The 56,853-nt window shown below is 41.8% G+C and overlaps 1 protein-coding gene across 1 annotated transcript; it reads left to right on the forward strand.

The window, feature by feature from the left end:
- The first annotated feature begins 3,424 nt into the window (after nt 1-3,424).
- Nucleotides 3,425-50,819, forward strand: LOC101526666 (flavin-containing monooxygenase 5-like). Its single transcript, XM_058660576.1, has 8 exons — nt 3,425-3,559; nt 19,352-19,540; nt 20,669-20,831; nt 23,550-23,692; nt 36,699-36,898; nt 47,054-47,406; nt 47,519-47,591; nt 50,007-50,819. The coding sequence occupies exons 1-8, from the start codon at nt 3,425-3,427 to the stop codon at nt 50,380-50,382; spliced, it is 1,632 nt and encodes a 543-aa protein (XP_058516559.1). The 3' UTR covers nt 50,383-50,819.
- The last annotated feature ends 6,034 nt before the right edge of the window (nt 50,820-56,853 follow it).

Raw genomic sequence — 56,853 nt, forward strand, 5'->3', positions numbered from 1 at the left:
GGTGGATAAATTATTCTGGGTTGTCAGTTTTTCTGTGCTAAGATCTGGATAAAGTCATTCCATTCTCTTCTTGCTTGGAGGGTTTCGTCTGAGAAGTTGGCAGTGAGTCTGAATGATGTTCCCCTATATGGTATCTGAGTCTTTTAATGTGCTTGTTTCAGTATTCTTTCTTTATGTTCAGCTGAAGGAAGCTTGACAACAATGTGTCTGGGTGATAACTTTTTTGGAACAAATCTGTTTGGGGTTCTCTGTCCTTCCTGTATTTCGCTTTCCCTTATGATCCAAATGTTTAGGAAGTTCTTTTTTTATAATTTTATTGAATACTTCCTGCAGTCCTGCCTCTGTTTCCTTGCCTGCAGGAATTCTTATAATTCTAATATTCTATTTTTTAATGGTGTCATTCAGTTCTTGAATAGTTCTCTTGGCTTTGTTCAGATTCTCTTCCATATGTCTGATTAATTGCATATCCTCAAACAGGTTATTTTCTAATTCTGATATTCTTTCTTCTACCTCATTCATTGTATTGGTGAGCTTTTCTGTCACCTTTCTATTTTGTGTTATTGTATTCTTTAGTTCAAATATTTAAGTTTGGTTCTGTTTTTCACTTTGTATCTCTGTTGTAATATATTCCTTAAATTTGGTGAATTCTTGCCTCTGTTCTGTCTGAAGAGTTTCACTGTCTGAAGAGTTTTGTAAGTGTTGTTTTTGTACTCTTTGTCTGGGGGGATCCTCAATATCTTCATCCTGTAGCTCTAAGATTGAGATGGTCTTCTACTCATTTTTGAGGGAAACATTGGTTTATTATTTATGTTGCTTGAAGTTTTTCTGTTCCCCTTCCCATGGTCTTTCAGATCTGTGGGTTTTCTCTTCAAACCAGTTTATCTTTATGCTGTGTTTATTGCTTCCAAATTTGGGGGGTAGGCAGGCTTTGTCCTCAGTCTCTGCAGACAGTGCCAACTTAGCTCTTTCCCATAGCCACCTTGAAGGTGCTCTTTTCTGTTTTGCTCCTCCCACAGTCCATGGAGCTGTGAAGTGGAGTAGGTACTCACAGTTTCGCTATTACCAAGACTGCTCAAGTGGATCACCAGGTGGTTCCTGCTGCAGATGTGTGTGCCCCTGAGGGTCTTCATACCCCTGTCTGCTTTTGCTCTAGTTGCTCCCAGTGTTGGCGACCAAGCTTCTGGGTCTTAGTGCTAGCCAATGTGAATTTGTCTGGGCTTTTGCTGTGATTTTTTCTGAGTTTTATGCAGCTGATCCTGATCCAATTTCTGCCCCCCAACTCTCCCCAGGGATCCAGCATTTCCCTCTCAATTGGTTCTGGCATCTCTCAAAGGGGCTTCAGGTACAAATCCCCTGGGTGTGGGGTAGACTCTGTGTTTGTTCCATGAGTCCCTCCCTGGGTGGACTCATTCCTGGGAGGTTCGATCCCCACTGGCTGGCTTCCCAGATGCATGGATTCCCTGATCTTGTGGAGGATGGTGGTGTTGATCAATCAGGAGCCTGTGGACTTCCACTCAGCTTTGCCTCCACTCACCAGTGTTTTGTCCTATAGCTTTCTGCGGAATATCCACTCAGATGTCTATCTACTCTTATTCCCTTTGTGCTGGCTTCAAATTCACTAGGCTTTTGTCTGCGGGTTGGGATGCATTCCTGTAGCTCACCTGCACTCACCTTCCTCATGGGCTGCTGACTGCAACCTCAGACATTTTCAGCAGATGTTCTTTGTGCAGCTCCTGCTTTTCTCTGGTTGCCTCCAGGGAGCTCCACTCACCACATCCAGCGATTTTCCTTCTCCAGCTCTGTGCTCTACTTGATTTTATCTTGCAGCTCTCTCTGCACTCTTGGCTACACTTTCCTGTCCTGGTCAGCTATTTTCTATATTGCCAATAGGGCAGTTTAAAAACTACTTTCTTCACTCAAATCTCAGCCCATGAACAATTACTAGCTATTAGCTATGAATCTGAAATCTTTCTATGATCTTATAATTCTTCAGAATAACACATAATTAAAACATGAAATTAAGTGCTGAATGAAATGATAGAGACATATATAAGGCACTATGTGGTCACCAGCAGGGATGGAATTAGCTAGGCCTGAGAAGTTCAGAGAAGCTTCTATACAGAAAGTACCTCATTAGAAAATGGAGTTACAATTGCTGCAATACAGTGGAAACAGCATGTGTAACTAATGTCCCTTTCATCAAGAAAGGAGATAGGTCAGCATAGTCACTGCAATTGGTTAGGCAAGATGAAAGCACAATTTGCATGCATTTTAACTCTAGTAGTTACAATGTGTTGTCCTTACGACACTATTTCCCCTTGAGACCAAGGTGTGTGTTCATCTTTGTGATCTTAGCAACAAGCATAGTACCTGGTCCACAACTGGGGAGCAAGAAGTGGTGGTTAGAGTCACAAAAGTGTAAATGAGTGATTAGATGCCCATCCCAAAGCTCAAAATTACATGTTGAAAATTTCACAGTGACTCTCAAAATGTGATTTTTTCAAAATAATGTTTATTTCATCAAACATGTATTAGGCTATTAAACAAGATTAGCATGTGAGATAATGTGTTATGTTGTAGTGAATAAAACTTGCACCTATTATACTACTATGGCTTGTGTCCTGGCTTTTCCAGCTCAAATTTAGCAGATGGAAGATCTCTGTATCTGCCTTTCCACCACCCCCATCCCCACTCTCTGTAACTCCACTTTTCAAAATAAACAAGTATTTCTTAAAATATGTTAGACTCGCTTTACATTTATAGATTCTGAAGTGTCATCAACGCTGCTGTGTCCATTTTATCTGATTTTATTATTGTCTCAAGCCTCTGTAAGATGGCTTCCACTGCATCACTCCATGAAGCAAGATCCCAGATGGCCAAAGTCGTATATTTTTAACAGATTCATTTTCCAGTCTTTATCTTACCGTACTGTGGTTCTCCAAAGTCACTCTACCTTCCCTCACTTCTGGCTTCACTCACATTTGTCTCCATTGTCCAAAATGTCACTCTCTCTGACATACACGCATCTACCCTCCCAGGTCTCTTAACTACTAATGTCTATTCAGGCATTTTTAAGTTGTTTTCAGGTGAGGTACTTCTTCCAACAGGCCAAAGAATTCCTCTCTGTGCTGCCAGTTCCTGCTCACATAGCATGGTCATGTTGCTGCTCTTTTCACATAGCACAAAAGTTCACTATTTGCATTGTTTCCCTAACAACACAAAGAACATTAGTGAGAAGAAATCAATGCAATGCATTTTTTTTCCTCTTTCACATATCACAGTCCCTGCTCAGTATACTGACTGCTCATGAGAATAACAAAAATTTCAGACACCAAACCATAGGTGCTTGCGGATATGGGATTTAAGTTTAAATAAACTAGATGTCTGTGATAGAATTCTCAATGTCCTAAGCAGCAGAAGCATGATGGCCAAGAAGCGGATTGCAATCATTGGAGCTGGAATCAGTGGGCTGGGTGCCATTAAGTGCTGCTTGGAAGAAGATTTAGAGCCCACCTGTTTTGAAAGAAATGATGACATTGGAGGTCTCTGGAAATTTCAAGTAAGTATGGATTTTGTTTGTTTTTCATTGTGTGACTTTTAATCACTGTAGAATTTGGATGACAGTTTACTTTAATGAAATATAACCATACTATATTTTTAAAACTTGGAGTAATCTCAATCTTCTTGCTTGTGTTTCTGGTGAGAAAGTATTGAAATATTTGCTCCTTTTAGTTTCATGCATGAAATTTATGGGATTTTATTCAAGGTAACTAAAATTCTATGCAACTATAAGAAATATTAGCCTGGCCAGGTTTGGTTGCGATAAAAAACAGTACAAAACACAAAATGCCAAGGCGAAATGGCCTGTGCCAGTAGGGAATGCAGCACCCAACCAGCACACCTCCCACTGGTTTAGGTGAGGGACGAGTGTGTGATGGGCAGAGCCGGGGAGAGCTGCGATACTCATTGGTTCCAATGGAAGTTGGGGCTCAGAATAGATCCAACCCAGGGGTTACAACCACCAGCTGATCGGAGTGATGAATGGTGGCGGGCACTGTGCTTACTAGTAGTACATGTAGGAGCCTGGACTGGGAACACCTCAAAGTTTCTTTGGGGATTCCCCTGAACAAAATGGAGGAATCAAAACATTAACCAAGAAAAGATGGAAGATGGAGTAGATCAATCAACCACCTCAGCTATATGCTTGCTGCGGAAAACTGGACAAGGGGAAACTCTAAGATAAACTATGTCAATCAGTGGACTCTGCACCAGCCTCATCGTACCTGGACTGTTGCTGATGATATGTTGGAGCTTCTAATTGATAGAGGTGACGCTCTGCTGACTCTGCCTTCAAACCTGAGAGGGCCTCCCTAAGAGGCTGTTGAACTTGACTGGACAGTGGGATGCTGGACTCTGTATGGTGTGAGCTTGTAATTAGGGAATCCCAACGGAACCTGAGCTGTGGTTATGCATCATGGTGAAGGAATTCACCATGGGGGATGGGTTTGGGGTGAAGGGGGGAGAATCCCAGTACCTATGAAATTGTGTCATGTAATACAATGTAATTAATGAATAATAAAAAAAAAAGGAGCTGGATGGGAAGTGGGGCTGCCAGGATTAGAATTGGTTACCATCTGGGATCCCAGAACATGCAAGGCTAGGACTTTAGCTACTAGGCTACCACGCTTGACCCAGGAAAAATACTCAAATTTTATTTAAGTACTTGAGAGTGATTCAGTGAAAAAAAAATGTTTATTTATTTCAGAGACAGAACAAGCTCTTGTTTTATGGTTCACTCCCCCCAAAAGCACACAGTGACTTAGGCTGGGCCGAGATTAAAGCTGGGAGCCAGGAACTCAGCCTGGTCTCCTGTGTGGGTCACATACATGATCTACCACTGCTGCCTCCTCAGAGCTGCACTGGTGGGAAATTGGAATCAGAAGCTAGAGATGGGAATCCAACCCAGGAGCCTTGATGTGAGGTGTGAGCATCTTAACTACTAGGCTGAAAGCCCATTCCTAAACTGGAATTCTTCAAAAAGTACTTCTGTTATCAAACTGTGCTTTTCTTATTGTGAATAAGTTGAAGAGATTTCAGTGTAAAATACAGTTGTGATGCTGAATTATAATGGATTATTAGTTTTGTGCTGTGATACTACTGTTTAATATCTTATGATTGTAAAATATTTGACTTTGTTGCATTGTTGACTGTTTACACTTAATAGACTTTTGCTTTTAAAAATAATGTCTTGAGGCTAGAGTGGCAGTGTAAATATCTAATCCTTTGCCTGTGGCTTTGGCATCCCATATGGGCACCAGTTCATGTCCCAGCTGCTCTGCCTGATCCAGTTCCCTGGTTTGGGCCTTGTGAGGATGGCCTAACTCCCTGTGGCCCTTCACCCATGGGGGAAGTCCCGAGAGATGCCCTAGTCTCCTAGTTTCAGACTGATTCAGCTCCAGCCATTGTAGCCATTTTGGGAGCATATCCGCAGATGGAAGATCTCTTTCTCCATCTCTCCTTCTATTTGCAAATCTACCTTTCCAATAAAAATAAATAAATCTTAAAAAAAAAAGAAATATTAGAAAGGGGGTCCATGGCACGGTAGCCTAGTGGTTAAAGTCCTTGCCTTGTACGTGTCGGGATCCCATATGGGTGCCAGTTCTAATCCTGGCAGCCCTGCTTCTTATCTCACTGCTCACTGCTTGTGGCCCATGAAAGCAGTCGAGGACAGTCCAAAGCCTTGAGAGCCTGCACCCATGTGGGAGGCCTGGAAGTGGCTCTGGGCCCCTGGTTTCAGATCAGCACAGTTTGGCCATTGCAGTAGCTTTTAGAGTGAATCATCAGATGTAAGATCTTTCCCTCTGTCTCTTTTCCTCTCTGTATATCTGACTTTCCAATAAAAATAAAATAAATATTAAAAAGAGAGAGATCCCAGAACAACAGCCTAGTGGCTAAATCCTTGCCTTCCACATACCAGGATCCCATAGAGGCTCCAGTTCATGTATCAGCTGCTCCACTTCCCATCCAGCTCCCTGCTTGTGGCCTGGAAAAACAGTGGAAGATGGTTCAAAGCTTTGGGATCTTGCACCCACATGGGAGACTCAGAAAAAGCTCCTGGATCATGGCTCCTGGCTTCTGACTTTGAATCAGTTCAGCTCTGGCCATTGCAGTAACGTGGTGGGGGTGAACCAGTGAACAGAAGATCTTTTTGTCTTTCCTTCTCTTTACAGATCTTCCTTTCCAGTAAAAACAGATAAATCTTTAAAAAAAGGAAGACATAATAGAAAGACATGGTAGTTGAGGGCTCCTTCAACTGACCAAATGATGTTGTGCCCCAAGTTATTAGTGTCACAGATTTTGATAATATGGGAGGATGATTAATTGTTAGTCTTCTACCACACAAATTCATACTTTCTTCTGCAGTCACCCATGCTCACTGGTTGCCTCTGGCCCCGGCTCACTGGTTGCCTCTGCATTGGATTCTCATTTTTCTACCAGAGAGTAATGGCATTTCCTCCTCAACTCTTGCTAGCATGGAATGCATCACCCTAGGGTTAAATCTTGATACCAATGGTAAATAGGCTTGAAACCCATGTGGCTCCTTCATCAGTATTTTCCAAAGAGTCATCCTGTTCACTTTCAGAATGGACATACTATGCTGTGTGTTGATGACTTGATTTTTTTTCCTTATTCTTGACCCTCTTCTACACTCAGGACATGTATTAAAAAATACAGAACTTCTTGATTACCAAGGAGAGCGATGTTGCTGTCAGAGTAATCGAAATCACTGTCTGAATGGCATCTTTCCTTGTATCTATTTAGCAAATCAGTGAACAAGAAACATTCCTAGTTGCCATTGCTCCAATATGGTGTTGGGGCAATTCTAATACCTCTTCAAAACCTACTAGTTTCCGTACACTTGATTTCAATTATATTTAATACTAAATATTCCTTAATATTCACTTTGCTTCTTTAATTCAGTTTTTACTCAACAATGGTTTTGCAGCACCTATTGTGTGTCAGGTAATTTTACAGGCCTTTAGAAATTTATCAGTAAATATGAATAGGAAAATTCTAGCCCTTTGCAGAGCTTATATGCTAATAAGGGATGGAGATAAAATAAAAAATACGAATGATAAGAATGATAATGGTAAGTAGAGAAAAATAAAGGAAAGTAGAAGAGTTTAGAGAACACAATCTTTTATGAAGTAAATTATTTAATTTTTTGCCTTTAGTACTTTGTTTTTCATGATATTGTTCCATAGACAAGCCAGTGATTCTCTTTTTCACCCCTGTAATAATCCCAGCTTCCCTCCCCCATAATCAATTCAATATTATAATTCTTCAATAATTGTCACAAGTCCAACATTCTGCAATTTAAGTATATCATAGGTTTGTAGGTATAGAAAATGATAGAAAGTTTAGAACTCTATTGTTAAGATATATTTAATATCACTGAGATTCAGGAGATTACTCCTTTTATTCAGGAGTAAAACGCATACTGCAACGTCTTCACTTCAAGGTGTGCTAGTCTCTATTATACAGTTCATCTGCTGGGGTCCGTGCAGTGGGTGTGGATGACACGAAGGTGTGAAGAGAACAGCTCCCCTGCTTGACAGGGCCCCGGGGAGCTTCCAGCTCTTTGGCAGGGCCCGGCGGATTTCTCTCTGACCACCTTGATGCAGTCTCACCACCTTTTTGCATAGACACTCAAGCACCCCACTAAGAATTCTGTAATCTATTGAGGCATTGTTTGCCCCTGTAAAATAGCTTTGGCAAGTAATATGAACTTCATAGTTAATGTTATTGATAATATATTGGTGAGTGGGCCTTTAACTGCGCACAGGAGTACAATTAAACCCATGCCATTTGTGGACATCTTATTGTGTGCCTTCCCATTGCCCTGAAATCTGGCCCAGACATATAGCATGCCTTCTGGGAAATGGCTTAATAAGGATTTTACAAACTAACGGAATTGATGGGAGCATGAGTGGAAACTGCTATGGCAAAAAATAGTTACTGTGACCTTAAAGGTTAGCCTGTCCTTGCAACTTTTTAGAACATAGAAAATGTAGCTGTTTTAGCCGCTTTCATAACTTTTTAACTAGAGGAAATATAGGGCGATTCTACTAACATCACAGAGATATACTTTTGATTATTGTTTGATTGTTTATGGGGTTTAGGGTCTGCAGTTGTAGGGGGATTTAACATTTGAAACTTTTTGCCTTAGATCCTTATGTTCTTTCTCTTTTGATGTATTTTTTTCCATTAAGTGATAGATAAGTTGTGAAAATAAAATGTAGTAGGAATGTTTTACTGATTAGTAGGTAACCATCTGTGCCTAGGCTTTGGAGTTCTGGCTGTCACCTAATGGCTACTTTTGAAGAATGAATAATGGCTTGCTTTAAAAAGACTGGTTACAGTAACTTACAGAGTTATCTTTAAGAACACCTGGTTGACCATGAAGTAAAAATTAATTGAACATCTGTGTATGCTTAGTTCTAAAATTAAAGATAAAAAATCAAACGTTTGTGCAGAGGCTAGTGATGTGTCTAAGTAAATAAAAAGGACAGCTTCTTTTGGAGAATAAAGCATATAGCAAGAAGGCACCAAGTAGGAGTGTCTGTGTCTTTCTTTATCGCTGACTCCACGCACCCTTCCCGAGCTCCGAACTCTCGGCTGGAGCTGGACTCCGGCATTCATTTATGAAAAATGTATATTCATGTTTCTCTACGTATCTATTTTTTGTATTTTGCATGAAGGCTGCCTAATGTCAATAAAGCATATAATATTTATCCTTTTGGGATTCACTTATGTCACTGAGCATAATGGTCTCTAGTCTGGACCATTTTGTTGCAAATGGTAGAGTTTCATTCTTTCTAATGGCTGAGTAGCATTCCATAAAGTAGATGTGCCACAATTTCTTCTTTTTTTTCCCCATGGGAAGAATGGATGCAAAAAAGCCTGGTGTCTGCATGGATGAAATACTATTCAGCCTTTTTTATTATTTTTCATGATATACTTCCTTAGGCTCAGAGATTTCCCCTTCCACTCCTCACTCCCCCTTCATACTGGCTTCTATAGCAGCTGTACTAGCCTATCTCACACCAGCAGTGAATTAGGGCACCTTTCTCCCCTATCCATGCCAGAAGGTATGGTTAGTAGATTTCCAAATATAGGCCAATCTCACTGAAGTTATATGGAATCACAATGTAATTTTTATTTGCATTTCCTTAATGGCTAGGGAACCTGAACATTCTTTATGTGTCTTTGGCCATTTGAATTTGTTCTGTTAAAAAAACACCTGCTCATTTCCATGACCCATTTCTTCATGGAGTTGTTTGTTTTGCTGTTATTAAATTTCTGAAGCTCTTCTTAAATCCTGGATATGAGCTATCTTTTGCATGGTGTGCAAGGATTGTATCCCATACTGTTTGTTGCTTTTTCACTTTACTGATCTTTCCTTGGTTGCTCATGAATGTCTTAGTTTGATGTAGTCCCATTTGTTTATTTTGACTTTGATTGCCTGTACTTTTGGTGACTTCCTAAAAAGTTTTTACTAATACCTCTATTTATAGAGTGCTTCCTATGTTTTTTCAATAATTTGATGGTTTCTGAGTGCAGATGTAAATCCGTGATGCATTTTGAGCTTATTTTAATATAAAGTGGGAAGTGAAAGTCTTGCTTCTTACTTTGTAGTCAGTTGTTCCAACAGCATCTGTTGCAGAATCCAAGATTTTTCCCTGGTTTATTTTCAGTTCTCTTGCCCATGATTACTGGCTGTACATGTTTGGCTTCTATTCTAGAGTTTCTTACTCTGCTCCTTTATCCATGTTTCTGTATCAGTACCATACTGTTTTGATGACCATTACCCTGTAGTATGTCTTTAGGTCTTGAATTATGATTCCTCTAGCTTTATTTTTATTCTTTGCAATAGTCTGGCTATTTGTGATCTCTCGCATTTCTAGATGACTTTTACCATCATCTTTTCTATTTCTGCGAAGAGTGTTGATGGCATGGTATCACATTGAATCAGTATATTACTTCCAGTAATACTGCCATTTTGATGATGTTGATTCATTAACCATCTTTTAATGTCTACTTTTTAAAAGATTTATTTTATTACAAAGTCAGATATACAGAGAGGAGGAGAGACAGAGAGGAAGATCTTCCATCTGATGTTTCACTCCCCAAATGAGTGCAACGGCCGGTGCAGTGCCGATCCGATGCCAGGAGCCATGAACCTCTTCCAGGTCTCCCACGTGGGAGCAGGGTCCCAAAGCTTTGGGCCGTCCTCGACTGCTTTCCCAGGCCACAAGCAGGGAGCTGGATGGGAAGTGGAGCTGCCGGGATTAGAACCGGAGCCCATATGGGATCCCGGCGTGTTCAAGGCAAGGACTTTAGTTGCTAGGCCACGCTGCCGGGCCCTTAGGTCTACTTTTTAATGTCTTCTTCAACTCCTTTTTTTATGTTTTGCAAATTCCATCATAGGGGTCTTCCACATCTTTGGTTAGTTTTATATGAAGATATTTCAAATTCTTTTCTGCTATTGTAAAGGAGAATGTACTTATGACTTCCTTTTCAGCCATTCAATTATTTGTGTATACCACAACCACTGATTTATGCTCACTAATTTTGTACCCTCTCACTCTGCCAAACTCTCTTATCATTTTATGTCATATGGAGACACATTTATTGAAAACACAATTATTTCCCCTGTTTATTGTTATGTATTTGTGTGTTCCTTAACAATGTGTGTTACTGTCATAATGACTGTATCTATGTAGCAAAATCTTGACATTCGTGTTATTTTTCTTAAAAATTGGCTCAATGTTTCAAGAATATTTACATTTTCATGTAAGTGTCAGAAATTGTTTATCAATTTCCACATAAAAGTATCTACTAAATGTTTATCTTGGATTACTTTAGATCAACAGATACATTTAGGAAAGTTTGAAGTATGAATACTGATTCATCTTATTTATGAATTTAGATATCCATTTGCTTATGACTTTTATTTCAATAATCACTAGTTGAAGATTTTAATTTATAGGCCAGCATATCTTCTATTGGCTTATTTTAGTTATATGATTTCTATTCTATTGTAAATGGTAGCTTCCACAAAAGTTCCACTTTCCAATTCATTGCTAGTGCATAAAGCAGACAATGTTGTACATTAGCCTTATACTGAGAAATCTGGCTAACCATAATGATACTTAGATATAGCTTCTTTGGGCTTTTTAAGTTTTATTTTTGATGATGCTTACATAGTTGATCAGGGTAGAAAGAATTAGGGGAAAGTGAGCAAGACCATTGCTCCCAAATTTTCTTTTTCTTCTTTTCTTGTATCTGGGGAAAGAGGGGATAAGAGGGGAGAAATCTCACCCAGCCTCCCAACTACCTCTGTACACAGAGATAGGGAATGGCCACCTGATGTCATCACAAAGTTCCCAATGTGGGGCGTGCTGTGAGGGTTCTGTTCCAGTGGTTTTGGTAGCTTTTAATTTGTTGTTCCAAGGATGAGGAAATCTTTCCAAGGTCCATAGTCCACCTTAGAGTTTCTATGCACCCAGATATTTGGTGTCAACTCTTGACTGGGAGAGCTGACCAATTTGTTCTGCCCTCCTTCCTTTGTTATGTGCTAGATGTCCTCTGCAGGGTCCAATGGACTGCCCTATCTTCTACTTGCATCTGTATATGCCATCCAATGCTTGGTCTAAGCAACTGAGGGGACCCAGTTCTGACACAAGCACTCCATGATCAGTCCACTGATCCTACAATTCTGCCTGTGGAGAGTAGGGGATCCTCAAAGAAACCTTGTCTGAAATGATTCCAAACCTGAATCCCTTTTTTTCTTGGAAAGTCAGATTTACAGAAAGAAGGAAGGAAAGAAAGATTTTCTATCTGCTGGCTCACTCCCCAAGTGGCCTCAATGGCTACAGCTGAGCTGATCTGAAATGAGGAGCCATGAGCTTCTTCTAGATCTCCCACATGGGTTCAGGGTCCCAAGGCATGGGGCATCCTCAACTGCTTTCTTATGCCACAAACAGGGAGCTTGACCTGGAGGGGAGAAGCTGGGACAATGAACTTGTGCCCTTATGGGCTCCCGATGCATGGAAGATGAGGACTTTAGCCATTAGGCTACCACGCTGGGCCCCAGACCTGATTCTTGTGTGTGCTTACCAGTACAGGGTCCGGCTCTGTCCATCACCCATATCAGTCTGCACACATACTGGTAGTGACAATTGCTGGTCAGTTCTGTCTCCAGCCCCATCCATAAACCAACCCTGCCTATACACACTCGGCCTTCATGTACACCAGTGAAAACTGCAGACCAGTTGAAATGACCCCCAATAGCCTCTACCAGGCCTGCTCCTCGTCCTGGTTCCTGTACATTCAGGTATGTGAGCAACCTGGTCAAGTCTGCCCCACATCCCATTCAGCTCTTATGCACATCTGTGGGCATTGACGCCTAGCTCAATGCAACTGACCTCACTATCCAGCCTATACTCATGCCAGTGTGTGTTACCACCTATTTAACGAGGCTCACTCCCTCTCTGGTTCTCAAGCTCACCAGTGGGAGTTGCAGCCCATTAGAAAGATGTCCACAATTTTCCTACTAGACACACTCCCAGCCCCAGTTCTTGTACTCTTCAGGTGGTTCTGCAGTCTGGTCTGACAGGACTTGGCCCCAGTCCCAGCACTTGACAGTTGGTGCTGCAGCAAAGTCCAATTAGCCTACACTTATTCTGGTTCATGATGTACCGGTGGATACAGTTGGTTAGCCCAGTCTGGCTAATCCCTAATCCAGCTCACATGCAGGCCAACAGGTGTTATAACCCATCACGGCCTGGTCTGCCCCTGATCCCAGTTTTCTCATTCACCAGTGGAGGCAGTGTCCCAGAAGGGGAGCCCTTGCAATCCCCTTACTGGGCTAACCCCCACTATCCCAGGTCTCATACATGCCAGTGGGTGCCACACCCCACTTTGGCATGTATTGCTTCACCTCAGCATTTGCCAGCAGGTGCTGTAGCCTGGTCCAGCCTAGTCTGCCCCAGCTCCAGCTCATGTTGGGTTCTACAGCCTGGCCCAACCCATCTAGCCCCAAGTCCTGGCCTTATTGTGAACTGGCTGGTGTTGTAGCCTGACCTGGCCTGTCCTGCACCCTGTCCTGGTTCTCACATCTGCCAGTGGGTGTTGTGAACTGGCCCAGCCTGGTCCACACCAAGACCTGATCCCCATGCGTACAAGTTGGCACTGTTACCTGGCCTGGTCTTGGCTGCTGCTCACCTGCAAGAACTGCATTCTGACAAAGACATTTCTTTGGGGGTTTTTAAAGAATGTAATAATAATTTTGATACATAGTAGCAGACCTATTTTTCCTTTCCAACATTTATGAATTCTGTATCTCTTTGTAAATTATCACATTAGCTAGTGTATCAAAAACGATGTTATATAAAATTGCTGACAGAGGCACTGAACTTCTCGGTGTGTAGGGGCTGAGGATGCCAGGCCAGAACACACGCCTCCAGCTCCTTAGGATACCAGGCAGGCATCACATGGCAAAAGGAATGCAGAATGCCCAGGAGAGACGGTCTAAGGACATACTGGAATAGGGACACAGAAAGCATGTGTCCCTAGGTGTGGTATAACTTCTGGGGACTTCCACAGACCAGGCTACTACCCTGGCAGTGATTTAGAAAGGGGAAACTGGGGCGAATGATGGGGTCAGGCCAAGGCAAATGCCTACTTGGAAACTGGGACTTGCTTAGGTGTCATTTGTCACCAGTATATGTGAAAGCTGGGACTAGGGCACATGACAGTAGAAGTAGGCCACAGTACCCACCAATGAGTGTTAGGGCACAGGATGGACCATGTCAGGCTAGGCCACAGCATCTACCAGAATGCAAGAGAACCAGAGCTTGGGGTATATTCTGCAGAGTATTTGTTGGCTTGCCCCTGTCAGAATTCAGTATCCACTAGTTTGTGCAAGAGCTGGCATTGGTGTTGGGGTGGCCCAGGCTGGACTACAAAATTCACTCACACAGGAGCCAGGGCTGGGAGCAGGCCAGGTTAGGCCAGGCTGGCACATGTGGGTGTACTGGCACATGTGAGAACTGGGTCCAGAGGCAGGCTGAGCTGGGCTAGCCCACAGCACCTGCTGGCACATGCAAAGGCCAGGACTGGGAGCAGACCATGCCACAGGTGGCATGCCAGGTGCCGAGCTACAGCACCTGCCATCATGAATGAGATCCAGGGTTGGAAGTGAATACTGTGGCAGAACTTGGGGAACTCTTACCTGCTAGGCTGCAGCACATGCCAATTCACAAAAGAGTTGGGGCTGGGGTTGGGGATAGGCCAGGCTGCAGCATCCACTGACAAGCAAGATACTGGGGGGTGCACCATTTTAGAGTGGATCAAACCACAGCCAGCATGCACATCTGAGGCTGGGAAAAGGTCTGGAAGGAGAGTTTTAAAGACTCTCCTACAAGGCCTTGAGTCCCGCTGGTAGCACAAGAGCCAGGGCTGGAGGTAGGCCAGACTAAGCGAGGCAAGCAAGTGTGAGATGGGTCTGGGGGCGGGGGGGCGGGCAAACAACCTGAACTAGTACTCACTGGCACTAGTAGGAGCCAGAAAGTCTATGGAACAGGCTGGGTTGTGTTGTGATATCCACTAGTTCACATGAGCCAGATCTGGAGGAAGGCCAGGTTGGGCTAAGCTGTAACACTTGCCAGTGAGAGCCAGAATGGGTATGAGACAATTGACCTAGGCCTCAGTACCTACCACTAAGTCATGGAACTGAGCATGGGCCATGTCAGTCTGGGCCAAAACACTCACCAGCACACATGCAATCTGGGGCTAAAAGCAAGCCTATTAGGGAAACTTTGAGAACTTCCTGCTAGGCCATAGCTACAGCTGATGAGTGTGATAACCAGGGGAGGGTGACAGGTCAGGCCAGACTGCAGCACCCACGGGCACATGTGTGGGCCAGGTCTGAGGGTCACCTGGGCTGAGCCAATCCACAGCACACACTGGACATGGTGCAGGCCAGGCCAGGCTGGAATGAGGCAGCACTGACCAGGCAGCTGTCTATACCAGTGGATGCATTGAGTGATGAAGATGACAGACGGCACCTGACCTGCACTATCTGGCACATGCAAAAGTCAAATCTGAAGGGGCCCAGCAGCATGGCCTAGCGGCTAAAGTCCTCACCTTGAACGCACCGGAATTCCATATGGGCGCCGGTTCTAATCCCAGCAGCTCCACTTCCCATCCAGCTCCCTGCTTGTGGCCTGGGAAAGCAGTCGAGGACGGCCCAAAGCTTTGGGACCCTGCTCCCATGTGGGAGACCTGGAAGAGGTTCATGGCTCCTGGCTTCGGATTGGCGCTGCACCATCTGTTGCGGCTCACTTGGGGAGTGAATCATCGGACGGAAGATCTTCCTCTCTGTCTCTCCTCCTCTCTGTATATCCGACTTTGTAATAAAAATAAATAAATCTTTTTTAAAAAGTCAAATCTGAGGTCACTCAAGGCAAGGTTTCTTGGGAATCCCCCCAATTAGACTGCTAAAAGCAAACCTAGGTGTCAGGAAAAAAAATCACAGGATATGTAGTCCAACCTTGGAGTTCTTGTATTGGGACTGGGATTCCTCAGTTGCTGAGGCCTGTGCAGTGGACAGCACACTCAAATGCACACCAAAGACATGACAGTCAGCTCATCCAGGCTATCAGAGGACATTAGTACCTCATCAAAAAGTGGAAAGCAGAACAGGTTAAACAACTCTGCTGGCCAGACTTGGCAGCAACTGCCAGGGTCCGTGGATGTGCTAAGGTGGACTTGGCAAGCCAACAGATCTTGGAAAGAGGTTCCCAACCCCAGGGCAATGAAGCAAACAACATCTTAAAGCTATCAAAACCATTCAAGAAGCACCGTTGGAACATTCTTCCCCACATCATGGTCTCTAAGGTGATACTCATTTTTATTTCTGATATTGGTAACTTATATCCTTTTTCTCTCTCAGTCAGGCTCGGAAGGGGCTTATCAAATTGCCTAGTCTTCTAAATAGGGTAGGGAATATCTGCTCTATGGACCATACATGATCCATGAAATTATTTGCTCTGGTATTGCCATTTCTGCTGCAGAAAAAAATCAAAATTCAAAAGGTCTATAGCACCATGACTGTTAAGTGGATAAAATTGTGTGGCTCACAAACGATGTTATAAATATCCAAATGGCACAAAAAATGTGTCCACCTCAATAAAAGCAAATGTGTCTGTTTTTTTTTTAATACAGTACCACTAATTTCTATGTCATTGATTTCTGCTCATTTTTTAATTTTCTTTTTTATGTTTTTGTGTTTATTTCTCTGGTTATGGAGCTTCTTCAGATAAATTATTGATTTCCACTTTATTATTAGCATATAAGACTACTTTAAAATTTGTGGATAATGAGATTGAAAGCTAAATTCACTGATTTGAGTCAAAATAGTGTTGAAATGCATAGCTATTTTCTTGTGGTACATAGAGAAATTTATTTTAGTTGGACAGTTTGTATTTCGGGGAATTATATTAAAGAGAAAATATAACTAAAATGAGCTTTATCTTCAGATTGCAATTTTTATTTTTGAAGTTACACTTGCAGAACTGTTCTTTATAATTTGTTTTGAATAATCTGACTTCTATTGACAATTTAAATAATGAAAGTTAAAGGCAAATATTCCATTAGAAGCATGAACATTGTCAAACACAAAATTGTGTGCTGTAGAGATTTTTTCTAACAAATACGTAGGAATCTACTACTTTTTTATTTTTCATGTTACAGTTCCTCAGGCTCAGGGATTTCCACCCTTCACTTCTCCCTCCGCCTCCTCATATTATTACAATGGTTTAGTCCTTCAAAAACAGTCACATGCCTATCATTCTGCTATTTACATGCATCATGACATTGTAGGTATGGACAATGGTAGAAAGTCCAGCTTCCTATCGTCAAGACACATTTAAGTTTCATTGGGAGTCCATCTTTTATTTGGGAGTAGAGATGCATACTGCCACATACCTTCACTTCTCAGTATGCTAATCTCTACTGTACTGTTCATCTGAGAGAATATGTGTTTACCCATTTATCTATTGATCTTGTATTTTGTGTGAAGGTTGCCTTATTTCAGAGAACATATATTTGTCCTCATAGGATTGGCTTAATTCACTAAACATAATGGTCCCTGGTTGGGAGTATTGTGTCACAAGTGGTAGAATTTTTTTTTTTAATCTATTTTATTGTGTTGTTGTTGACAATCTTTACATAGTTAATTACAGTTAAAGAAAGAAAAAGAAAAAAAAAGGTTCAGGGGGATAGGGAAGTGGGTAATACTATTATGTCCATATTGTTTCCATCTTGTATCTGAGGTAAAGGAGGATATTGAGGGAGAAGCCCCACCTGGTTTCCCGCCCACCCCGAGTCCCGGATGTGGGGCATGCTCTGAGATATGTGCTCAAGTGGTGTTAATAGTTCTCCAGTTATGAATCGCTGCCAGTTTCGCTCGATGAGGTCGTCCACTGATTGATATGGTCTATCATAAAGTCTCCGTTTGCCCCATATTTCGCTGCCAACATATAGCTGAGATGAATGATTGATCTGCTCTGTCTTCTGTCTTTTCTTGATTAGAGTTCTGAGTCCAGCAGTTCGATTACAAGTGGTAGAATTTTTGTTCTGTTTAAATTGCTAAATAGAATTCCATGGAGTAGATTTGCCACAGTTTCTTTGTCCATTCCTCTTCTGATGGGCATCTGCGTTATTTCCATGGATTCACTATTGCAGACTGTGTTGCTGTGGGATTACAAGTCACTTTCTCTTACACAAATTCCATTTCCTTTGGATATATTCCCAGAAGTGGGATAGCTGGGTCAAATGGCAGATCAGTTTTCAGCTGTCATAGCTCTTCCATGCTGACTTCCATAATGACTGTACTACTCTGCATTCCCACTAACAGTGAAGTAGGGTACCTTTCTCCCCCACATTCCTTTTTTGAATTCTGTGTTTTAGGTACCACAGATCAGAGAAAACATACTTTTTGTTTCATTTGCACTGGTTTATTTCCCTAAGCAAAATGTTTCCAGATGCACCCATTTTTGTTACAAATAACAGGATTTCATTCATTTTTATGGCTGATACACTTTTTGTATATATGACATTTTCTATATCTAGTCAACAGCTGTGAACATCTGGGTTGACTCCATACCTTAGCTATTGCAAATGGAGCTGCTTCATGGAATTACAGATACCTTTGTCATATACTGATTTCATTTCATTTGAATTAATTCCCAGGAATGGGTGGATGGGTCATATGTGGTAGATCTATTTTCAGATGGCTGAGAAATCTCCATACTGTCTTCCAAAACAATAGTACCAGTTTGCATCACCACCAGCAATAGGTTAGAACACCGTATCCCTGACCCCACATCCTCACAGCGTTTATTATTTTCACATTTCTGTATGATAGTTATTCAAACTGGGTTAGGTAAGATGTAATTGTAATTTTAATTTGATAACTTGCATCTTTTTAAAGTTTGAAATTTTTATTTTTTTTGGTTTTACTTCAATATTTTTATTTTAATCCTCATATGCATTTGTTGTTTTGATATTTATTCTTGCGTTAACAAGGTAAAAGTTTCAACACACATGCTCCCCTACGGGGGCAAGGATCTTGCTATAATTTGATTCCATTTTCCTCTTCCCACCCTTGTAGTATGTGTTTTAATTCTTCAGCATTTCATAAACCTCACAAGGTATTAGCACTGCGTTTTTAACAAGTCTTCATATTTGATTTTTACCCACATAATTACAATTTCTTATATTTTCAGTCCACCCTGAATTTGCATGTTTCCATTTTTATTATTTACTTGTTCCCAATCATTTTGAAAAAGAAACAAATGTTTTAAGGTCCTCATAGCATCACATTGCTGGAAATGAGTACTTGCTGCTTTTGTTTGTTCTAATGTCTTTTCATTTCATTTCCATTTTTTAAGGATCCTTTTCCTGAGTATTAAATTCTAATAGACTTTTGAATGATACTTTTTCTGGGTATAGAATTCTAATTCTAGTAACCTATTTTCAACACATTAAAGATATGATTCCATTGCTTCTGAATTTCATCTCTTTTAATAAGTCAGATAGAAGTCTTACTGTCCATTCAATGTCATTGCTTCACTAGCATATAGAGGCGAGGAGAAAATATTCATAAAGAAAATAAAAGGAAACAGAGTAGTGTATGAAACCTGAGATTATTTTTGTTCTTTACAGCATTTGTATTTTGATTTGCTTATTATAGTTTATTAATAGAGACTTTCTCTCCTAGAAATACACTTCAGAGAAAATGCCTAGTATCTACAAATCTGTGACCATCAATACTTCCAAGGAGATGATGTGTTTCAGTGACTTCCCTATACCTGACCATTTTCCCAACTACATGCACAACTCCAAGATCATGGACTACTTTCAGATGTATGCCAAACACTTTGGCCTTTTGAGCTACATTTGTTTTAAGGTAAAAATCTAAATCAATTGTTGTATAGGAGGGATGTGTTTGAGAACATGTAGCAGCACATTCACTTGTGCATCCGTGAATGTTACATTTGGCATCCTTCCTATTATTAAAAACAAAAGCTCATTAGGACATATCTATCCTGGAAAATTATCGTTTATAGAAAAAGTAGGGTTTACAAGTTTTCACTTAAATGTGAGGTTGTAGCATTTTGCTCAGCAGAATCTGTTCTGATACTTCGGTGTGATATTAGAAGTGTTCTTTTTCTTAGCCTTAAATTAAAAATATTTAAGGATCTTCAAATTAGAAATACTAATCGAACCAAAATATCTTTTTAAAGATTTATTTATTTTTATTGGAAAATCAGATAGAGAGAAGAGACAGAGAGGAAGATCTTTCGTCCAATGGTTCATTCCTAAGGGGCCGCAACAGCTGGAGCTGAGCCAATCTGAAGCCAGGAGCCAGGAGCTTCTTCTGGGTCTCTGACATGGGTGCAGGGTCCCAAAGCTTTGGGTCATCCTTGACTGTTTTCCCAGGCCAAAGACAGGGAACTGGATGGGAAGTGGAGCTGTCTGTATTAGAATAGGCAACCATATGGGATCCCGGGCGTTCAAGGTGAGGACTTTAACCACTATACTATCGTGCCAGGCCTGAGCCAAAATATCTAGGCTGTAAACAAAAAGTCATATGAGCAATCCAAGAGAGTTTCCAAATCCATGGTGTTTTCACACTCTACCACCCTCACTTCAAACTGAAACATATAGAATCATTTCTGCAATATGGATAATTAATTCTCTGAAATTAAAGTTGAAAACAAATCCAGGAAAAATCCAGGAAGGCTATTTCATTCAAAGGTCTTTCTGGAAAGAAATATTTTGATCACTCTCTCTTATTTCAAAGTTAAATTTAAACTTCCCTATTTATATGGGAAATTGTACTGTAATGAATATACATAGCATTCTGAAATTTTACCTACAGTACAGTTGCTCTGGAGGTAGGCAGGAATGGGAAGTGAATGAGTGTGACTACCTCCAGTGAATGAGATTATGCATTTTTATCGGATAGGGAGTGGGGATGTGATTAATCCTGATTATGATAGAATGCCATCTATATGTGTGTCCCTGGTTTCAGACCAGAGTGCGGAGTGTGAAGAAGCATGCGGATTTTTCTTTCAATGGAAAATGGGATATTGTTGTGGAAAGGGATGGGAAGCACGAGACTCTGGTCTTTGATGGGATTTTGGTCTGCAGTGGACATCACACAGACCCCTACTTACCGCTTCAGTCCTTCCCAGGTATGTCACTGGCCTCTATTGGTGGAAAAGTACTTTACAAACAATTTATACAGAAAAATGATTAAGTATTATGACTTTTCATTTGAGGGGATGTACAGTAGCTGTGAAATGGAGACTAACATATCCAGATGTGAGGATACAATGTAGTATACATTTCTACTTCCAGACAAGATGGACTTACCATAAAACTGTTTACTATATCTTGACAATAGGATGCCGAACTCTTTGCCATTGTCCATGCCTGCAATGATGGACATATGACTGTGTATGAAGAACTATACTTTAGTAATGGTATAGGGGAACTAGGTGGAGTGGGGAATTGGGGCCGGGATAAGGGAAATGCCAGGAGTCTATGGAACTGTATCATAAAATGATAATAAACAATAATAATAATAATACTTTCAAAACTATGAATGGGTAAAAAAAAGAAAAATGATTAAGTATTAATTATATGACTGGCATTGATGAAATTTCTCTGATAACTTAAAGTAGTAAAAATCTAGCTTCTTGATGTTTTTTGTTAACAGGAAAACAGTCCATTGAAATAAAAATGGCAAAGATAAAAGTGTCTAATTTTACTTACAATGGTCTTGTCAAACTTTTATGGTTTAACAATTATCCCTAATGCACATTGTTTTAGATTTGTGCTCATTCATTTGATTTTACTTTCTTCCACAGAACATGAATTATTATAATAAAGACTAAATGATAACAAAAAAAGCAAAATGCTTATTGTTCCCTTTTAATCCAGTGTTGTAAAATGGTCTCCATCTCAGAAAAGACTATTGTTAACCCACCTACTGCTAACTAAACCTTCTGCTCTCACTCGCTGCGCTTGCCATCCCTTCCCCTCAGTTGTTATCAGCAGTCAATCAGAAATGTTTCCATGATGCCCAACAAGGCTTCGTAAGAAACTTATTTGAGGTAAATTGAAAATTTAGATGGAAATCGAAAGATGTAAACTTGAATTGTGGTTATTCAGCTAAGTAGCTGTGTTATGTTTAAACATTAGCAAAATCATCTATAAAACAAATGTTTCTGAATGTTAGCATGCAAGGTATATTAAAATCCTTATATTAGTTATCACTTGGCTTATGGATCCCATTAATAACCATTGCTTACTTATGTACTTACCATTTTCTTTTTATTTGCTTCTTGGCTGAGATACTCCCTATAAAAAGACCCATATATGTTTGGACAGGATTAGGGGGAGAGATGGAACCATAAACATGCAGAGTGTGACAAACATGGAGGGTGCCAGGCCCAAATTGGGGTCTCTTACTCAGTCTTTAACAGGGCCAGGGACATAATGGGGAAATCAGGCGTTTGAAAGGCAGAGAGATATCAGCCTGAACAATAAAGTTCCTATAATCTCCTTAGAGAATAGTGAGACAGAGCAAAACAACAATGTGTGTTCTTCTGCATCATTTTGCTTTAAATTATATGGGACACCATAATCATGAATAAAACTAGATTTATTTATTTTTATTGCAAAGTCAGATATACAGAGAGGAGGAGAGACAGAGAGGAAGATCTTCCGTCCAATGATTCACTCCCCAAGTGAGCCGCAACTGCCGGTGCGCGCCAATCCGATGCCGGGACCAGGAACCTCTTCCAGGTCTCCCACGCGGGTGCAGGGTCCCAAAGCTTTGGGCTGTCCTCAACTGCTTTCCCAGGCCACAAGCAGGGAGCTGGATGGGAAGTAGAGCTTCCGGGATTAGAACCGGCGCCCATGTGGGATCCTGGTGCGTTCAAGGCGAGGACTTTAGCCACTAGGCCATGCCGTCGGGCCCGAATAAAACTAAATTATTGTGACATTGTTGTGAAACTTTGATTAAAGCAGACAGATATATATCATTTACTAAATGCCTTTTGAGGTTACTATTAAAATCCTAGGATAATTCTAAATTTATGTTCTCTTTCCTTGATCTTTGGTGGTAGTTTTAGAAAAGAGGTGATATTCAATTCACCAAACTAGACTCAAAGTTTTGAGGTTAGTCTAGATGTGTGATTAGTATGATGAAAAATAGTTGTTTAAGATTTATTTGAAGGTCAGAGTTTTAGCTACAGATAGAGCAAGAGACAAAGAGAGATGTATCTTTCATCCACTCCTTCACTTCCCAAATACTGGCAATGGCTGAGGCCAGGCCAAGCCGACGCCAGGGGCCTGGAACCCTAGCTAGACCTCATATTCAGTGTTCCAGACACTTCTGATGTTTTCTCGGGTACGTTAGCCAACAGCTGGATCAAGAGTGGATGTGCTGAGACTCGAATTGGTGCCCTTGTGGGATGTTAGCACTACAATCAGAAGCTTAACTCATGCTGCACAACACCAGAGTTCAAAATCACTTATTGATTGATTGATTGATTTTTATTGCAAAGTCAGATATACAGAGAGGAGAGACAAAGAGAAAGATCTTTCATCCGATGATCCACTTCCCAAGCGGCCACTATGGCCGGAGTTAAGCTGAGCCAAAGCCAGGAGCCAGGAGCCTCTTCTGGGTCTCCCACATGGGTGCAGGGTCCCAAGGCTTTGGGCTGTCCTACACTGCTTTCCCAAGTCACAGACAGGGAGCTGAATGAGAAGCAGGGCTGCTGGGATTAGAATCAGCACCCTTATGGGATCCTAGCATGTGCAAGGCAAGGACTGTAGCTTCTAGGCTATCATGCTGGGCCCTCAAAAGCACTTCTAGTAAATAATTATCTTCTTCCACACAGGCATTGAAAAATTTAAAGGCTGTTATTTTCACAGTCGGGAATACAAAACTCCTGAAGAATTTTCAGAAAAGAGAATCATTGTGGTTGGCATTGGGAATTCTGGAGTAGACATCGCAGTGGAACTCAGTCGTGTAGCCAAACAGGTTTGTTTTATTTCAACAACTTCACTAATGGGATTTCAAACTTCACTAATAGAAACCTATGCACCTATGAGCACCATCCAGAATGCGCATTTGGCTTTCCAGAAAAGAAATGGAAATCTATAGGTTCTGACCAAAGATGCTTTAATTTGCAGAGAGCGAAGGATGAAGGTAAAATTATCTTTCATGCCCACTGTAACAAAAATTAATATTAGTATTAATATCCCCTACAAAAATTAACATTGACATAAGTAATTGAGTGACACATTAGAATAGATAAAATAAGATGTTAGATAATGGATTTGACATTCTCCTACTACAATAACACCTGGATCCTGAAATAGATTTGAAAAAACAGAATAGGCAAGAAATGCCTATTAGCATATTATTATAAAGTGAGAAAATTTCACATATTTCACAGCACAGATGTGAAAGCATAGTGATATTTCCCATCACCCTTCCTCCTGCTCATGTTCTCCACCCAATGTCCTCCTTCCCTATGTCTTTTTAAATTTTTGCAAGGCCATATATTCATTTAACTGTGTAATCACAGACTTAACATTTTGACAAATAATTAGCAAGGAAAAAAATACTATTATTTAGAGTGTAGACAAAGGTTGAAAACAATAATCAAATTGTTGCACTGGTGCCTAGGCAACATCACGAGGCCTGGGAACTCACACATGCTTGGGTCCCAGATAGGCAGGAAAGGTGGTATTGGGGCCCCAAGCTGGCATGCTGGTATGGTGTGGTAGCAAATCTGCTCAGGGACTCATGAACATGCTTGAGTCCTGGGTGGGCAGAGGGGTAAGGCCTCAGGCTGGCATGCATACTAGAAGTCTCATTTTGGGGACCTGTGTATGCACTTGGATACCAGAGCTTCAGACCTGGGGTGGCCCAGCCCATTCCATATCCAATTTTTGGGTGCACCAGGCTGGGAAACCTATGCACTTGTGAGTGCTAGAGCTGTGGGTTGCTCAGGGAAGGAAATATGGGATGTGAGGGACAGGGAACCACTGAAGGAGTATGTTGCTGGTGAGGAATGACTTCTAGGAGACTTCCATCGACAAAGCCATTGTTCTTGCAGGTAAACAAGAGAACTAAGGCTGAGAGGTTTCAAGGAGGAAACTAGAGGATCTTTCTCAGTTGGACCAATGTATCCATCCACATAGGAGACCAGAACTGGGCAAGTTAGCATTGACCACTGCCCCTCCACTGGTGCACATAAAAGCTAGGACTTAGAGGCCTACCCAAAAGGAATAGACCACAGTACCACCAATTAGTGTCAGAGCAACTGTTGGGTCATAATAGGATGGGCCATGACACTAAACAGCATGTGAGAGTACCAGGCTTGGGAGCAGATTCTACGGAGTAGATGTGGCCTTACTCGTGTAGGACTTAACACCCACTGGTTTGCTCAAGAGCTGAGGGTTGGTAACAGGCCAGTGGAATTCACCGACACTCATGGGTGCTGGGGTTGGGAACAAGCTGGGCTGGTCCAGGTTGCAGCACCCATAGGCACATCCAAGAATTGGGCATGGGGTGGGCTAGGTTGCAATATCCATGAGCACATACAAAGGCCAAGACTGAGAGGTGGGTTACACCAAGTAGGGAGAGGCTAGCACCCACTGGAATGCATGAGATCTGGGTCTGGGAATGGACCTAGTGGGGGAACTTGGAAAACTCCCCTGGTGTGTTGTAACTTCTGATGGTAAGCACATGAATCAGGGCTTGGTACTTGTCAGACTGGGCAAGGCTGCTGCATTTGTTGGCAAGTGTTTGGGTTGTTTCTGGGGTAGAAGAGAGGTGGAGCAGTTCGGGATCAGACCAAGCCATAGCTCGTTGGCACACATAGGAGCTAGGGAGGTGTGGCAGGTTATACCAGGCTAGACTACCACACCTACTGGTTTGTATGAAAACTACAGATAGAGGCAGATTGGACAGGGATAGGCTCTAGCACCTACCAGTGAGAGTTGGGACTGAGGACAGGCCAGGCCAGGCAGCACCATCCAATGGCAAAGGCCAAGACAGGGGCAACTTATGCGAGGCTGGGTCACATTATCCAGTGGCATGCACAAAATCTATGGCTGAGAGCAGGCCTGGTGAAGGAGCCAATGGGATGACCTAGCTGGGTTGTGGTTCCCACTGGTGAATGCAAGAGCTGAAATGGAGCATGGAACTGACCTGGACATGACTGCAGCATCCCTTGACATCTCCTTTTACAACAGAGCCGGTATCCACTGCTCTGTCTTTTTCATTAAATAGAACATGTTCTTGGAGGTGAGTCCAAGGACCCAGGCCAGGCATCTCAAGTATCCCCCACACCTGGGGCTCATGAACCCGATACCCACCTAGTAGATGGGTCCCAGAACTTGGGCCAGGAGACCCAAGTCCCACTGATCCCCCGCTCCGGGATTCATGAACCTGACACCCACTTCATAGGCAGGTTCCAGGACCTGGGCTTGGTGACCCGAGTCCCGCCAAATGCCCCATTCCCAGGGCTCAGGAACTTGGCCACCACCACACAGGTGGACCCCAGGACCTGAGCCAACCTACCCTAGCCCTGTCCCCATAATTGGCCCCCAGTTGACCCCAGGCTAGCATGACACCTTGCCTCAGCGTCTGCAGTCTTACTGAGCAGCCTGGCCTAGCCTAGTCTGCCCTGTTCCAGCTCCTTTTGGTGGATACTACAGCCTATCCAGGCCCAGCCTGATTGTTGTCCTGGTCCTAATGTGAACTGGCTGCTGCTATGGCCTGATCTGGCTCCTCCTGCCCCCTGCCTTGGTTCTCAGATCTGCCAGTGGGTGTAATGCTGGCCCAGACTGGTCCACACCAAGACTTGACCCACATGTGTACTGGCAGGTACTGTAACCTGGCATGGTCTGGGCTGCTCCTTGCCTTGCTTGTTGCACTCACCTGCAGGGACTGCATCCTAATGAAGGAGTTTCCCAAGTTTCTCCATCAAGTCTCCTCCCAGTGGCAGTTCTCGTGCACACCAGTGGATCGCTGGCCCAGGTTGACTTTGTCCACCTCCTGCCCTGGCAAGAAAAATGGCCTTGCTCAACCAGCCACACCCATACTGGTTCTTGTTCTTGGCTGCACCCAAACACAGCTTTTATTGTTTTAAAAGATGCTGAAAAAAAAACTATAATCAAATCTCAAGATTTCACTCTTGCTCATACAGTTTATATTTTTTGTACTCTATATATTAGTTACTAGAGATCAGGAAAAATACATATTTGTCTTTGGAACTGGCTTATTTCTCTGAACATTATAGCTTGCAGTTACACCCATTTTATTGCAAAATAAAATCTCATTCTATTTTTGGTTGAGTAGTATCCCATAGTGTGTTTGCACAAGTTTATTTATCTAGCCATTTGCTTTGAGTCATCTTGTTTGATTTCATATATTAGCAACTGTGAGTTGAACTGCAATGAGCAGGGGGTATCAATATCTTTCTCATAAGGTGATTTCATTTTATTTGGATAAATTCCCAGGAGTGTTTTAGCTGAATCATCTACTTTCAATCTCTGAATAATCTCCAGACTGTTTGCCATAGTGGTTGTATTAGTTTAATTCCCACTGAGAGTAGACTAGGGTACATTTGTCCCCACATCCTTAACAGAATGTATTGTTTTGGGATTTTTGGATAATGGCCATTCTAACTGCTGTGAGGAGAAATCTTTTGTGGTCTTATTTGCATTTCTCTAATGGCCACAGATCCTAACAATTTTTTTCATATGTTTGGTGATCCTTATTTCATTCTTTGAAAACTGCCTGTTCATGTCCTTCGACTGTTTATTTTTATTATTATCCATTATACAGCTTTGTAGCTATAGGGCTTCCCCGTTCTGCTCCTTTCCCTTCCTCCCTCCTCTCCCCTCCCCTTTGTCCCCTGTATTTTACAATAATATAGTCCTTCATTTGTAATCTTGATTCCAGCTTTCTGCTGTTTATGTGAGTCATGACTCTGTAAGTATAAACAATGGTACAGAGTCTAGTATGTTGTTATCAAGGTATATTTAAGAGCTTCATTGGGGGGCCATTTTTATTTCAGGAGTAGAGATGCATAATGCAGTTATTCTTTGTATCCTGGTACTCTGGTCTCCACTACACTATCTACGAGATGAAAAGTGTATACTTGTTTACCTAGCTATCTTTTTGTTTTCTATTTTGGAGGAAAGTTGTCTTATATCAGAGAGAACATATGCTCTTTTTAATCATTTCTTAACTGGACTGCATGTTTTATTGTTGTTTGAGTTTCTTGAGCTTTGTTGAGAACCTGGATATTAATCTTCTATGATTCACACAATTTCCAGAATTTTTTCCTATTATGTTGGAAGTGCTTTGCTTTGTAAACAATTTTCCTTGTGGTCAAGGAGCTTCTTAGTTTGATATAATCCACATATTTATCTTTACTTTAATTGTACCTGTTTCTGTGATGTTTTCCAAGAAGTCTTTGCCTACGTCCCAGAGTTTCTCTGATGATTTCATGTTAGGCATGTTAATTTTTGCAGTTGTGAGATTTGAAAAGAATGAAGCAGGGACTCTTTCCAGAAGATCAGCTGACAAAAATTTTTGATGATGGAGTGAAAGAAAATAGTGAAAACTCCACAATGGGACAGAACTCAGAAATACCAGTTGCAATCAGCCCTGTGGGGCAGTCAGTGACCAGCACAGCAACAGCTTACCACCACATCAAGTAAGACACACCATGCCAACATCATTTTAGTTTTAAAACAAGAAAAAAATAATGAAGAGAACTAAAGACCAAGATCCCCGATGAGCATAGATGCAAAAACCTTCAACAAAATAAGGCCTAATAGAATCCAACAACACAATAAAAAGATCATTCACTCAGACCAAGTTTGAGTTATAGCTAGCATGCAAGGATGGTTCAACACAAATCAATAAATTTAATGCATCACATTAGCAAGATGAAGAATAACAACTATATGATTATGTCAATAGAGTCAGAGAAATCATTTGATAAAACACAATGTCCTTTCATGATAAAGACCTTCAGCAAATAGGACACAGTAGGGTCATTTCTCAACCCTATCAAGCCAATATGTGCAAAACTCACGGCCAGTAGTACCACATTGAAAGGGACAAGTTGGAATCATTTCTGCTAAGAGCCAGAACCAGACAAAAATGCCTGTTCTCACTGCTGCTCTTCAACAACCCTGGAAGTTTTAGCCAATGAAACTGGGCAAGAAAAATAAATCAAAAGGACACAAATTAGAAAGGAGGAGATAAAGGTATTCCTGTTTACAGATGACATGATCCTCTAAATAGGGGAACCAAAAGACTTTCATAAGACTATTTTAACTCCTAAAGCAGTTTGGTAAAATTGCATGATATAAAATCAAAATACAAATTCAATAGCCTCTGTGTATACATTAATTCCACAAATGAGCAAGAATTTGTAAGCTCAATCCACTCACAATAGTTACAAAAATATTTTAAATATGTTGAAATAAATTTTACCTAAGATGTAAGTGATCTCCATGGTAATAATTTCAGAACATTAAAGAAATAGAAGAAGACTCCAAAACATGGAAAAATCTTACATGTCCATGGATTGACTTCTGGACCTAGAACTGGTTAGGTTCCTTTGTTTTTGCATATGGTGACAAAAAAAAAAACCTACAGAACTGATTAAGGTACAACAGTATTCAACAAAGGTTACTGTGCTGTTGCTTTAAAATTTTTATTCAGGCCGGAGGTTGAGTTATAATCAAAATGGACTAAGGTTGCTTTTTTAATGGTTGGGATGCACACCTGTAATTTTATCAGATTTTTAAAATTCTACAGTTGTTATCATCATCACCATCATTTTGAAGAGACAGTTTTGTAGTTATATGGTTCTCCTCATGCCCTTCATTGTTTTCCAATTTCCTCTTCCCAATATTATCAGAGAGTTATAGTCCTTTAGTAACAGTCACAGGTTAAACATTCTGCTATTTAAGTGTATCATGGCATTGTGGGAATAGGCAATGGTAAAAACTCTAATATCAGATTGTCAAGATATATTTAACAGTTTCATTGGGACTCTTCCTTTTGTTCAGTAGAGATGCACACTTCAGTATTTCTTCAAAGTATGCTAGGTTCCATTTTACAGCTAATTTGAGAATATATGTATATACTTGCTTACCTATATATCCAGCTGTTTCAAATTTTGCATGATGGTTGCTTTACATCAGAGAGAACACGTGGTATTTTTTCTTTTGGGACTGGCTTATTTCACTGACCATAGTGGTCTCCAATTGGGACCCACATTGTTGCAAATAGTAAAATTTCATTCTTTTTAATGGCTGAGTAGTAAAGTAGGGGCGTGTCTCACTCCGCTCCGTTAAGCTATCAGCACAGAAACAAAGTCAGTGGGGACAGTTTTGTCCCTCTTTGAAAATCGCCTAGTGCCTCCTTGCCCGCAGATGCCTGCGAATGCTACAGCTGCTGCTTAACTTCAATGACCATTAGGTGGCATTCTAACTTCATTGATTCTGTTCTCCCTGTACTAGGAGGGAAAGAAGTTGGTTTTTCCTTCATGATGATTATGGATGCCCCAGCCCTGGTTCCAATTTGAGCTCAAAGTTATTCTTTTCCACAGATTTAGTGTACGGTGGTCTTGCTCGCAGCCCTGGGGTTCATAGTCCGCACACACAAAAGCTACTGTGACCTCCTCTGCTTCAAAATGGCCTCCCTGGTTTGGGTGCCAAATTAAGCACAGGAAGAAAAAAAAATGTGAATTCCTACTACAATCTGAGGATATCCGGCTCCTCACCCTCGCTCTAATCTGAGCCCGAGACTCATGTGCACAAGATTCTGTGTCATGCAGGGTTCTGTGCCACACAAGTCTGTGCTGTGTGCATTACCCGCACGCAGCACTGGGTTTTGCAATTGGCGCTCCCAAAGCTGCTGCAACCTCTTCGGACCAGCCATAGCAACTCAGGGAGGGGGTTCACATGAATCACCAAAAGGGCACACACACAAAAAAAGGATTTGACACATAAAAACTAATGCTTAAATGGTCAGCTGAAGGTTGCAGGAGCATCAATAATTAAACAATTATTCAGTATGGTATCTTGGCAGACATTGAACAACAAGAGAGCTGAGTCTGGGGGTGGAACAGGCATGGCTGGGCTGTAGCAACCAACAGAAAGAGCTGGAATGATTGTGGTTCAGTCAGGCAAGGCTGCTGTTCCTTCCAGGACAGGAGGTAGACCAAGTTGAGCTGAGACAAGCACCCACTATGGTGCACAAGATCTGCCACTTGGGGTGATCAAATAGAGGAGCTCTACAGTTGCTAAGATTGCAATCGACAGCATGCCCAGATGCTCAGATGGGATATGACAGTCCGTTGGAGCCTACAGAGGACATCTAGTACCATGACAGAGGATGGAGGATAGAACAAATTGGAAAACTCTCGCAGCAGAAAGTTGACAACAAGTAACTGGGTGAATGGAGACTCTAAGGTGGACTATGTCAGTCAATGGACCCTGGAACGATTTCCTCATCCTTGGAGCAACAAAAATTAACAGCATTTCTGAATTACTGAGACGACTCGAGCAGAGCCTCAGAGTATGGTCCACATCGGAGAACCTGGGATGACACTGGGTAGCTAGTCCCCATCCCCAGGTACTGATGCGGTTAGCATGCAGGGTGCATTTTCTCCCCTTATCTTTCACTTCCCCTAGTTACAGGGAGAAGAAAAAGAAACTTGAAAACAATGATCTCATCCACTTTGCCCTAACTGTTGGCCCTTCCCACCCTAATCAGTGGTCCACATGGACATGCCTCCTTCTCAACTACCTAAACATCATAAAAAATAAACCTTTTAGGGCTCGGCAGCGTGGCCTAGTGGCTAAGGTCCTCGCCTTGATCCCATATGGCCGCTGGTTCTAATCCTGGCAGCTCCACTTCCTCTCTATCTCTCCTCCTCTCAGTATATCTGACTTTGTAATAAAAATAAATCTTTAAAAAAAATAAATAAATAAACCTTTTAAAAAGGAAAGAAAGAAATAGGGATGCAAGTTGCTTTCTCAATCTGAAAGTGTCAATTTCAGTACATTTGGATTTACTCCCAGGAATGGAATGCTGGGTCCTGTGGTATATCAATTTTCAATTGTCCCAGCACTCTCCATACTGACTTCTACAGTGTCTGCATTAGGCTACACTTCAACCAACAGTGAAGTAGAATACAATATTCCCCACAGCTCTACTTCATCTTTTGCATGGTTATTCTCATTGGAATTAAGTAGAACCTAGTGTGGTTTTTACTTGTATTTTCCTAACTGATAAGGAACTTGAAAATTTTTTCATGTTTGTTAGTCATTTGAACTTGTTCTTTTGGAAAATATCTGCTCATTTCCTTTGCCTATTGATTAGGAGAGTAGTTTGTTTTGCTATTGTTGCGCTTCTGGAATCCTCTGTAGATTCCAGATAAGAGTACACTGTCAGTGGTGTAGAGTAGAGATATTTTCTTGTGTTCTGTTGGTCATCACCTCATGTCATTGATCATTTTCCTTGATGTACGGATGCTTCTTAGCTTAGTCCTATTTGTTCATGTTGGTTTTAACTGCCTGTGCTTTTTGTGTTATTGGATATGTCTTTGTTTGCAGAGTGCTAGTAAGTTTTGGTATAAGTTTAGATCCTTGATTCATTTAAAGCTGATTTTTGTATAAGATGAAAGATAATGGTCTTGCTCTTTGCTTCTGCAAGCATACACCCAATGAACCCATCAGTATTAGTTTAAAAGGCTGTCCTTTTTCTCTGGATTGTTTTTTGGTTCAGTTATCAAAAATCACTTCTGAGGTTTCTATTCAGTTCCATTGCTGTTCTTTGCTTTTTGACCAATACCAAGCTGTTTTGATTACCACTGCCCAGTAGTACACCTTGAAGTCTAATCATGTGATTCCTCCAGCTTTGTCTTTGTTGTTTAACATAGCTTTGGCAGGGCTTGGTGCAATGACCCAGTCGCTAAATCCTCACCTTGCACACACTGGGATCCCATGTGTCCTGGCTGTGCCACTTCCCATCCAGCTCCCTGCTTGTGGCCTGGGAAAGCAATGGAGGATGTTCCAAATCTTGGGACCCTACACCTGGGAGGTGGGAGACCTGTAAGCAGCTCCTGGTTTCACATTGGTTCAGCTTAGACTATTGCAGCCACTTGGGGAATGAACCAGCAGACTGAAGGTATTTGTATCTATTTCTCTCTGTAAATCTGCCTTTCCAATAAAAATAAATAAATATTTTAGATAGTTTTGGCTATTCACAGTCTTTCTTTTCATATAAATTTTAGCATTATCTTTTCTAGCTCTGAGAAGAATGTTTTTGGAAATTTTATTGGAACTGCATTGAATCTGTAGATTACTTTTAGTAATATGAACATTTTGATGTTGATTTTAACAATCCAAAAATATGGAAAATTTCTCCATCTTTCGATGTCTTCTATTTATTTTTTTTAATATTTTGTAGTTTGAATTGCAAAGGTACTTTACAATGCTGGTTAGATTTATTCTAAAGTATTCAAGTTTCTTTGGTAGTATTTTGAATAGTACTGATCTTAGAAGTTCTTTCACAAGTCTGGCATGATGGCTCAGTAGCTAAATCCTTACCTTGCATATGCCAAGATACCATATGGGCACTGGTTCATGTCCCATTCAGCTCCCTGATTTTTGTCCCTGATTTTGAGGACAACCCAAAGCCTTGGGACCGTGAACCCACGTGGGAGACCAAGAAGAAGCTCCTAGCTCCTGGTTTCAGGTCAGCTCAACTCTGGCTATTGTGGCCACTTGGGGGTGAACCAGTACACAGAAAATCTCTCTGTCTCTCCTACATTCTGTAAATTAGTCTTTCCAATAAAAAGAAATAAAATTTTAAATTTTTTTAAATAAAAAGGAAGCTCTTTCTCAAGCTTGAGTTGTTTGCATATGTTAAGGCCATTGATTTATGTCTGTTAATTTTTGCATCCTGCTACCTTTCCAAACTCTTGTTTTCCAACAGTCTCTTTGCTGAGTCTTTGGCTTCCCATATGCAATTGTCATCTGTGCACAGAGATAATTTAACTTCCTCATTTTCAATTTATAATTTTTTAATTTCTTTTTCTTACCTAGTAGCTTTGGCTAGGGCTTCCAATACTCTGTTAAATAGCAGTAGTGAGAGTGGACATCCTTGTCTAGTTCCAGATCTTAGTAGGAAAGCTTCCATATTTTCCCCCATTCAATATGATGCTGACATTGGGATTTTCATATATTGCTTTGATTGTGCTGAGGAATGTTCCTTCTATGCCTAATTTGCTTAGGGTTTTTAGCATGAAATGGTGTTGAATTTTATCAAATGCTTTCTTTGCATCTGTTGAGATGATCATGTAGATTTTATATCTCATTTTGTTGATGTGGTGTATCACATTTACTGATTTGTGCACACTGAACCATTCCTGTGTGCTCTGGATGAATCCCATCTGATCTGGATGTTATATTCAATGGCAGTAATTTGTTGAGGATTTTTACATCTATGTTCATCAGGGATACTGGTATATAGTTCTCTTTCTCTGTTGTGTCTTTTCCTGGTTTTGGGAATTAAGGTGATGGCCTCATAGAAAAATATGAGAGAGTTGCCTCCCTTCCTATTGTTTTGAACAGAGTATGAAGGATTCAAGTTATTTCTTCTTGGAAAGTTTGGTATAACTCAGCAGAGAATCCATCCGGTCCTGGAATCCTCCCAGCCCTGTTGGGAGGGAGTTAATTACTTATTCAGTCTCTATCCTAGTTATTTGTCTATTTAGGTTTGTAATATCCTAATGTTTCGGTAAAGTGTATATGTCCATTAACCTATCCATTTTTTCTAGATTTTCTAATTTGTTGGCATAGTTGTTTGCAGTATTTTCTAATTATTCCTCAGATGTCCATGGTATCTATTGTATATTTCTTTTTTATCTCTGCTTTTATTGAGTCTTCTCCCTTCTTTTTTTGGTTAGTTGGGCAAATGGCTTATCTATTTTATTATTTAAAAAAAACTAGCTCTTTGATTCATTGAATTTGTATGGAGGGTTTGTTTCAAATTTGTTTATATTTCTTCTCTAATATTAGTATTGACTTATTTCTGGTTGTTTTTCCAGATCCTTAAGATGTATTAATAACTCATTTACTTGGTGCCTTTCTAGGTTTGGGGGGCTTTTTGTTGTCTGTTTGTTTAGGTTTTACTTATTTTTATTGAAAAGGTAGGTCAGATTCATGGAGTGAAGGAGACACAGAGAGGAAGATCTTCCATCTGCTGGCTCACTCCCCAAATGACCATAATGGCCAGAGCTGAGCCAATCTGAAGCCAGGAGCTACAGTGGCTCAAAGCTGGGAACAAGATTTTAGGTCTCCCAGGTGGGTGCAGGGTCCAAGGGTTTGGGCCACTCTCTACTGATTTCCCAGGAAATAAGCATGGAACTGGATGGGAAGTGGAGCAGCCAGGACATAAGCTAGCACACAAGCAAAATCCTGGCACTTGAAAGGTGAGGATTTAGCCATTGAACCATCATGCCAGGCACCCTAGTGTGTTGATATAGGCACTAATTGCAATGAACTCGTAGTACTGCTTCTGCTGTTACTTCATACATTTTGATGTGCTGTATTGGCATCTTATTTCCATTAATTTGCTTTCTTTCACATCTCTTCTATGACCCATCATTCAAACATATGCATGTTATTAGCTCTCCAAGCATTTTGACTTGCTGGCCACCAGCGTCATTCCATAGTGGTCTGAAAAGTGAATCATAATATTGGTATAGTGGTATCATTATCACTCTTTTGGATTTGCTGAGGCTTATTTTATGGACTATCATAAGATCTATTTTGGATAAACTTATGCATTGATGAAAAATGTTTATTCTGTGTCTGTATGAAGAAACATGTTTGTGGTATTGGATTATGTGGACCCTCTGTATGGAGCAGATTGTGGTCTTACTGAATGTATGCCCAAATGGTTGCTTCTTCCTGCACCATCCTTTGTCACATTATAGATAATCCTTCACTCTGTGCACAAGACATTCATAAGCTGCCAACTGAGTGTCCCTGAGGTGGCAACATGGAGTGAGTGCACACTCCACTTCACCTTCTCATCTACCTGTAGGCACTCCACCATCCAGTCTCCACATGTGTCCAAACACTGGGTGGGTAGATAGTGTGATTCAACAACTGAACATGCCATCTGCTGCCCCAGCATGTACCTTCTTACCTGCATCTTGGAACTCTCAGGTCTCAGGCAAGAATTTGGGGTGCTAATTCACTTTCTCATTTTCTCCACCACTCCAGGTTTTCCTCAGCTGTCCAGTGAGTTCTGTTCTACCAAACTAACAATACCTCTCATCCAAGACTGCACTTCTTCTGCCTCTTCTGTGCCTTCCTTTCTTGCCAAAATCTGTGTGTTCCTACCATATACAGCTATCTTTGAAACTGTCTGGTTCATTAAAATAATTTCATATATATTTTTACTTCCAAATAAACAATATTAAATCAAATGGTACTTAATATTATGATTCACTTCAAACTTAAACCATCATTTATAGGTGAGTGCACAGAAGTTTACCACTCAGCAGTCATCAGTCAAAACTGGGCTTCATGCTAGATGACGTACCTCCCCACCCAAGAACACACAAACTCTGGCTAGGCTATTCAAGCATGATTAGGAGAAAAATGACTTTCACCTGATTCAGCAACAAAAGCTTGTAAAATTGGTAATTTTTCATCCCTAAAGTATCTCTGCATTAGCTCAGCCCCCATGAACTCCTCCAGGTTTGTGGGTTGTGCCTTTGGAAGCCCCGCTACTCTAACTTTAGGATGCAGAGATCTTTGGAGCATGAGCCCCCTCTCCAACACCAACAATAAAACTTTCTAAACTTCTCAGTGTGTGGTTGTTTCTCTGTATCTGCTCACTTGGTTACAACACAATAAAATATGAATGAACTGGTGTTATGCAATGACTCTTTCCCATTATTGGTTCTACCCATCTCCTTTAGGTATTTCTTAGCACTAGACGAGGAGCGTGGATCTTACACCGTGTTTGGGACAATGGATATCCCATGGATAGTTCATTTTTTACTCGGTTCAATAGTTTCCTGCATAAGATATTCACTACATCCTTCATAAATAATCACCTAGAGAAGATCTTGAATTCACGATTCAATCATGCACTGTATGGCCTGAAGCCTCAGCACAGGTATGAGAAAGGGTCTTAATGTATGTGATTATGTGTGGTTGCAAAAAAGGAATTTGTCATAAATATAGTCGAATTTCTGGCAACTAGTGATTCTATATATCACATCATACATATTATAGCATGTAAGCATGAAGCGTGAGCTTTCTTCCTAATATCATTCACTCATTCTTTCAACAATATTTTTTTATTAATTATTTTGCATTATGTGACAGTTTCATAGGCTCTGGGAATCCCCCCACCCCTCCCCTCCCCTCCCCCCTGGTGGATTCCTCCACCTTGATGCAGTATTACAGTTCAAATTCAATCAAGATTCTTTCCTTGCAAACGTATACCAAGCATAAAGTCCGGCTACTTATTGTCCAGATGGGTTGAACAGTTTCTTGGGGAGACCATTTCTGGTCCGAAGTTAGAGCTGGTAGAATATCATCCCAATCAATTAAGAGTCCCAATATAACATCAACAGCAATTTGCAACATTATGGAATTGACATGGTTTTGAGTAACCAGTATGTTAAAAAAAAAAAAAAAAAAAGAAGCAAGTTCTTAACCACAACCTATGATTAGCTCATTGACATTTCAATTTTAGTTTATATACAGGACCGGCTGTTAAATACCTTAAAATGGCTATAAGGTACCATTCAGCTGTCTCGTGTCTATTTCATTTTAGTATTTTCAGGGATCATTTCTATAGTTGTCAACAATAATTTAATATTTATTTTCTATGTGCCAAGCACACACACAAAAAGCAGTACACCACCCCCTCCGTAGCCAGGCTTCAAATGTAGCAGAGAAAGAAATGAAAATAGATTCAAACAAAGAAATGTGGTTGTGCTGAGATGGGTGCCCAGAGGAGGTTACAGACAGGCAGAAAATGAGACATAATCAAGTCAGTCAGGTTTGAGGGGAAATGGTAAGACTGACCACAGAGAAGGGGAGCTAGCCCCCTCAGTGTGTACACACCTGCGATATAATATTCATCTTTTTGGGACTGTTTCTTTTTTCACTTATTATCATGTTTTCCGATTGCATGCCTTTAGTCACAAAGGACAAGATTTCCTTGTTTATGGCTGAGTAGTATTCCATAGTGTAGATATACCACCTTTTCTTTATCTAGTCACCAGCTGATAGGCATCTACATTGAATCCACATTTTAGCTATTGTGAATTGAGCTGCTATAAACACAGGGACAGAGATAACTCTCATACACTGCCTTCACTTCATTTGGATAAATTCTCGGGGGTGGAATGGCTGGATCATATGATAGATCTATTTTTTTTATACCTGAGGAATCTCAGTACTGTCTTCCATGGTGGTTGCAATAGTTTACATTCCTACCAACAGTGGAATAAAGTATACTTTTCATACATCCTTGCCAGCATTTATTATTTTTCTTTTTATTTTTGTTTTCAGGTGATAGCCATTCTAACTGGGGTGAGGTGAAATCTCATTGTAGTTTTTTATTTGCATTGCCTTCATAGCTGGTGAACCTGAGTGCTTTTCCATATATATGCTGGCCTTGTGAATTTCATCATTTAAGAAATGCCTGTTCATGTCCTTTGCCCATTCCTTAATCTACTTCTTTTGCTGTTTGGATTTCCTTCACCTTTTTATAGATCCTAGATATAAATCCACTCTCAGTAGCATTGTTTTCAAGTATTTTTTCCCATTCTTGTTGGCTGCCTCATCATGTTGATGATGGTTTCCTTTGCAGTGCATAAACTTCTTAGCTTTGTGTAGTCTCAGTTGTTAATGTTTGTTTGATTATTCTTCTAGAGTCCTTTCCAAGGTGTCTTTGCTTATGTGTTGCAAAGCATCATTGATACTTTCCTCTAGTAATTTGATTAAATCAGGTTATAGATCTCGGTGTTTGATCCACTAACAGTTAATTTTTGTATGTACTGTAAAAGAGGGTCTTGATTCCTATGTCTGCATGCATAGATCCAATTTTTCCAAAATCAAATGCTGAAGAGACTTTCTTTTTTTCTGGTTGGATTTCAGGGGTTTTTTTCTGGATCAAGCTTAGTTGTAGATGTGTAGGTTAATTTGGGGGATTCATATTGTATTCTGTTGATATTTGGGTCTGTGGTTTTTATAGTATCATTGTTTTGCTTACAATTCCTCTGTAGTACATTTTTGGAGGCTGGTATTATTTTCATTGTTTAAGATTGTTTTATGTCGAGTTTCCATATGAATTTTAACAACATTTTTTCTGGATCTGAGAACAATGTCATAGATATTTTGATTGATATTTCATTTAATCTATAAATTGATTTTGATGATGTTAATTCTACTAATTTTTGAACTTGGGGAGTTTTCCATGGTTTGGTGTCTTGTCTATACCTTCAATTTTCTGTAATTTTCATCATAGATACCCCTAACTTCCATGATTAAATTTATTTCAAGGCATTGAAAGAGTTTTCAGTTATTGTGAATGTGACTGAACTTACAAGGTCTTTCTCAGCCAAGAAATTAATGTGTACACAGACACTGTTGAACTGTTGGTTTTATATCCTACAACTTTACCAAACTTTCTTAGGAGTTCAGATAGTCTCTTGGTGGAGTCTTTGGGTCACCTATACAGCTGGACTTTCTGCTTTCCATCTGCTATCTTTTTCTTGCCTAATGTCTCTAGCTAAAACTTCCAGAACTATACTGAACAGGAGCAGAGGGACTCGGCATCCTTGTCCAGTTCTGGCTCTTAGCAGAAATGTCTCCAACTTTTCCCTTTCACTGTGATAATACTGGCCCTGAGTTTATATATATATATATATACATATATATATATAGGCTTGATTGTGCTGAGAAACAACCCTACTGTGTCCTATTTGCTTAAGGTCTTTATCATAAAAGGATGTTGTTTCATCAAATGTTTTTTCTGACGTTATTGAGATAATCATAGGGTTTTTATTCTTCATCTTGCCACTGTGATGCATTAAATCTGTTGATCTGTCTATATTGAACCTACTCTGTATACAAGAGATAAGTCAAGCTTAGTCAACATGAATGATCTTTCTGATGTGTTGTTAGATTCTGTTAGCTAACATTTTGTTGAGAAATTTTCATCAGGGATACTGATCTGTAGTTCTCTTCCTTTTTAGTGTGTTTTTCTGGTTTTGGTGCTACAGTGTTGCTGACATCATAGTTGGAGTTTGGGAGGAATGTGTCCCTTTGCAGTGTTCTGAATAGTTTGAGGAGAATTGGATTTAGTTCTTCTTGAAAAGTTCAGTGGGATTCGGCAGTGAAGCTGGCTGGGACTGCGTTTTTCTTTGTTGGGAGTGTCCTTAGTCTATTCATTACATATGTTAGGTAGTTTTTCTATGGCAGCATGACTCAATTTAGCTAAATTGCATGTGCCCAGAAATTGACCCATTTTTTTTCTGATTTTCCAATTTGCTAGCATATAGCTGCATGTAATAACTCCTGATGACTTTTTGTGTGTTTGTTTGTTACTGTACTTCCTTTTTCATCTCTGTTTTATTGATTAGCATATTCCTCCTCTGCTTAATTGGGCTAATGGTGTACTGATTTTATAGTTTTTTTTTTAAAAAAAAGCTCTTCAATTCACTTATGCGTCATTTTTTTGTTTCATTTTTGTTTCTTCTTATTTTAAACTGATTTTTTCTAACAACTTTGCAAATGGTTTGTTGCTTTTCCAGGTTCTTGAGATGCACTGATAGGTCATTTATTTTATGCCTTTCTGATTTCTTAATAGAGGCATTAATTACTGTGAACCTCACCTAACACTGTTTTTGTACTATCCCCTAAGTTTTGGCAGGTTGTGCTAGCATTGTCATGTACTTCCAAAAGTTGTTGCTATTGTTTGATTTCCTCTATGGCCCACTGTCCATTTGATATTTGGTAGTGTGGTAATATATTGTTCATTCTTCATGATTTGCATATTTTCTATAAATTCTTAAGTTGTTGATTTTCAGCTTTATTCCACAGTTGTCAGAAAAGACACGTGTTTTCAATGTTTTAAATTTTTTCTGAGGCTTGCTTTATGGCCCAGCCTGTGATTGATCTAAAAGTTGGTTCCAGGAGTCGATGAACAGAATGTACATGCTGTTCTGTCTGCAGCTGTCTGATGGAAAGTTCTGTAGGTTTCCATTAGGTCCATAACATAGATCTGCTCTGTTTCTTTGCTAATTATCTGTCTAGTTGATCTATGCAATGATGAAAGTGGGGCGTTGAAAAAATTCCCCATTATTATTTTATTGGAGTCTATGTCTGCCTTTTGATTCAGTAACAATTGCTTTAGATGGCCAAATGCCCTGGTATTGGGCATATATACATTTCTATAGTTGCTTCTTGTTGAATTGATCCTTTTTTTTTTTATAATCTATTTTATTGTGTTGTTGTTGACAATCTTTTCATAGTTAATTACAGTTAAAGAAAGAAAAAGAAAAAAAAAGGTTCAGGGGGATAGGGAAGTGGGCAATACTATTATGTCCATATTGTTTCCATCTTGTATCTGAGGTAAAGGAGGATATTGAGGGAGAAGCCCCACCCGGTTTCCCGCCCACCCCAAGTCCCGGATGTGGGGCATGCTCTGAGATATGTGCTCAAGTGGTGTTAATAGTTCTCCAGTTATGAATCGCTGCCAGTTTCACTCGATGAGGTCGTCCACTGATTGATATGGTCCATCATAAAGTCTCCGTTTGCCCCATTTTTCGCTGCTAACATATAGCTGAGATGAATGATTGATCTGCTCTGTCTTCTGTCTTTTCTTGATTAGAGTTCTGAGTCCAGCAGTTCGATTGGGGAGATCTCCAAAGAAACTTTGAGGTATTCCCAGACTAGTTTCTTGCATGTTCTAGCAAGCACAGGGCCCGGCACAGTCCATCATCCCGATCAGCTGGTGGTTGCAATTGCTGGGTTGGTTCTGTTTTCAGTCCCGAGTTGCACTGGAACCAATGGGTGTTGCAGTCCAGTCTGGTTCTGCCCAGCACATACTCGGCCCTCACACTAACCAGTGGGAGCTGCAGCCTAGTTGGGGCGACCCACGATAACCCTCACCCGGCCCGCCCCTGGTTTGCCAGTATGTGTAGCAGAAGACCAGTCTGTCCCCCATCCCATTTGGCTCTGGCACTTGTCAATGGGTATTAAAGCTTAGTTCTATCTAACCAACTCAACCATCCAGCCCTCACGGGTGTTGTTGAGTGCCTCTCTATCTAGCCATCCCAGCTCCCATCCTAGTTTTCATGCCCTCCCACGGGAAAAGTGACCCAAGAAGGGGGAACCCACTTTTTCCCTCCCAGGTCTCTCTGTCCCGGTTTATGCACTCTTTAGGTGGTTCTGTGATTTGACTTGACAGAATTAGTCCCCAGTGCCAGCTTCTGCGGCTATGCCCAAACATCCCTCACCCACTCTAATTTATGCTTGCACCAGCAGGAATAATCAGCCCAGCCTGGCTTTTCCCTGATCTAGTCCACATGCAGCGCACAGGTGTTGTAGCCTTGCATAGTCTAGTCTGTCTCTATCCCAGCCCACGCTCTCCGGTGGGAGTAGCTGTCTGGCGAGGGAACCAGCCCCCTAATCCCCCTGCCAGTTCTGCCCCTCCCTTCCTTCCTGGATCTCACATGTGCTGGTTGGGTGCTGCATTCATATCCAGTACAGGCAACCATGCCCTGGCATTCCATAATGTGTACTGGTTTTGTCGCGACCAAACCCAGCTCATCCCACGAATTGATCCCTTGATCCATATGTGATGCCATTCTTCATCTCTTTTAATAGCTTTTGTGTTAAAGTCTATTTTGTCAAATATTCGAAAGGCTACACCTGCTTCTTTTTCCTTTTCATAGCCATGGAATATCTTTTTCGAAATTTCCAGTTTGTGTATCTTTGTTGATGAAGTGTATTTCTTATAGGCAGCATACAGATTGGTCTTGTTTTTTTACCAGTTAAGCCAGTCTGCATATTTTTCTTGGAGAGTGTCTTTGATTTTATCTTATGATTGGAGAGTTTGGTCTATTTTTTTTTTTAAAGATTTTATTATTATTGGAAAGCTGGATATACAGAGAGGAGGAGAGACAGAGAGGAAGATCTTCCATCCGATGTTTCACTCCCCAAGTGAGCCGCAACGGGCCGGTACGCGCCAATCCGATGCCGGGAACCAGGAACCTCTTCCGGGTCTCCCACGCAGGTGCAGGGTCCCAAAGCCTTGGGCCGTCCTCGACTGCTTTCCCAGGCCACAAGCAGGGAGCTGGATGGGAAGTGGAGCTGCCGGGATTAGAACCGGCGCCCATTTGGGATCCCGGGGCTTTCAAGGCGAGGACTTTAGCCGCTAGGCCACGCCGCCGGGCCCTGGTCTATTTTTGTTCATGGTTATTATTGAAAGGTAATGACTTGGTCCTACCATTTTTCCATAACTATTGTCATCATTTACTTTTGTCATCATTTACTTTAGATTTCCATTTTAATTTTTCTTTCTTCTTCTTCTTTTTTTTTTTTTTCGACTTAGATGCTTCAAAAAACCTGTCTTAAAGATCAGAAATTCTTTCTTCTATCTGGACTTGTTTGTTGCTAAGGCTTTTTAAGGCTTTCTATTTTTTTTTTAAGTTTAATTTATTGGGTTCTTCATTTCTGATACTGCTTGGCTCTTTTTTCTATATCTGTCTTTTTGCTGAATTTCACTTAGCTGTCTAATTCCAGTTAAGTGCTTATCTGTATTTTTTTTCTCTCTGGAGTGTGGGGCTTCTGAAGTGTGCAGAGCAGGTCCTGCTGCTGCTGTGGGTACACCAGACACATGGAATTCTGGTCAATATCAAGCTTAGAAGCTGGCTCCCAGGAGGATGGCTCACTGACTCCAAGCCACTGCCCAACTCCAGGACTTCAAGACTAGCCCTAAGCCCACATGCAGGAGGCAGGTCTCATGGATGTGATCTGGGAGAACTGCTAGATCTATAAGAATGACTTTGGCTGTTTTGTGCTGCTTTTCACTGGCTGCTTGCTGGACTGGATTTGGTACAGGAACATAAAGTTTGACGCACAGTGAACAGTAATGCTCCAAACTGGCAGCTTTCATGGGAAAAGCTAGAGCCCTGAGCCCCATGCTGGGATCAGGCAAAGCACAGAAACTCAGCCAGAGACTCCAGCAAGGAGGGGCAATTGTACTGTGTTATGACAGACACAAAGCCCAGTTCAAAGCCCCAGTAAGTCACAGTTGGGCTAGGTGGAGCACAGCAAGATAAAACCTCCAGGTAATGTTTTGGGTGATGACAGAAAGCTCTAGTAGTTGCTCCTAAGATGGGTAAGAATCCAGAGTGATACCAAAGATAGGTGTGGTGCAGTACCTCTGGCTACTGTCAATGGGAAGGGTTGGAGTAAACTGATATAGAACTCAGTCTGCCAGGCTTCCCTGTGCCAGAAGCAGCAGATTGACTCACAACTTAGAGTAAGCACATGGTACCGACAATTTTTACTCACTCAGGTGCATGTAACATTCAGAGTGCACACACACTTCGTATTTCATGTTCAGATTCTATGGCAAGATCCACTCCCAGCATTCAGGGAGCTTTGGACTGAGTGGAGACCAGGGAACCCTGACTTAAGCCTGGTGTGCACAAATCCATCTGCAACCAGCACCTTTTCAAGTGTTCAAGAGAAAGGAGAAAATGGGTAGAAGGATGATCCCTAGAAAAGTTCCCCCTACTTCCAGGATCCTAAGGGATAAAATATTCCAGTTGCCCTGCTTGTACTCTCCACAGAGTGTTAAATGGGATAAAACAATGGACTCACTTCTGCTCTTGCTCTGTTAGGCCCAGCTGCAACTCAGAGCTCAGTCTGCCTTGCTAGACTGCAAGAATATCTCATAAATATTCTGGAGACTCCTAGAGAGAAGACAGACAAAGGCTTCAATCTCCCATTTCAGAATGCTTTGCAATAGTGACTCTCCTCTCAAAGAGAGTGCCGTGGCCCATGATCTGGGTGCTGGGGAAGGGGCAGCACCAACTCCCTTCCTTCTGAAGCAAGGTGACTGTGAGATATTCAGGGAGCTTTTCTTACAGAACTGTTAGTCTATGGTGCCCGGGTCTTCTCCAGCGAGGATGACTGACACAAGTGTTCTGCTGAAGCCCCTACTAGGAGTTGCCTCTAGTCCTGAGACCAGGAATAAAGATGCAGTCACCATCACCACTGCTTTGACCTGGTTCCTCTCTCTACGCTGTTACACTGATGCTTGAACTGTATGCCCCTCATTCCCTTACTGCAGTCTACTACTCTTTCTTGGGGTTCTCATCCAAAGCACAGCTGCTTTGGGTTTTTCCAGTCAAGGAAAAGGACACTCGACTTCTCTGTTTGGCCATTGTGGATCTCTAATAGTACATTTTAAAAAAATACATGGAGTTCTCAAATGTTCAATGTTCATCTATTTCCCTCTCTTCGGCCATTAATAGCTAAGCTTTTAAACTCAATCAAGGAGGTCATTCTACCACTAATTATAAAAAACTTTTTTTAAAAAAGATTTATTTATTTTTATTGCGAAGTCAGATATACAGAGATAGGAGGAGAGACAGAGAGAAAGATCTTCCGTCTGATGTTTCACTCCCCAAATGAGCTGCAACGGCTGGTGCTGCGCCGATCCGAAGCCGGGAACCAGGAACCTCTTCCAGGTCTCCCACCTGGGTGCAGGGTCCCAAGGCATTGGGCCATCCTCGCCTGCTTTCCCAGGTCACAAGCAGGGAGCTGGTTGGGAAGTGGAGCTGCTGGGATCAGAACCGGCGCCCATATGGGATCCAGGCGCGTTCAAGGTGAGGACTTTAGCCGCTAGGCCATGCCACCGGGCCCCAAATACTTTCTCGCAGCATTCTCACTGCCAAATTTTTATCCATTTGAGTCTCTAATCAAAATCTGTTTTCAACATGGTGACTGTAAAAGCCTGAATTTATTTATATGCTTGTAGTAAATACTCTTTTACCTTCGTAATAATTCCAAATTAAGTGTCCTTGAACTTTTATTCTCTACTCCTTCTTGCAAAACTCCATAAAGGTAAACTCGGTTTTACACATTTTATACATATTTATTTGGCTTTTCTATCTCTGTGTCTTTTTTCACATCCAATGCCTTGTTATCAGTTCAAACCTTAACTATCTACAACACCTTGGGTTTTTTTTAACCAAGCAGTTCCTTCATCCTTACAATAAAAGACTACCTGGGCAATGTGGTCACCTGATAGCCCTTTTCCTGAAAGAAGTCAGGAATTCTCTGAACGGAGTTCCTGGAAAGGCTTATGTATACCTGCAAAATGCAAACCCCGCATAACCATGCATCTTCGCGCTTTCTCAATCATCCTCTCTCAAACATTAATTCAAGGCCTGGAGCTAAGACAATCATTTAGCCTTGAACGACAATTTGAGTGGGTGAATGACTAATTCTGCTGCAAAGGTGCCATGGATCTATCCTGGAGATGAATTCTGCCCACCAGAGGTAACAATGTGGTTGGACATAAAATGAGGAGGGAAGGCTAAGCATGACCTATGCTTGGTTTCAAGTCTTGCCTCCTAACCTTTTATCCTTTTTTTTTTTTACTAGTTCTAAATACTTTAAAATAGTTAACTGGTGGAACCAGTAAGTATTATGACATAGTACACAAGATAGAAATAAGATCTCAAGATCAAATATAAGATTAAAATGTTGGGGCCTGGCATGGTAGCCTAGCTGCTAAAGTCCTCACCTTGAACACGCCACAATCCCATATGGGTGCCGGTTCTAATCCCATCAGCCCCGCATGCCGTTCAGCTCCCCTGCTTGTGGCCTGGGAAAGCAGTCAAGGATGGCCAAAAACCTTGGTACCCTCCGCCCATGTGGGAGACTCCTGGCTCCTGATCAGTGCAACTTGAGCTGTTGGGGTTGTTTGGGGAGTGAATCATCAGATTGAAGATCTTCCTCTCTGTCTCTCCTCCTATCTATGTATCTGCCTTTCCAATAGAAATAAAATAAATATTTTTTTTAAAAAAAGAAAGATAAAAATGTTGAACCGAGATAATGACGAAAGCACTTAGGGCACAAAATTCCTCTCTTTCAAAATGACAGGCAGAAAACTGAACAAGCACACATTTAGAAAGGAAATGCCTATTGCCACCTTCAATCCTTTGTCACATACATTTCTTTCTTTTTGTATATTGCCTTGACCATTTTTTCTTTTTATTTTAACACACAGACCTTTAAGCCAGCACCCAACAATCAGTGATGACCTGCCCAACAACATCATTTCTGGGAAAGTCCAAGTGAAGCCCAACGTGACCGAGTTCACTGAAACAGATGCCATTTTTGAGGACGGCACTGTCGAGGAGAATATTGATGTGGTTGTCTTTGCCACAGGATACAGTTTCTCTTTTCCTTTCCTCGATAGTTTGGTGAAGGTTAACAATAATGAAGTGTCCCTGTATAAACTTATGTTCCCACCTGACCTGGAGAAGCCGACGCTGGCCATCATTGGTCTCATCCAGCCACTGGGCATCGTCCTCCCTATTGCAGAACTCCAGGCACGCTGGGCTGTGCGAGTGTTCAAAGGTATGCACAAAGATCTGAGTTCTCCTTTAGGCAATCCTCCACTTGTTCTCTCAGCAAACTGTATGCCTCCAACTCATAGGAATCTTGATAGACTCTGAATCCTCTCTCCTAGGGCTGAGCAATTTGCCCCCAATGAAGATCATGATGGCAGACATTGCCCAGAGGAAAAAGGACATGGAAAAAAGGTAAGGGAATGAAGAGTTGTGGCCAACTGAGTGCCTTGCCAGGACTCATGGAAGCCCTGCTCTAATATGCTAAACCCACACATTCCTCTTCCTCTCAACTCACTGTTATTTCTGGTATCTCCACCGCTGTGTTGTTGCTTAATTTAAGTGCCCCAATTCAGCGATACAGCATAATATCACATTTTTATTCTCCAAATCATGTTGAGTCTTCGTTGAAAACCTCAACTTATGTCAGCTGACATTTCTTCTGGGTTGCCTCCAAAAAAACACCTCACAGTCATTTCCTCTGAATTCTCCACATGAGTTCTTAGAGTCTTTCAGGCCAGACTTAACATTTTCATACATTTCCCTCTTGTTGCCTTCAAAAATGTTCATCTTATTTTCTACCATGAGCCCAAAACTTACGGAAACAAAAGCTAGGAGAGGAGGTATCTTACAAGTAAGGCGCTTCTTTGCTCACATAACCAAAATGTCTCAGATCAGGAATCACGAAAGTCATGACTACTTCCATAGACAGTGGAGGGAAAGGAAGCAGAAAGAACACATACAAACCAATATTTAATAAATTACTTGCCATGATATTTCAGGATTTGAAAGCCTCTGATTTGTGTTTGCCTCTATAAAAAAATTTTAATTCTTTATCATTCATTTAGAACCCCACCCCTGCCCGCATTGTATAATCAACTGTACAAGCTATCAGCACAGAGAAAACCACTGAAAAAGCATTCAAATTTCATTCTCATTAACATTTAGAAGAAGTGAAATGTTTGTAATTCATTCATTAGATATGTTTTATTCTGCACAGTGGGTATTGGCCTAGCAGTGAAGTCACTGGTTAACATGCTGCATCTTCCATCGAAGTACTTGTGTTCAGTAGCCTGTTCCAGCTTCCTATTCCTGCCTCCTGCCTCCTGCTAATACAGGTTCTGGGAGGCACCGATTATAGTTCAAGTGATTGGGTTCCTGCCTTCTGTGTGAAGAGCCCTCCATTGAGTTTCTGTGTCCTGGTCTCAGCCCAGTCCTGGCTGTTGCAGGCATTTGGGGAATCAACCAGAAGATGGGTTCTTTCTCTCTATTCACCCTTTATATAAAAAATCTTTAAAATTTTCTTTTTTTTTTTTTTTTTTTTTAAAGATTTATTCATTTTATTACAGCCAGATATACACAGAGGAGAGACAGAGAGGAAGATCTTCCGTCCGATGATTCACTCCCCAAGTGAGCCGCAACGGGCCGGTGCGCGCCAATCCGATGCCGGGAACCAGGAACCTCTTCCGGGTCTCCCACGCGGGTGCAGTGTCCCAACGCATTGGGCCGTCCTCAACTGCTTTCCCAGGCCACAAGCAGGGAGCTGGATGGGAAGTGGAGCTGCCGGGATTAGAACCGGCGCCCATATGGGATCCCGGGGCTTTCAAGGCGAGGACTTTAGCCGCTAGGCCACGCCGCCGGGCCCTAAAATTTTCTTTTGTGTCTGTTATGGTGGGCATATTGCAGAGCATTTCCAACAGAATTATGTTTAAGGGGAAGTGGAGAGTAACATAAAACAGCAGCATTGTTGTCCCTTCTTATTTAGCCAACTAAAACAAACCTTCTGTAGTCGAATGAGAAGGCAGTCTCTGTACTCTGTACTCAGTACTCTGTACTAAGAGCAAGTTCCACTTCTGCGGAACAAATGTTCTGTTCACGTAGCAGAAGTCCCATCTCCCAGTCAGCCCTAAGATGAGATCATGCATCCCACCCATGCTTCTATTGTCTAGCAAGTGAGCATAGGACTAGACATCCATAAAATACTCATTATCCCCAAAATTGCACCTCTTTCTCAAGACCAGTTACTTCCAAAAGAAGAAACTATCATAACAAATCTAGAATCTGCAATATCTACAGCACAAATGGGATTTCCAGCATCCCGCAGTCCCTGGATACACATCGTGCAATGCTCATTCAGAGCTGAAGCACTGGGGTCAAAGGACAGCTGCTCAAGCAGCACTGTAGTGGCTTAGCTGCAAAGGAGGCTCCTTCAGGGCATCCTTGCCTCATTGGAGCCACCAAGCTCCTGGGACCATGCTGTCAACGACTACCTGATAATTCATTCCTGGTTGACTGCAAACACACATGGGACCAGAGTGCGAGCTGTCCATCCATCTGCACAACAAGCAGGGACATGTTTAGCTGAATCACAGTCCTTCACTGATAAAGTGAACATCTCACAGGGTCAGGGCTGCCGAACAAACCAGCGAAGTGGTATATAGTGAAGTCACCCTGGTGCAATCATGAATGGAGAGATGCACATGATGCGTCTGCTCTCCCATGCAGTAGCTGAGTGATGCTGGGTGGTCAGTTCAGTTTGCTGGTTTACAGTTGCTTTACCCCTACCAGATGCTTAGATCATGTGATCCACGCCCTTGTCTTCTCTTTCAGGTATGTGAAGACCCCCCGCCACACCATCCAGGTGGATCACATTGAGTACATGGATGAGATCGCCATCCTGATGGGAGTGAAGCCCAACCTGCCCCTTCTCTTTCTTTCAGATCCAAAGTTAGCCATGGAGGTTTTCTTTGGTCCCTGCACCCCATACCAATACCGCCTACAGGGGCCAGGGAAATGGGATGGGGCACGACGAGCCATCCTGACCCAGAGAGAACGCATCACCAAACCCCTCAAGACTCGAGTCACTAGTGAGGACTGCCACTCATCCTCACTGCTTTCTTGGAGAAAGATGATGCCAATTAGCCTGGCATTTCTGACTGCTGCCTTCACATACTTCAGATATATTCATCAGTTTAGACAGAAGTGAATCCATGAGTGAGCGTGGGAAGAAAGAAAAATCATGTATTAGCTTTCCACTCCTCCTAAATCATCTTAATCCCTTAGCTTTCAACTCAGCTTTTTGCTAACACATACTGTAGGCAGCAGCAGACAATGTGCTCAGACCTCTATCACCCACACAGGAGACTTGGACTGAGTTCCTGGCTCCTGTCTTTGGCCTGGCCAACTCTATCTGTTGCAACCATTTAGGGAGTAAACCACTAGATAATAAATCTCCCTTACCCTACTCAACCCTTTTAAATAAAACTGAAAATAAACAAATTCGAAAAAAAATTTTTTGAAGAATGACTTAGACATATTTTTAAATAACAAAATGTTTAGACAGACTTTACAAATAAATCAGCCCCTTAAAAATGGTTCCTGGAACTAAGTGGGAGACCCAAAAGAACCACCTGGTACCCAGCTTTGAACTTTTGCAGTCATTTAGAGAGTCCCAGCAGATGCAAGATCTCTCTCTCTTTCTCCTCTCTCTCACACACACAAACACACATTATCTCTCACTCTGTAACTTTGACTTTCAAGTAAAATAAATAAATATTTTAAAAAGAATGGGTATATATCATATCTGTGTAATACAGCATCATGAATGTTCAAGAAAACATTAAAAGGAATCATGACTAAATTTTAGGATCTTTGCAACATAAAATATAATGAAAATGGCTTCACAAATTCAAATCTTCCTTATAGAAATTTATAGAGTCTTACTTAGTCACTGATTTTACTTTCAAACTTTTCCTCTCAAAAAAAAAAATCTATTGAATTCTTGCTCAGACAGAAATGTTTCAATATACTACACAAATCTTGAAAGACACGAGCTAAAATATTTTAGGTTTCAACTTCCTGGAAATGAAACAACAGTTTTCCCTTAAATTCATTTGTAAACAACTGTTTTGAAGAAGCAAGTAATAAGCAATAGAGTCCAGAAATGTCAACTAATTGCTCTAAGCCCTTGCTATTTAGAGATAATCACTGCGCACTATCAGGAGCAGGACCACACTGACTCCTGAGCTACAAACACAACACAGGCTTTGCCTGGCCTGGGGAGCAGCCTGCTTCTGCGCAGGACAGGGAGCTCTCGGTGTGGATACTCAGAGAAAACCAGAAGGGTACCCTGCTCCAAAGATCTGCTCTGCCTGTCAGCAATGTGATACCCCCGGGCTCTGTTCTGCAAACCAGCAGTTCCTCTCTCTGCCTTTCACAGAATGAAACTGTGAGCAGTTGAATGGGATGAAGGATCAGGCTTGAGCAACCTGTGCTGTTTTAGCAAAAAGAAACATCTGTTAAAATACCGCAGGAGTATCGCAAGGCAGCCTAAATATTTGCTAAGTCTTTTGAAGAGAAACTGGAAGTGTGTGATTTTGCACATCTCTCATTGCAGCTTAAGTGGCATGATGACTTTTTGTTGCACAACTGAAATGGGCCACCTCGGAGTGACAACAGCAACACCATTACTGACAACAGAAGTTACTGAGAATTGCTTCAATAAGGAATCCTCAGAGCCATTGCCTGTGGCATCTCCCACGGAATAGCTGGTGCTTCACTACGTGATGAAGATAAGGACGTTGGCCAATTCAGTCATGCAGGTCTTTAACAAAAAGAAGTGAGGTAGGAGAAATCAGAGGAGAGGCGCCCAAAGGAGCAGAGGCTGAGGGACCACGGGTCAGGGAGAGCATGCAGCGTGCAGAAGCCAGGCAAGGAAGCAGCAGGTTCGGAGCTAGGTCCTTTACAAAGATCTCCATGACTCCTTGCTGGCCGCGGGAGACCTTCGACCTCCCGAATGACAAGATGATGAACTTGTGTTATCTAAGCCACTTCACTGGTGATACTTAGTTACAGTACCAAAAGGAGACTAGTGTAAGTGCAGTGAGACATTAATTAATGAATGGAACAAAAATGCTAAAAAAAAAAAAAAAGGTTTAAAAATGATGTCTTGTATTCAAAGTAGTACATAGGTGAGCCTGAAGAATGACTTAATTAAAACAAAATAGCCTTAAAATTCTTTATATTAATACAATTTGACTTTAAAATACTTATATTCACTCATGTTAATAACAAAAAATTGATGTTAATAATTAAAATGTACAGTAACTGAAAATATCTTGCTTGGTACTGGCATAGTGGGTAAAGCCACCATCTGCAGCATCCCACATGAGCACCTGCTGGAGTCCCCACTGCTCCAGTTCTGATTCATCTCCCTGCCAGGGAAAACAGCAGAAGATGCCGATGTGTCTGGGTCTCTGATCCCACATGGGTGACCTGAAAGAAGCTCCTGACTCCTAGCTTCAGCCCTGGCCTAGCCCTGGCCTCTGAGGACATCTGAAGAGTGGACCGTCAGTTGGATGATCTCTTTTTCTGTCTCCCCTACTCTCTGCCTTTTAAAAAAGCAAAAATAAATCCTTACTTTAAAGATGCACTGATTTGTTTGAGAGGCAAAGTTACAGAGAGGAGAGGGAGAGAGATGGAGATCTTTTATCTGCTGGTCCACTTCACTGATGGAAACAACGGATAGGACTGGGCCGGGCTGACGCTAAGAGTCCGTACCACCACAGAGATCTGCTATGCTGGTAACGGTGACCCAAGCACTTGGTTCTGTGTCTGTTTCTTCCCCAGGCACATGAGCAGGGAGCTTGAGTAGAAGTAGAGAAGCCAGAACTTGCACTAGTGCTCGGATGTGGGATGCTAGTATCGCGTGCAATTACTTAACACACTGCAATGTACTGCTGGACCCCAAAAATCGAAATTATTCATTCTTCAGCCTTGTAGTTTTCCCTGCATGCTTTGTAAGCAAAATTCCACACCCCCATTGGATTTTATAATCATTCTCAGTAAATTCCACATGAACACTAGATGTACGTTTTCTCTAGAGGAACAGAAATCTAAATTTACTAGGGCAAGTTGCAAAGTATTTTTAACATGTGTTAGCTTATTTATACATGCGTGTATGGCTAGAGACTGTTTTAGGACCCGTGTTGCGGCACGGTGTGTTATGCCACCATCTGCAAAGCAGCATCCCCTGCGTCTGGCTGATCCACTTCTGCTCAGCTCGCTGCTAATGCACCCCGGAAAACAATGGGAGGTGACCCAATGCTTGAGCCTTTGACACCCATGTGAGAGACCCAGATGGAGTGCCAGGCTCCTGGCTTCGGCCTGGCCCAGCACTGGCCGTTGTGGTTATTTGAGGAGTATGCACCAGCAGCTAGAATCAATATCTCTCTCTCTCTCTCTCTCTCTCTCTCTCTCTCTCTCTCCCTCCCGTCTATCTCTGTAATTGTTTTCACATAAATAAACCTATTTTTTAAAGATTATTTTCAAAATAATATTAGCCTGTTTTTGAAAATATGAGCCACCTTGTGGGAAGGAAAGTGGAGGCTGAGAGATGGTTAGAAAACGAAATGTTTGCCATTGGACTGTGTTTCTGTATACACAGCTTGTTAGCCAATGGGCTCTGCTAAGCTAGTTTCGACATGCTTGGCCGAACTCCCATCTTTCTGGTCTCCACAACCTTCTGCAACTTGCACTTGTGAGTTGCACAAAAATTACTCATCGCTATTTTTTTTTCATTTAAAATTTTCCATAGTAGGTTAATTACTTTTTTAAAAGATTTATTTATTTTTTCTTGTCATTTCTTAAGATTCATTTATTTTTATTGGAAAGGCGGATATACAGAGAGGAGGAGACAGAGAGGAAGATCTTCTGTCCGATGGTTCACTCCCCAAGTGGCCGCAACGGCTGGAGCTGAGCCAATCCGATGCCAGGAGCCAGGAGCTCTTCCTCCATGTCTCCCATGCAGGTTCAGGGTCCCAAGGCTTTGGGTCATCCTCAACTGCTTTCCCAGGCCACAAGCAGGGAGCTGGATGGGAAGTGGGGCCACCAGGATTAGAACTGGCGACCATATGGGATCTCAGCGCGTGCAAGGCGAGGACCCTAACCACTGTGCTGCTGTGCTGGGCCCCGGTTAATTACATTTTAATATTTGCTTATTAATGCATAAAATGTGGGGTTATGAAGTTGTCGTTCCTGATCAGGTAATATATGCATTTAAAGATAAGATAAGCTCAAACAACTGCTAAATATTGACTGCTTTGATGTATACTACATGTTTGAACAGCAGTGTAGAGTCAGATAGATCCTAACTAATTAATACTGTTTTGTAATGCTACATGTATTTCAAGAATGAGCTGTTTTCAGATAAATCATTACTCATGACTGCTAATGGCTCATTAACATTAGGAGCCTTAAAAGATTACAGCACATCTGGATGTGCCTCCCAGCTCTACCACACCCATCCATTTGCTAGGTTTGTCTGTAAAAAAAAAAAAAAAATTGACTGACACAGCAAGAATGTAGATTTATGGCCACCAAGCGATATTTCAAAACACTCATACATTACACAATGTTCACTTGGAGCCAACCAAGCTGGTTTTACATTTACTATTTCTTATGCAAAAGTTTAGGGCACTGTAGTTGTAGTCACTCTGTTATGCAACAGAATTCCACAGCTTCTCACTCCTATTTGATTACAACTTTATACCCATTAGTCAATGCTTCCCCAGGCCCCTTTTGTGCCCAGCCTTCACTACACCAGCTTTGCTCCAGGACTCCATCCACAGCTCACTACACCCGGGTTCAGTCACCAGCTTCCCTCCTGAGCTGGAATCTCCTGTGTGTGCTTTCCTGCTGAATAGCTCCACAGGCACCTGAATTCATGGGCCAGGTGTGATAGCCTAGTGGTTAAAATCCTTGCCTTGCATGCACTGGGATCTCATACGGGCGGCAATTCATGTCCCAGCTGCTCCACTTCCCATCCAGCTCTCTGCATGTGGTCTGGGAAAGCAGTCAGTCAAGGATGGCCCAAAGCCTTTGGACCCTGCATCTGCGTGGGAGACCCAGCAGAAGCTACTGGCTCCTGGCTTCAGATCCACTCGGCTCTGGCTGTTTGGAGCCATTTGGAGAATGAATCAGAAGATGGAAGATCTTAGTTTCTCCTTCCCTCTGTAAATCTGACTTTCCAATAAAAATAAACAAATATTTTTTAAAAAAACTGAACTCATTTTATTTCTATACAATATAGTCTTCTCCTGTTGTTCTCCCACATCTCCACTTAGGAGCCATACCTTTAAAATGCCTTTGGGTTCTGATTATGCTATCCCCTGTCCGAGTCTTGCCAATTGCACTGCCATCATTATGGTTCCGGCTCTTCCAACTACTGGTGTCAACTAGCAAGACAACCTCCTTACTAATTGTCAAACTTTGTTCCAATATATCATCTGAATCAATGCCATGGTTAGATCCAAAAGGAAAATCGGACCCTCTCTCTCCCTTTTAGCCCCTTCAGCCCTAAGAGAACCTTCTCAGATTGCTCTCACCGCCTTCTCCAAACGCCCCTCAAACAATCCGTTGTGGGGTCAGTCTACATTCCAGGTACATCAACCCCTTCCAACTTCCCGAATCCATCAGCCAGCACAGCAAGTGCTGGGCACCACCAGCGTAGTGGAGCAGAGGCTGAGCCAACTCACCAAGCTGGGGAACCCTTCGAGTACACTGCCTGTGTCATTATGAGAAAAAAACAACACGAGTCTCCTCACGGCCCAATCCTGCTTCTGGGGCAGCTCCACCGACGGAGTTGCAGCGTGCGATGGGAGAACAAGACTGTATGTACTGCATGGTCAGTGCCTTCGGGCTGTCCGTAGGACCCTTCGCCCAGCTGGACGCTCTTCCTTCTCAACGTTTTTGTTCTACCCTTATCACTAACCGTTCACTCAGCGGACCCCATTCTCGGTATCGTCAAGTGTGTATTTTGTGGCTTTTTCAAAATGTAGAGAAATCAGCCAAATGGCTGCACTGTGACAGAAACACTACACCACGGTCACAGGAGTGTCACCAGCAGTGACCGGGCACAAGTCTGTGTCGCCTTCGCCTCTAGTCAAAGCATTTCTTCCTTCCTTCCTTCCTTTCCTTTTTATAAGAGTTATTTTTGTTGGAAAGTCAGATTTACAGAAAGAAGGAGAGATGGAAAAATCTTCGGTACACTGGTTCACTCCCAAAGTGGTCCCAAACAGCCACAGTTGAGCTAATCCGAAGCCAGAAGCCTGTTCCAGATTTCCCATGCAGGTGCAGGGTCCCAAAGCTTTGCGCCAGCCTCTGCTGCCTTCCCAGGCCACAGCAGAGACCTGGAAGGGAAGTCGAGCAACTGGAACGTGAACCGGCGCCCACATGGGATCCCTGCGCGTGCAAAGCGAGGACTTTTCGCCACTAAACTAACAACGCTGGGCTCAGTCTGAGCATTTATTTACAACGGTGCTGAAAATTGAAATCTGTGGTCTGGCGTGGTAGCCTAGCAGCTAGGGTCCTTGCCTAAAGTCCTCGCCTTGATCGTGCTGGGATCCCATGTGGGTGCCGGTTCTAATCCCGGGAGCTCCACTTCCCATCCAGCTCCCTG

The sequence above is a fragment of the Ochotona princeps genome, chromosome 2 (genome assembly GCF_030435755.1).
Source record: "Ochotona princeps isolate mOchPri1 chromosome 2, mOchPri1.hap1, whole genome shotgun sequence".
NCBI classification, from domain to species: Eukaryota; Metazoa; Chordata; class Mammalia; order Lagomorpha; family Ochotonidae; genus Ochotona; species Ochotona princeps.

Bases quoted from the DNA above. Each gene is read 5' to 3' on its own strand.
- LOC101526666 (XM_058660576.1), top strand. From the start codon at position 3,425: ATGGCCAAGAAGCGGATTGCAATCATTGGAGCTGGAATCAGTGGGCTG. The intron at 20,832-23,549 runs GTATGTCACTGG...TCTTCCACACAG, and splicing joins ACCGCTTCAGTCCTTCCCAG to GCATTGAAAAATTTAAAGGC. The intron at 47,407-47,518 runs GTATGCACAAAG...CCTCTCTCCTAG, and splicing joins GGCTGTGCGAGTGTTCAAAG to GGCTGAGCAATTTGCCCCCA.